The 72,089-nt window shown below is 32.7% G+C and overlaps 1 protein-coding gene and 1 long non-coding RNA gene across 3 annotated transcripts; both read left to right on the plus strand.

The window, feature by feature from the left end:
• Positions 1-368: 368 nt before the first annotated feature.
• Positions 369-4,971, plus strand: LOC118200821 (uncharacterized). The gene is made up of 2 exons (XR_015043913.1): positions 369-501; positions 2,222-4,971. It is a non-coding gene; the product is annotated as an uncharacterized LOC118200821 (long non-coding RNA).
• Positions 4,972-14,560: 9,589 nt separating this feature from the next.
• Positions 14,561-40,099, plus strand: LOC118205312 (uncharacterized). 2 transcript variants are annotated; one of them, XM_085826582.1, is made up of 3 exons: positions 14,561-19,259; positions 29,163-29,494; positions 34,713-40,099. In XM_085826582.1, exon 1 carries the CDS (start codon positions 15,308-15,310, stop codon positions 18,059-18,061), a length of 2,754 nt encoding a protein of 917 aa, XP_085682708.1. In that variant the 5' UTR covers positions 14,561-15,307; the 3' UTR covers positions 18,062-19,259; positions 29,163-29,494; positions 34,713-40,099. The 2 variants fall into 2 exon arrangements, with proteins under 2 accessions (XP_085682708.1, XP_085682709.1); XM_085826583.1 differs by lacking the exon at positions 29,163-29,494.
• The last annotated feature ends 31,990 nt before the right edge of the window (positions 40,100-72,089 follow it).

Here is a 72,089-nt window from a genome sequence, read left to right on the forward strand (position 1 = left end):
CATAAATAATGTTTAAAACATTAGGTTAAATTTATACACATAAAAACCAATTACTTTTAAAGTAAGGTGACGTCATTGGTTACATCATCCACAATATAAAATTTCATAAAATATGATAAAGAATAAAATTTTTATTTCAAATAAAAATGCAAAATTAAATTGATTTTTAATATTTAGAAGCCATAAATAATATTTAAAACACGGAATTTATGCACAATAAAACACATTATTTTTTAAATAAAATGACAACAAAGTATCGGTTACCATAAATAACTTATCCATCAATGGGTTTACCATAAGTTGTATTACTCGCCAAAAGAAAAATCGCCAACAAATCGCCAAAATCCGTGCAACCGTCTACCAAAGTAGCACCGACAGTCGTAATGCTTTTGAAATGTCAGAGCGTGAATTCATCAGTTGATTCAGATTAAATGGGTTTGCTTCAATGAATTGAAACCTATTCTGAAGGCAACTGCCAATGGATATTCTCTGCAAAAGCAGGTTTGTTTTTACTTTAGATTATGAAAACTGAAATACTTCTGGAAATGTTTCCGAATCAAAGACTATGCTTAAATGACCTATTTGAGAATATTATATATTTTTATACGTAAACACACAAATTTTTAATGTTATTGTATCAGGATTCTTTCTTTTTCATCCCGTTTTTTTTCGTAGTAATGATCGAAATCGTTAATTACTGCCGATTTTGGAATGCAGTAATAATATTACCATTAATTTATCGTTTTAATTTATCTAAAACGTAATCTCGGAGAAACTGTTTCTCTAACAGAAATTATGCATATGCCTGTCTTTGAGATATATGTATATATCAGGGATTAGTTTTTTGGAATATTATATATTTTTTCATGGTTTTAGATACGTGCATTTAATTTACATATGCTCTCAGAATTTCAATGATATAGTAAATTAATTCGCAGCAATAATTAATCTTTGATATGTATGCAATTAAAATTTCATAATTTAAATTAACTTTATATGAAGAGAGAATATTTGTTAAATTCAAATTTAATTCTTTGCAGCAATGGCGCATGAGAATTATTTAAATTTAACTTTACTTTTTATTCTTATGAAACAATATATATATATATATATATATATATATATATATATATATATTCTGTAACTGTAGGGGAAAAAGCATGAGTTTTTCTCAGCTGTTTAAACAGTTCCCATGTGTAAAATAGTATTTCATCCCCCAAAATATTAGTTAATTTTCTCCCAATGTATAATGTCTTGCCTGTTCGTACAGTGTGATTAACGTCATGGTAATTTTGGATACTTTCTATAGATCTTGCATAATAACTACACATGTAAGTTATATACACATTCATAAATCTCTTATGATATGAAAAGTTATTGCAGACTTTCACATAAATATTAATAACTTGATATTCTTGCAACAGGTGACTTACCTTACTTCCGTAGACCATGAGCAGAATTCAATAAATTTATAAGGTTATCATACTAAATTACACGAAAAGCAGCATGACATAAATAAATGCAAAGAAATTAAATGTATTTACTGTACTAATAGATTATTATATTACACGACATTGGTTTTACCCATGTATAATGGGAATGAAAGCCAGTTTTCCATAGAAAGTCCTCTACAGAGGCATCTGTTTTCTTAAGCAGATTGCTTTTACCACATTTCAGTGACCTTGATTTAAGTATGAAACTGGATAATATTTTCTTTCTGCATGAACTGTGTTAACTGAGTTTTAGAAATATAAGCCATCTTGCAGTTACTGTGATAATACTAATTTTTGGTACCTCCATATTATACCATCAACCATGAAAGTTGTGCCAATTCAGATTATAGTGAAGTACTGATATTAAATAATACAAAAGCTTTTAGAATCACCTATTTACTACAATTTAATGAAAAAAGGATTGCTATAATGTTTTTTTGTTTGTTTTAACGTTTTATTGCATATTTTTAATAATGAAAAAACAGTGACATATTTTTGTTAAAAACGGAAAGTAAACTCCTTAAAAAGACTGATTAATATATCAACTATATTCAATGTTAAAAATCTATTTTAACATTGAATATAGTTGATATATTAATCAGTCTTTTTAAGGAGACTGATTAATTTTAATACATAAATTTAATTTTAATACATAAATTTTTTTATAAATTTATGTATTAAAATTTCAGATGAAACTTTCTTTTGACTTAGAATTTATGTTTTTCTAGGTATGGGATGCTGGTCTGAGGTTTCTCTATGCTGTAGGACAATGGCCAGGCAATACTCATGGTGCATTTATATGGAGTTTAGTGAACTTGAACAAAATCTAGATAGTATTTTGTCGCATCGTGCATATCTTTCGGAGATAGTGGATTATAATCCCATTTTATCACGGGAATATCTCTATAACGAGAAGCACAGAAAAGTTCCTGCAGCTATAGAGATCAAATCAAGATTTAGGGTACTGTACGTTACTGGTGGAACACTATTGTATTCACAAAGCAAAATACGTAAAATGGTCATATCTGGTGGCCATTTTACATAATACAGTCAAAAGTCGTTAATCCGGACTCGTCGGGACTTCGGCGATTCCGGATTATCGATTTTCTGGATTATAGATCATCAGTTTAAATCTCGTAAGATGGCATGCGGAAATTCTAAAATTAAAAATATGAAACCGTAATTTATGAAATAAGGAACAGTTATGATCTAAAGGGTATTAAAATTTACAAAAAAAATAAAGCTTAATATTTATTTGTTTACTTTATTAAACATTTCTTTCACTGTAAGTTTTTTAAGTTGCTTCGTTTTATGTGATAATACTTTCTCTTTAATTCTATAAACAGACATAATTTCTTGTTCAGTTACAAAGTTCCGCTGTTCAAGTCCCGTTAATTGCTGTGCCGAGAATACCGACTAACTTGTCAATCGAAATTTTTTCGTTTTCACTAACCTCTCTGTCACATTCTTCATGTCTTTATCTATTTTGCAGCAATTTCACTTTTTGTTTGATGGACATCGAAACATACTTTCATTTTGTACGATCCTTTGGAAGCTCCAGAATCGGAAATTCTATTTGACATAATCGAAAGTTCAAGTTTACTTTTATAATATTGCTCTTACAGTCTGCAAAAAATAATTAGTCGGATCCAATTCGAAGATTAAGGAACAACGCAATCATGAACATTAACTGAAATAGATAATTAGATAATTTTAGCTTATACCGTCCATTATACATAAAACGCGCACGCGAAAACGTATTCTGCGCTTAAGTAAAAGGTCGTACGCGCACGCGTAAACGCCTATTGCGCATGTGTCAACGCGGCGCATGCGCAGAAAGTTTTTAGCTTTGAGGTCCGGATTATAGATCATTCCGGATTATGGGTGTCCAAATTAACGACTTTTGACTGTATATGCTTACGGTATTGTGTTGAAAATCCTGAGATTGATGTGTTTGAAGATGATGAGTTGGTACCTTCAGAAAGTTTTCAGTCAGTGCATGTTGAAATTGCATTGCACAATGAATTAATTTTAAATTTTGAAACTTGATAATAAAAACCCAAAGTGGGCAGCAATGAACCTCTGGCAAAGGTGAAACGCTCTTCATGGATAATAAAGAATATATTATGAAAAAATTACTTTCATAATATATTCTTGGGGACCTACAAGCCATGGTTTATATTTAAACCTGTAACTAAATTCACAACTCTAAATGATTTTAATTGATAATAATAATCCTAAATAATTTTATTTGTCCTGGTTTCAAATGCCCCTCTGAATTCCTTGTTTCCACCATTTATGTTTAAAAACTCTTGACTACCAGAAATAACTTAATAGGCTCGATATATATATATTTCAGTGTTGGTATGACAGTCATGATTTACAATAGTAAGTCACTATAAATTAGCATTGCACTTAATTTATCTCAAACTTAGCAATAAGATTTACTGCACCGAAACTCAGTTTCTTCCAAAAAGTCAAATGTTTCCCTTCCGTGAGACAAGATAGAAAATTTCCATGTGACAATACACATTTAATAGCATAAGAACTTCATGCTTATTTATTATAGTACAAATTAAAACTGACATATTCTGTCAAAGATATTTAAATGTATTTCCTAAAAACAATTCTTCCACTCTATACTGTTTATGTATACCCAGGCTTCTTGGTGGTGGGCAAAACAAATATTGGACAGTTCAATTTTCCTCCACCATTCCTGTGAGCGTATTCTTCGATTAAGCAGGGTTTTGCTGCAATTCCTGATTAGCATAATATGTAAAGAATAAACAGCCTATGATTTATGCCTCCATATCCTCTTGTATTATTTAAAGAACATACATTTTTCCTTTAATTCTAGATTTTAAAACATTAAAGTAAGGGAAAGATTGTTTGCTCAATTTAGATTTATATCATAATTATGCATTCACTATAATAACTTACTGCATACTTACCTCAGTGGGTTTGCCATTAAAAGAAACACATGTAAGTAAGATCACGAGTGTATAATAAATTGTTTTTCAGCCAAAAAAAGAGAAGGGGAAAATAAATACAGTCTGATTCACTTAATTTTGTAGTAGGCGACTCAACATTGTTATTGTAAACTAGACATTAGCCATACTTTAATAGTTGTCATCTTTAAGTTACTCTGTATTTTTGGAACTTCGAAATTAGAATGCCAATTTTATCTGCCATTGTTATGGAGCTGTAGGATATCGAATGTTATTTCTTCAATGATAAAAAGAAATGAAATTTTTAATACCACATCTCATTCATATAACTTATTAACATAATTGAAAAACAATTTAATTCATTTCATGTTATATCTGAAAATTAAAATTTGTAATACATTGACTAGATTCTTACAGGTCTTATTCCCATTTCCTCCAGGAAAAAGATAATTGCTGTGTAAAATGCATAAATATTTTCACGAGACTTATAATAGTGGTATTAAAATTATTATAATGTTTATGTCATATAATGGATCTGTGAATTTCTTTTAAATAATTTTCATAATCACAAAATTTAATAAAATTAAGAAAGTAATAAATTTTACAATTAAAATATGAATCCCACACTGCAGAAGTATATACAAGAATGAAGACACTGTAATATTTGAAATGCATGATTTATTTTTTTAATAAATTAATAATTATATTTTGATTTTCTATGACAGCAGTCTGATTTGCAACTGATTGCTTATACAAGTCACATATTTCACACAGTACATTAATATATTCTTCTACATTTCAATTATTTCCTTTTCTGCAGCTGTAATATCATCTCTCTTCCTTTTTTCTCTTCGGTCTCCTGCTTCGAATAGTTGAGCTTCTATCTGAGGGAAAATTTTAAAATATTCATTCAAATTCAAATATTCTTAATTTTTATATTTCATAATGTAAAACACTTTTTATAATTAATTAAACAATGAAACTTCTCTAAAAAGAAACAATTCATAATAGTGATTTCTTTAACTTTCAATTTTTTTCCCTTTATAATTTTTAAGACTGTTTATAGATCAAGAGGATTTAATGATTATTATTTTAAATTCTTAAAATCTTGTTCTTAATAATAGACATACTCTGTATATAGTGTTCACAATAAAGAATTGAAATAACTCTTTTGTATGAGAAATATTAATTTACATCTGTTATAATTAATTTATACCATCGGTTCTCAGCCGGTGGTACGCAAAGAAACAAAGTATTTTTAACTATTAATTCAAAAATCTCATAAAGAAAAGAATAGTTCATAGAAATTTCCTTTGATCAAAATTGACTCGAAAATTTGGAAAATGACACACTTGTTAACTTTTGGCTGAACCGAAAAAACGAATTCAAAGGCATTTTAAATAAAGCTATCAAATTTGTATTGTCTTTTCGCACAACCTGTTTGTGTGAAAAATGATTTTTTCCATGTTAAATTTGAAATATAAATACTCACCAAAATAAAAAGTGGATCCTAATTTACCATTAAATGAAATAAGAGCAGACATAAAGAAATTAAATATTAAAGTATTATAACTGAAATTTTGATAATCAAGTGAATAATTAATTTAATTTTGATAATTAAGTAATCATCAGTTTTTAATCTAATAGTTTTTTATGTGTACATATTTAATACAAAGAGTGTGCAAATGGCAATATATATATATATATATATATATGTTTTTAATATTTCTATTGAGGAATTGAAAAATAATCATTGTAAAATTAGTGGTGGTATTAATGTTCAGTTTTTGCTTAGATGCTACACTATAAGTCAAAAGGTTGAAAACCGCTGATTTATACCATTAAAGTTTTTCTGTTGGGAGGAAAAAGAAAAGAAGAATCCAGAAAACATTAGATTTTATGTAATAGATACAAACTTATCATTCCTAAACGTCATCCTCGTGATAAAAGGTGTGGAATTTTCTAATGTAAAAAAGAAAAAAGCATAAAATAAGCACAATTTACTCAACAATCTTGACTGAAATATACATGCTTTCAGAGATAGCATAAAGTAAGAAAAGTTTACTCAACAATCTTGATTGAAATATACATGCTTTCAGAGATAGCATAAAGTCAGAAAAAGTTTACTCAACAATCTTGATTGAAATATGCATGCTTTCAGAGATAGCATAAAAGAAGCACAATTAACCTCAACAATCTTGGTTGAAATATACATGCTTTCAGAAATAATATACAAAGCATACTGCATAATCAAAGGTATAAGTTTATATACTACGAGATACTATACATGTTTATAATATACCATGTACACCTAACACCTCGTCCACAATTTTCTATACAATTCATTAAAGATAGTTCCTGAAACATAACTAACTTAAGAGAAACGTGCATACTTCTAATTTATGCACAATAATTTGACAAACATTGATTTCAGGTAAAGAGCTACATGTATTATATTAAAGAAAGAATGAATAAGTGTAATTTGCCTTTATCCTACAAATACTTAAAAACATTTACATTAAAAAAATGAATTATACATAATCGTAGCAAATTTTTAATGAAAAACAAAACAAGAGTTGAAAACTTAATGCAGTTTTTGTCAATATTTTACTCTCTTAAAATTTATATAAATGTATAGAAACTTGAAATGCATATTGCATTTGGCTGGAAAACTTGTGGTATTGTACTACACTCTAGGGAAAGGGAAAAAGTATACAATGAAGCAATCATAAGAATAAAAGATATTTGCATATTATTGAAACCACCTTAATAAAAGTTACCAAATTTTCAAAAATGTGCCAATCTCTGGCAATGATTATGCATTAAAATGTTTCAGGTAACATGCTCATGACAATTTTTCATTCAAGCAATGTCACCATTTTCATATGTGTTCCTTATGTTGTATTTCAAGTTCCAATGGTTTTTAGATACGAATAGTTGTTTTAGATTAATTTCAGATTTAAAATACTGCTTACCATCAAAAGAAGAAGCTGTGTTAAAAGTTCTGCAGGAATAGAATATTTTAGTACAAAAATTTCTAATGGAAACAACTATGAGATGAATTTGGTACATAGACAAGGCATGCAGTATCAAGTTTATGTAATTCTCTGATTTTTTTTTTTTAGTGAAAACTGATCACTTGGCACAAGCAGTGAAGAACAGTGCTAAAAAATTAGACAAAAAATTTGTGGAAAATGTATTTTTTTTAAACTATCATATAATTTTTATTTAATAATTCAAATTAGTATTTTAAAATTTGTTAAATGTTTTTTTCCTTTGATATGTTATAACGTTTTGCCAACTTAGATAAATATTGATAGTTTGGTTATGCTAAAAGCAGGCTGCAAAAACAACGTACAGTCTGTCAAAAAAGTATTTGAACACCGGTACCCATCTTGAAAACGCAAAAATCACTAAAAGCTGTTTAACTTTTTTTTAAAGCCCTAACTGTATAAAACAAAAGTTAATGTAATATCTGTTTTGTTTTCACATCCCTAACTTAAGAATGCTGTAACTAGATAACACACTTGTGGCAAATTTAAAAAAGTAAAGTGAGGGAATTGCTTAATTTTTTCTCCCCCCCACGCAGATTACAAGAGAAATTAGATTAAAGTTGGCCAGTTCCATTAGTGTTAAATTATTTTTTCTAAATATTTTATGTATGTATATATCAGTTATTTTAAGTTACTACAAATAATAATTTATTGGTAAATACCAAGTGAGTGTACTTTGTTTCTTATTCGTTAATGTTTCAATATTTAAAAACTTTTTAAAAGTTAAACAAAAAGACAAAATAACAACACAAAATTTTCGTAAAAAAAAAAAAGTTTTATTGAGTTCCAATAAATGGGAAGATATACATACATTTTTTTTCAATTAATATGATTCTCAATGACGAAAGTCTAAAATCAATGAATTATATTAAATATATGCACAATTCTAAACTAAAGATGAGGAAAATGACATAAATTCTTCCCACATTTTTTCTTCTTCAGTTTTTGTTTCCGTAAAAGAAGATACTTGTACAACGGTCTGTGATAATTGTGATGACGACTTATAGGAATTAATGTCCATCATCAAAAAGTCCCAGTCATCAGACAATGAAATTGTTTGAACATTACTTGTTGTAGGATTGTCGTTTACCTCTCCATGTAATAAGGCCTCCTGGGTTTCTGTAATTAATGAAGGTTGCGAAAAAGAAGCTCCTTGTACAACGGTCTGCTCTAATTGAGATGACGAGTTGTACGATTTAACGTCCATATTATAATCGCTTAGAGAACCCGTCAAAAAGTTCCAATCTTCCACAGGTTTCATTGTAATTAATGCAGAGTCCCCCGATGTAACAGTTTGAGACTGAACGTCATTATAACTTGTTGTGGAATTGTCGCTTACCCCTGCTTGTAATGAGGTACATTGGGTTTGTTTAAAACATAAAGTATGCTGAAAAGACGATTCTTGTACAACAGTCTGTACTAGTTGTGGTGATGAGTAGTTGTACGATTCAACGTCTGTATTATTATAATCATTTAGAGCACTCACAAAAAAGTCCCAGTCATTAGTCGTTTCGGTTGAAACTAATGCACAGTCACTTGGTGTAATGTTTTCAAGCTGAATATTACTAAAACTCGTGGTAGGATTAACACTTACCTCTACTTGCAATGAGGTATCTTGGTTTTGGTTTTTTTCTAAACACAAAAGTTCTGTTTGGGGAATTTCAGAGTCCGTATAATTAGACGTGGTATCTTTTTCCCATGTTTGTTCCTCTAGATTAAGTATTATGGTACCGTTCATGGGTGCTATGAAATTTTCCGGTAGCAAAATAGTAGTTGAAGATGCTTCAGTACAAGTTGGTTTCTTGACAACAGCAGGAGGGGGTGGAAGTGGCTGTTTAAATACTTTTTCTTCTGCCATCTTTTCTCCTTCTTCCGCCCTCTTATTGCTCCCCGTTTCTTCATCTGATAAATACTGATAGAATTCGGATTCTGCTTTATCAAACAACTTTGCAATTTTCGCTTTTGATTCCGCTTTTTCACTCTTCCTCTTTTTGGGGATCGAGGTTGACGTCCACTTTGCCACTTCGTCTAAATGGGGAGTCGCAGGTGGTTTCTCATAGGGGTCGATAGGCTGATCCTTTGAGAGTTCAAATTTCGTTTAACTGCGCGGGTTTTTGAATTTTATGTTCAGCTTCTTTTTTATCTGTACTGCTAAAGCAGCAGCACACCTGTCCACCGCGAACAATGTTTTCTGCGTAGGCAAAATTGTATATGCCCTATCTGATGGGATAAGGTACAGCCTATTCGGTTGAAAAAATGTACCTTTTAAATTTAAGTTCGTCTACAGGTCTAAACATTCTCTCTAACATAGAGGAATTGTTGGGAGAAGGGCAAAGTTCATAATATACCATAGGTGCTGCAGTTGTTTGATAAATATGTACTTCTCCCTTTTCCGTTCTTCTATGTCCAAACGTAAAGTAACTTTTGGTTAGAAACATATTGTTCCAGCTGAAGCTTTTCCTGGTGTCCGTATATTTCTTTTCTGCACTCGAGGATTTCACAGGTAGACGAAGTTTCTGATCAATTTTGTTCCATTTATAAGGATCACACTCACGAGCTTGAATCGAGCATAGTCCGTTCAATATTTTGCAAAATTAATTGAGTGGTATCAATTTGTTTGTAGTGCAATTTTCTCTTATCCATGGGTATATGAGGTATAAATGCTCAGCAGTGATCTTTAAAATATTCATCATTAAAGCTGGACAGTCGTTTAAACTCGTCAACGGACTCGATACATTTGGAAGGAAACACATCGCATAACTTGTCCATAATGGCTTTCAATACGTAGCTAGTCAAAGAAGCTCAGCAGGCAATGACTCGTAACGCTTTCTATCCTCCCGTTTTATACCGTATTTCCAATTTCCTGTTTTGAAACTCCTTCTCAGGAAACTTAATGTATTTCCAATTTCCTGTTTTGAAGCTCTTTCTCAGAAATCGAACTGTATTTTAGTTTCCTGTTTTCATGCTCCTTCTCCCATTTCCTGTGTTAAAAAGTTACTTATCAAACAGGAAGAAAAATGGCTTAAACTTGACCGTTTAACAATTAAACATGTTGTATTGTTTTATTTTTTTAGGGGGGGGGAATCGGAAAAGTTGAAAAGAAATTTTCATGTTGAGGAAAAATTTCTGAGCCTAAAAATTTTAAAAAAATATTGGCACCGTGACAACAGAAAATTAGAGGAGAGTATAATAATATTCCCTTCTTTTTTTATTAATTAAATTCTTTTATTTTTTTTTCCAAAGTGCTGAGAGGAAATAAAAGAATTCTTATTGTAATCTCATGTCATTAATCCATTGTTTTACTCCTAATTGTTGATCATTTAGTTGATTAGGCCGGTCCAATAGATATTCCTTAAGATAACGAAAATAGACGACGGCATCTTGTAAAGCACAATAATTGTTCAATCCTAAATGTTTCAGGCAAGAATATGAATCTGAAGCTAAATTACTCTGACATACATTAATGGACATTAATGATAATGTATTCTCAACATCCCGGTCAATTATTTTTTGTAAAAGATTATCTTTCCAAAATTCTGGACAATAAATTTTACTATAATCTGCCGTTAAAGAAACGAGAAAGGATTGTAACGCTTTGTAAGGAAGATGGCCCTCATTCCACGAAAATCCGTGTGTAGAATCGGCTAGGTGGAGGTAGTTAGAAACAAATCGTCTCATGGAAGGTGTTAAATCACTCCATGCTTTTGGCGATTTAATGTAAACAACTCCTCTGGCATTATCACTCGAGATATATGCGAGTTCCTTAATTATATACACTCCTAACATATCATGGTAATTTTCATCATTATGTTGGACCAAATCAAAACCTTCTATGTTAAGAACAATGAAGGAATTCATAACAATAAGTTGAGCAGACTGAATACCAATAAAAGATCCTTTATAAAGCGATAATTTGTATACCATACATTAATTTTTTTTTCTTTGCAAATGTCATTACTTTAAGCTAAGCTCACTCAAAAAAAAAACTCCTTCCTTTCTGCATATTAATTTGATGTCTACACTTTTTGACGTTGGGTTTCTAAAAATAGATTTCCATTCCAAAGTAAGTAAAAAGTTTAGACATCAAATTATAATGGGAAAAAGGAAGAGATTTTTTTTTAACCTGAGAAAATTTTCTCCAGCCTATTTTTTACTTTACCATTTTTTACATTGTTGACCATTTTGTTTACATTGTTGACCATTTTGTTTACATTGTTTACCATTTTGTTTACTTGTTTACCGTTCAGATATTTTCCCTCAAAAAAGCTTTCTTTTCTACTCTTCTAAAGGGAACCTCCTTACCCAACCGAGATTATCTCGATTCGTCTCTGGGATTCATTTTTTCCCAAGATAACTACCATTGGGTCTCTTGCTTTTCATGCCAAAACCTTTACAAAATACATTCATTTATTTAAAGAGATAAGATACTGACAAATATTTCTTAATTCCAAGGTTGGGTGAGAAAGGAACCCCCCAAAAATGGGTCTTGGAAGGAAGTAGAATGCATTCTTTTTGATAAGAAAATGCACTCATTTCCTTCCAAGACCCATTTTTTGATCTCCTTATCAAACTCTCCAGAATTCTGAATAGGGAAATGAGGAGAACATTTTTTACCCTTTCACCAATCCACAGGAGAATAGGAATCCTTTTTGCGTTTTCACCATTTTGGGGACGTAGTAGACCTCCAAATAAATTAGGAAGGAGATGAGAATTGACTTATTTTGTTCCTTAGGATGGTCAGAGCTGAAAGAGATTGCTTACATCTATGTTTTGATCTCATAATGATATATTTCGGGAAAAAACTAAATACACATATAATACTATTCAAGGAACGTTTATTTGTTCATATAGGTAGGCAGTATTTGAAGCGGTCTGTTTAACACGTCGTTTAGCCAGTTTGAGAACAAAATTGCGTCTTGGCCCAACTTCTCTAGGAGGCTCTTCAGTTTTGGATACATCCGGAACCTGGTATTTCTTAATATCCTCGTTTGGTACAAGATGGGTTCAGGGGTATTTCCTGTATCTCTGAATGGAAACGTTTCATTTGAGATAAATTCGCTTAAGACTGATTCTCCTCTGTTACTCATAAATAGTCTTTTGAGGCAGTTTGAAATGTCCAAAGCTTTAAACCATAAATATCTTTCATTAATGAAGTTTGTCACGGGTATATTCTCGAACCTGAAGGGTAAAATTATCGATTTTCTATTACAGATATCCTCCATGGCAGGACTAAACTCCTGAGTAAATGTAGAACCAAACAGCCCTAGCAGGGGCAATATTTGTGAAAGGAGAAAAAACGAGTCTGCCTATACATTGGATCAAAACATTGCTACAAGCAATCTCTGTTAGCTCAGAAAATTTGAACAATAATGTTATTTAAAAAAAAAAAAAAAAAAAAAAAAAAAACCATTCCCTTTTTTCTTTATAATTTGATGTCGACACATTTTTGACCTTGGGTTTCTAAAAATAGATTTCCATTCCAAAATCAAAAAAGTGTAGACATCAAATTATAGTGCAAAATGAAAGACTATAGATTCTCTCTCAGCTCTGACAAATTTTTTACAGTTGGTGACAGGTTACAAGTTTCTCAATAATCAAATTATCTAAATAAAATTTTCACATTTCATTATTCATTCATAGGTTTAGTTGTATACATAGAAAAGGGAGGGTTGAACTCAAAATATTATTATGACTCTATTCAAGATGTAATTTATAAAATAAAAAGATCCTGTATAGATGTAAAAGAGTTAAATTTAAAATATTTCTCATATCACTTTCCAAGATTGGCTTCACAGCTCTTAAAATAATTTTTTTAAACGATCTAGTTTCAAAATAGATGATAAAAGGGAACTTAGAATTTAACGGGTTTTGCACAAAAAATATTTCTTATATTACTCCCCATGATTGGCTTGAAGAAGTGATTCAAAATTCAGAATAGATGATAAAAGGGAACTTAGAATTTAACGGGTTTTGTGCAAAAAATATTTCTCATATCACTCTCCAAGATTGGTTTGAAGAAGTGACCAAAAAATGGGTCTGGAAGGAAAAGAGTCCATTTGGAAAAAGATAATCTTTTTCCCAATGCACCCGTTTCCTTCCAGACCCATTTCTTTTGCCTCCTCAGACCTCTCTTTCTCCACCCTCCCTCTTAAGAAGAAGGTGTAAGAAAGAGGCTAATAGTTGAAGTTCCTGAAAAAATTTGGAGGAGGATCAAATTTTTCCATTTTCCATTCCAGAAGTGCACTTACCCATAGAAATTCAAAGCCAGAACAATGGGGTCCGTTTGTGTCTCTACAACCATTGTTTCAGGTGGATCTGTTTGTGTCTTCACAACTATTGTTTCGGGTACATCTGTTTGATAGGCACCTGTGACATATTTTTTGGTGTGGTTTGTGGTACGTCTCATACCAGGATGGGGCGGTACATGACGGACTCCTAGGTTATAAACGGTTATAAATTTTAGTCTTTCTCCGGGATACATGAGCCGGTATAACGCTTTCTTAGTTGTTACAGGAACCAGTGGTTGTGTTAAAATGGTATATGCTCATGCGAGCAGTTGTTCATTACTTGGATTTTTGTCCGCTAGGTATAACATTTCTTCGCTCGTCAGAATATGTCCATCTTCCTTCCTTCCGATATTTTTCAGATTCTTTACCCTTTTATACATATGGGGTTCCGGAAAAAATACGGATAAAACATCCAATGTCTGTTTACTAGATGTAGGTATTAATGGTAAAATATCTGCCGCATTCCAAAACAGCCTTTCTTCATCTACATAACATCGAACGGATAAAAATTCATTATACAAAACACGGAACATTATGTAGTGTGCAGCAGCAGCAAAATTTTTTTTTCCTCTCCATTACTTTTGGGCCATTTATTTTTTACTTTATTTTGTCCTATCTTTTCTTCCTGGCCTTTCAAACTCGTATAAAATATACGAAGTTCCATTTTACTCTCCTCTGAAATACGAAATTGCCCCCCTTTATATATACCTTTCCTTCGCACCTATGCTTGATTTTTCGCCCATCGGTGCAGAAAGACTTAGCGGGTGCAACAAAAGACATCTGTCTACTTTGTCTGTCTGTCTGTGTCTGTTTGATTATTGATGAGTGTGTCAAAATCGGTGCTTACTGCAGAATGGATGAGTATCTGAATTTGGATTTTTTTAATCAGTTGGAGCGAAGAGGCAAAAGGAGCGTTATTGAGTGGTGTAGGGAACCTTCTAACCTCCTTGGTTAGTCTATTTCTTATAAGGTCCATGGAGGCTATAAGTTTGTAGCATTTCCCTTCTCGGAATTGTACTTAGGTCAAAGAACGCCTATTTTTTGCTTTGTTTGAGTGAAGTGAGTAGCAGTTAATTTACGTTAATGAAAAACTGAATGTTTTTTCATTATTAAAGATGTACAAATCACCTGATCATTATACAACATGTAAATAAGTGCATTTATCTGTGTGTGTTCGTAAAGTGAAATAAATTGTATATTAAACGAAGATGGATTTCAAGTCAAAAAAGTTACTAATTTAGTGCAGAGTTACATGTTCTTGGAAATTGTAACAAATCATTTTTAAGAGCCAGTGTTTAAAAGAGCACATGCAGAGATCCTTACGGAACACAAACCTCATGTATGTGAAATTTAAGAGTTTATTTAATGGAAAACGTAATTTAAACATGCATATGCGAATTCACATTGGAGAGAAGCCTGATGTGATTTTAGTGCGTAAGAAGACAGTTAAATGATTAATTTAGCATTTGCTTTTTCACACAGCAGACAAACCGGCAATTTAAACAAGCACCAATTTAAGCAAGCATATGCTAATTAACAGAGGAGACATGCCTTCATATGTGTGTGAAGTATGTAAGAAGTCATATAGTCAAAAGAGTAATTTGAAGGTGCACATGTTTATTCACACAGGAGAGAAGTCTCATGTGTGTGAATTATGTAAGAAGTCATTTATTCAGAAGGGTAGTTTAAAAAGGCATATGCTTATTCACACAGGAGAGAAATCTTATATGTGTGAAGCATGTATGAAGTCATTTACACATAAATCTAATTTAAAGAGTCATATGCTGATTCACACAGGAGAGAAACCTCATGTGTGTGAAGTATGTAAGAAGTTATTTAGAGACAAGGGTTCTTTGAAGACTCATATGCTTATTCACAGAGGAGAGAAACCTTATATGTGTGAAGTATGTATGAAGACATTTACACATAAATATTACTTAAAGAATCATATGCTTATTCACACAGGAGAGAAACCTCATGTGTGTGAAGTTTGTCAGAGGACATTTAGTCTAAGGAGTGCTTTAAATTCACATATGCTTATTCACACAGGAGAGAAACTTCATGTGTGTGAAGTATGTCAGAAGTCATTTAGTCAGAAGGGTAGTTTAGCCACTCATTTGCTTATTCACGCAGGAGATAAACGTCATGTGTGTGAAGTATGCAAGATGTCATTTATTCAGAAGAATTATTTAAATAGGCATATGCTTATCCACACAAGAGAGAAATCTCATGTGTGTGAAGTATGCAAGAAGTCATTTAGACACAAGGGTAATTTGAAGAGTCATATGCTTATTCACAGAGGAGAGAAACCTTTTATGTGTGAAGTATGTAAGAAGTCATTTAGGCAGAAAGGTAGCTTAGACGCTCATATGTTTAATCACACAGGAGGGAAACCTCATATATGTGAAGTATGTAAGAAGTCATTTAGACAGAAGGTTTCTTTAAAGAGTCATATGCTTATTCACACAGGAGAGAAACCACATGTGTGTGAAGTTTGTCAGAAGTCATTTAGTCATAAGTCTTCTTTAAGCAGACATATGTTTATTCACACAGGAGAGAAACCTCATGTGTGTGAAGTCTGTAATAACTCATTTAGCCTCAAGGATTCTTTAACTTCTCATATGCTTATTCACACAGGAAAGAAAACTCATGTGTGTGAAGTATGTAAGAAGTTATTTAGAGACAAGGGTTCTTTGAAGACTCATATGCTTATTCACAGAGGAGAGAAACCTTATATGTGTGAAGTATGTATGAAGACATTTACACATAAATATTACTTAAAGAATCATATGCTGATTCACACAGGAGAGAAACCTCATTTGTGTCAAGTTTGTCAGAGGACATTTAGTCTAAGGAGTGCTTTAAATTCACATATGCTTATTCACACAGGAGAGAAACTTCATGTGTGTGAAGTATGTCAGAAGTCATTTAGTCAGAAGGGTAGTTTAGCCACTCATTTGCTTATTCACGCAGGAGATAAACCTCATGTGTGTGATGTATGCAAGATGTCATTTATTCAGAAGAATTATTTAAATAGGCATATGCTTATCCACACAAGAGAGAAATCTCATGTGTGTGAAGTATGCAAGAAGTCATTTAGACACAAGGGTAATTTGAAGAGTCATATGCTTATTCACAGAGGAGAGAAACCTTTTATGTGTGAAGTATGTAAGAAGTCATTTAGGCAGAAAGGTAGCTTAGACGCTCATATGTTTAATCACACAGGAGGGAAACCTCATATATGTGAAGTATGTAAGAAGTCATTTAGACAGAAGGTTTCTTTAAAGAGTCATATGCTTATTCACACAGGAGAGAAACCACATGTGTGTGAAGTTTGTCAGAAGTCATTTAGTCATAAGTCTTCTTTAAGCAGACATATGTTTATTCACACAGGAGAGAAACCTCATGTGTGTGAAGTCTGTAATAACTCATTTAGCCTCAAGGATTCTTTAACTTCTCATATGCTTATTCACACAGGAAAGAAAACTCATGTGTGTGAAGTATGTAACATGTCATTTAGTGTGGGGTGTGCTTTAAAAAGCCATATGCTTATTCACACAGGAGAAAAATGTCATTTGTGTCAAGTATGTAAAAGGTCATTTAGACATAGGAGTTCTTTAAGGATTCATATGCTCACTCACACAAAAGAAAAACCTCATATGTGTCCAGTATGTAAGCAATTATATAGACACATGCAGGCTTTGAAGAATCATATGCGTATTCACACAGGAGAGGAACCTTATATCTGTGAAATATGTGAAAAGTCATTTAGGCTTAAGGTCAGTTTAAACAGTCATATGTTTATTCACACAGTAGAGAAACCTCATGTGTGTGAAGTATGTAACAAGTCATTTCGTCGTAAGAGTCATTTAACCAGTCATATGTTTATTCACACAGGTGAGAAACCTCATGTGTGTGAAGTATGTAAGAAGTCATTTTGTCAGAAAGATAAGTTAACCAGTCATATGGTTGTTCACACAGGAGAGAAATCTTATGTTTGTAAAGTATGTAAAAAGGCATTTAGTCATAGGGGAAGTTTATACACTCATATGCTTATTCATACAGGAAAGAAATCTCATGTCTGTGAAGTATGTAAAAAGTCATTTAGTCAGAAGAGTAATTTATATAGTCATATGCTTATTCACACAGGAGAGAAACCTCATGTGTGTGAAGTATGTAGGAAGTCATTTAGACACAAGATTACTTTAACCAATCATATGCGCATTCACACAGGAGAAAATCCTCCTGTAGAAAATCCTTGTGAGGAATGTAAGAGGTAAACAAGAATAAGGCTAAATAGAACAGGCGAGTGCATATTCACACAACGGAGAAAACTTGTGTATAAGGTATGTGAAAATTCATTTTTAGTAAATGATGAGTAAAATATGCATTCCCACTGAACATAGAAATCTCTCATGTTATGTATGTAACAATTCATGTGGATAATAGAATAATTTGAAGACTTATATGTTGGCCTACACAACAAGAAAAACCTGCCATTTGAAGAGATGTTAAATTAGTACCAGGCTTTAATTATCAATGCAGTAATTATTTGTCCATCAGCAAACAGACCTCATTTTTTTGGGGGCAAGTCAGTTTTAACAGATGTCAGTATTAAGTGGTAGCAAAATTCTTGCAATTTAGAGATTCATATAGTAGCAGAACTTTAGATATAGAGGCATTATAGCATGTGATATAAAAGGTACTGCTGACCCTGTGTGCTGTTTGTAAATTGTCATTTGATACAAATAAGGAATAAACCATTTATATCCTTCAAAAAACAAACAAACAAAACTAAGCAAAAGCCTTTCTTTGTGTAAGATATATCTCAAGTGTTTTTTTAAATAATCTTAAGTTAAAGCTAACTTTGCTACTATCCTGTCCTAAAGGGTCCAAAGCTGTTTATACCAAACTTGATTGAGAAGCTCTTATTCAGAATGTGTTTTGCAGTTCTTTCACCTTTTTCAAAATTTAAGTGCTTGATACTGGATTCTAATTTTCACAGTTTTTGTATAATTCGTGTTCAGTGTTACGTCTGTGACCTACCAAAATGCATTTTGTTCATCATATGTTTGTTACCGCTTTGATATACTTCTGATACTGCAATTCTGAAGAATGGCTAAATATTTCATCCACATGTGTTTTATTATGATGAAATACTAAGACCTGCAGTTAAATTACATAATTCCTTTTTTTACATCATTTTTACCTAGGTAGAGGTATTATTAGCAAATATTATTCTCAGTATTATTATCGAGCTTCAATATCAAATGCGTCAAGTGTATAACATTCACAAAGCCAGTATAGTGGTATAACATAGGAAACTGAGTTCTCATAGTCAATCCAGGACATGCATCAAATAGAAACTGCCAAATATATTCAGTCAGTCCTGGATGTACCAAATAAAGCAACCTGATGAGAGAAGCACCTAAGAAAAAATTTAGGGGAATTCACTACGGAAATATCGTTTTTAAGCAGGTAAGAAACTCAAATTTGGTAGGTATTTGTTTAAAAGCTAGTCTATGTGTTTTATCCAGTGTTCAAAGAAATTGAATTTTTAATTTGGAGTTTTGATCCGCAGAGAACCCATTGGCACTTCACGAAAGAACCCATTGGCGCCGTTGCAATTTTTACTCGCGAAGGCATGAGCCGAGACGGAAACGTGATTTTTAGTGCATGGAAATTGAAGTTGGCAGACAAAACAATATATTAAGCATATAGTAGTAAAAATTCACAGATAATAAGCATGTAGATGCAAAACTAACCGGTTAAAACGTGCTATACGAAAGTAAACTTGTCTTTTTCATACTATATTTCACAATACAAATAACCTTCAGCAGTAATCAAATTTTTTTCAGTAACATTGTTAATAAAACTAGAACTTTATACATTTTATTATTTTTCAAGAGTCATTTGAACTGTATTCCTTACGCCAGAAATGGTTTGCCAATTTTGATGACCATGGGGATGCATCAAACTACTCTATCATCTTAGATAATCAATAATATTTTTTATTCCAATTTAATAATAATTATTTATGTCAGACCTGCCATCCTCAGAAAGGTTATTGTTAGAAAAGCATTAACAATATAGTATCTTGTTAAAATTTTAAGCCATAAAAATTAGATCCAAGAAGCAGCATCTATCGACGAAAACTTCTTAAATTATCCGAAAATATTTCTATCTATTCGTTGTTAAAAAATAACGTGGAAAATCAGAAAATATAATAATAAATAAGAGAAGAAGAATAAATCTCCAAATGCGAACAACGACAGTGATAATTCAAAAAATGAACGCAAGAGGAATGGTTGCAACCTTCAAACAAGTGAATAGGATGAATCTGATAGTTTACTAGGTTTGAACTATCATCGACAAAGTTGGCGATGTTTTCATTTACCGGGTTCTCTGCGGAAGTGCTTCTTTAATTTGCAAAAAAAAAAAAAAACACACTTTTGGAAGCACTTCCACAGAGAACCCGTTAAATGTAAACATCGCTAACTTTGGCGATAATAGTTCAAACCTGGTAGTCCAGCGGATTTATCCTATTCGCTTGTTCGAAGTTTGCAACCATTCCTCTTGCATTCATTTTGTTGAATTATCACTGTCGTTGTTCGCATTTGCAGATTTGTATTATTCTTCTCTTATTTATTATTATTTTTTCTGAATTTTTTAACACCAAATAGATAGAAATATTTTCGTAGATAGATGCCGGTCTCGGTTCGGGATGAAAGGAAGAAAATACGGCGGGAGGGGTGAATGCTAATTTGTAACACGGCTGTTCACTTAGTGTTCTTAATTATTAACAGCTCTTAAGAACCAGCAATTTAAATAACTAAGTAATGCTTTTATTTTTATTATTGGTTATTGTCATCTAAAATTATGAGAATAAATCAATTTTCTGGCGTAAAATATTAACAAGATAATATATTGTTATTGGTTTTCTAACAATAACCTTTCAGAGGATGGTAGGTGTGACATAAATAGATGATTAAATTGAAATAAAAAAGATTATTGATTATCTAAGATGACAGAATAGTTTGATGCATCACCATGGTCATCAAAATTAGCAAACCAATGCTGGTGTAAGGAATATATTGTTTTCTGTGTTAACTGGAATTTAAGACAAATTTTTTTCGTTTATCACGTTTAACAGGTTAATTTCAGTACATTAATACTAATTTATATTTTTCAAATGAATTTTTATTTCCGTTATAAATGCTTATATATTGTCTTATACTTCATATATTCTTTTCTGTGCTAACTTGAATCTAATACAATTTTCGTATATCACGTTTAACAAGTTAGTTTTACATCTACATGCTTATTATCTGTGAATTTTTACTACCATATGCTTAATATATTGTTTTGTCTGCTAACTTGAATTTACATGCACTAAAAATCACGTTTATAAAATATCACGTTTGCGGCTCGGCTCATCGCCGATGAACCGCAAGCTTGGCGAGTAAAATGCAATGGCGCCAACGGGTTCTCTGCGGATGAAATGCCAGAACATCTATGTACAAAAGAAAAACGAAAGTTTCAGTTTCACTTGCAACTTTTACAGCATTCAAACATCATTGAATGTTATCATAAGTATCTGAAGCATAAACAAATTGTCTCATATGGTACCCATAATAAATAATTGAACTGAAAAGATACTAGCAATATTTTGCTCTTGGTCACAATGTTTATGGTTTTAATTCAAGGAACAAATTTGGTTGATCTTTACATTATGGTAACTTGGCGTTTTTTTGGCGAAAATTTGGCGACCAACTCTCCTACAGCAACACTCTATTTTTTTTTTCCCGCCGCTATTTTGTCTTCACGAAGTAAAGACATGTTTCTTTTCTTTTTATCTACTGAACACTTCTTCCAACAATCTACTAGCCGAATTACACTTATGCTAGAAATTTTATCTCACAAAACTGCTTAATCATGATAAATATTCACTGCAAAATTGGGAAAAAGTGCACAATACCATACTCCTTACGCGTTTTTCAAAATAACACATACGCATAAATCATGTACACGCCGACTTATTTTTACTTAAAAAAACATCCCAGAATTGCACAAAAATGGCATTGCGCACACTCGGCACTATATCCATGTACACTGCTTTTTTCTCATAAATTAGAAAAATTTCACGAAAATACATGACAATTTTCACAATCTTTAAACCCTGTAAAAAGAACATATATGAAATTACCTGATTGTGAAAAAGTATTTACCCTTTCCAAATATGAACATTTCCACATATAAAATAAATAAAATATCCAAAAACTTTTACCTCTAAATCATCTATTACATTATACACGTCACCAACGAATTCATACCGCAAGCATTACAAATACTTAGTATCAAATATTTAAATTATTTCCATGCACGTTTACTTCATCTTAAACATATACCAAATTCCTACAAACATAAAATTCACAAAATAACTATCATTTAATTAAAATATCACTAAACCATGTACACGTCGACTTATTTTTACTTAAAAAAACATCCCAGAATTGCACAAAAATGGCATTGCGCACACTCTTCACTATATCCATGTACACTGCTTTTTTCTCATAAATTAGAAAAATTTCACGAAAATAAATGACAATTTTCTCAATCTTTAAACCCGGTAAAAAGAACATATATGAAATTACCTGATTGTGAAAAAGTATTTACCCTTTCCAAATATGAACATTTCTACATATAAAATAAATTAAATATCCAAAAACTTTTACCTCTAAATCATCTATTACATTATACACGTCACCAACGAATTCATACCGCAAGCATTACAAATACTTAGTATCAAATATTTAAATTATTTCCATGCACGTTTACTTCATCTTAAACATATACCAAATTCCTACAAACATAAAATTCACAAAATAACTATCATTTAATTAAAATATCACTAAACCATGTACACGTCGACTTATTTTTACTTAAAAAAACATCCCAGAATTGCACAAAAATGGCATTGCGCACACTCTTCACTATATCCATGTACACTGCTTTTTTCTCATAAATTAGAAAAATTTCACGAAAATAAATGACAATTTTCTCAATCTTTAAACCCGGTAAAAAGAACATATATGAAATTACCTGATTGTGAAAAAGTATTTACCCTTTCCAAATATGAACATTTCTACATATAAAATAAATTAAATATCCAAAAACTTTTACCTCTAAATCATCTATTACATTATACACGTCACCAACGAATTCATACCGCAAGCATTACAAATACTTAGTATCAAAAATTTAAATTATTTCCATGCACGTTTACCAAATTCCTACAAACATAAAATTCACAAAATAACTATCATTTAATTAAAATATCACTAAACCATGTACACGTCGACTTATTTTTACTTAAAAAAGCATCCCAGAATTGCACAAAAATGGCATTGCGCACACTCTTCACTATATCCATGTACACTGCTTTTTTCTCATAAATTAGAAAAATTTCACGAAAATAAATGACAATTTTCTCAATCTTTAAACCCGGGAAAAAGAACATATATGAAATTACCTGATCGCGAAAAAGTATTTACCCTTTCCAAATATGAACATTTCCACATATAAAATAAATTAAATATCCAAAAACTTTTACCTCTAAATCATCTATTATATTATAAACGTCACCAACGAATTCATACCGCAACCATTACAAATACTTAGTGTCAGATATTTAAATTATTTCCATGCACGTTTACTTCAACTGAAACGTATACGAAATTCCTACAAACATAAAATTCACAAAATAACTATCATTTAATTAAAATATAATTAAATTCAAAAACACTACTTAAAATATAAATGAGCACATACATTAAATTAATAAAAATTACCTTACAATCCTAATTACTTTAAACTAAATCATTGCTAATAACAATTTTCCCAATAATACCAAATTCCTTTACTTCCACCTTACATTTAGAACAATGCATATAAATAATATCCTCAAATAATTAAAAATACTAACTTACCTAATCTTCTTCAGAATCTTGATTACTTTTCGTTAGTTACATTTTTTTAGTTTTTAGTTTTTTAGTTTAGTTTCTTTTAGTCCGATAAACTTTTCTTTAGTTACGGCCGTGGGATCCAAAAATTCACGAACACTGTTTCACACAACACAGAATAAACCAAATACAAAATTTCTAGATTTTTTCCCGATTTCACCCCTTTTCCGATTAAAGAACCGTAATTTGTCCATTAATATCACATGATATATCCCATGATCTCTCATTTCCCTCACACAAAATAATGCGTAATCGGAACTGAGTACTGCTCACATTATTACCAAAGCCCCAGGTAGTAACATTTATCACCTCCAAAATGTCGCCAAATTACCAGTTACCATATTGTAAAGATCAACAACAAGTTTTTTTAGAATCCACAACAGGAGTTTGTATGTCAAGATTTTCATAGAAATTTGCCAGATTAAATTTTACTCATAGAAATTTGCCAGGTAATATTTTATTTCATGGAATTTATTGAAGTAACACTGTTGTACATAACCTGTTTTTTTTAAATTTAATATACCTTTTTGGTACTTACGTATTAACGCAACCAGGCCAAAATTCGCATAAATTGCCAAATTTGGCGACCCTACTTACGGCAACCCTACATGTTATACGTAGTTTTTCGTAAAGAAATTATTTTTCTTACTGGTTAGATTGAGTGCCCTGAAATACTTTAACTATGGGTATTTGGGATCTGCCTGCGAGTGAAAAAGATGCTGTTGAATTTTTGCAGGGATATGGAATTATACCGAACGAACGTACTTGTAAAAATGTTCATAAAATGAAACTGTATTTTGGAAAGCAAATCTTCTGGAAATGTAACGTCGAAGAGTGCAATCAACATTTGGGTGTAAGAACCGGAAATTGGTTTGAAGGCAGCTGAATTTCATTTGTGACAGCGGTGCGCTTCATTTATTGTTGGTGTAAAGAGTTAATCTCAATTAAATTTTGTGCAGAAGAGATGGGAATTGCTGACAAAACTGTTATAAATTGGAATAATTACAATGGCAAAGACTGTTTTCAATCAGTGCTAAAAGCAATAGCCAAAAGATTTCCGCCGAAAAAATAATTCTGCAACTTATTCAAATTCGAAACCGGAAGGGTTTAATTGCTATTTTATATTTTAAAACAAAATAATATAAAAAACTGTATTAAAAATTATCTGTAATTAATAAATGTACATTTTCTTTCTATTCATACTTTTTTACTCAAACTTACAAATCGCGCCAACCTGGTTGGGATAATACGTAAGTACCACCTTTTTTTTAAAATTATAACCATAAATGCTTTTTTATAATTTATTTACTGTCTTAAGGGTGAAATACGTAATAAAAAAGATTGCGGGTTTTCTTCTGCAAAGGATTTGTTAGCGCTTCCTACATTTAACGGATCCTTTGCAGAAGTGCTTCCAAGAATTCTAAAATTCTTATTAAAATATTCTAAAATTTGAGATATGTATATTAAAAATTTTAGAATTTTTTTAATATAAATATCTCAAATTTTATAATTTAAATGTTTTTACCCCCAATGCTAATAAATATATGTGTTAATGAAAGTATGGGAGGAGTTTTGCAAATGCTTTGATAATTAAATAATTCAGTTTTTTTCTTAATTTGACACCTTATGCTTAGATATTTTAATATTTAGTCAGTACGTTTTAAAATTTATCCATGTAAGTGTATTGTCGCTCGTAGATAATACGTTTTTCATGATATTCTCTATAACTGAATGTAACATACCTACAGACTAGTTCAGCATTTTGTGCAAATTTATATGCATAAATTAAGATACAATTATTTAGTTATAAATACAGACACGATTTATCTGAAGCATTTGATTTGTCATTTTTCAAAAGTATCATGAAAATATTCCTTACTGCTTGCTGTAAATACGGCTAATCGTTGGAATATGGTAAACAGGTAGTTTGGCGACATTTTGGTAAGGCAATAAAGGTTACTTGCTACGACTTTAGCAGTGTACATGGATAAAGTCAAGAGTGTGCGCAGTGCCATTTTTGTTCAATTCTGGGATTGCTAGTTTTTATTTGGATGCCATTTTCTTTTCACCAAGTAAAGGCATTTTTTTTTTTTTTTTTACTCAACATTTTTTTCCAAGAATCTGCTAACCGAATTACGCTTATGCTAGAACTTTTATGGAACAAAAGTGCTTAATCATGACGAAGATTAGGTTAGAAATTGGGAGAAAGTGCAGAATCGCCCACTGCTTGCCGCATTTTTAAGAATTGTACATACACGGGATCATCCATGTATACGTCGACCTATTTTCACTTAAAAAAATCCCAGAATTGCACAAAAATGGCATTGTGCACACTCTTGACTTTATCCAGGTACATTGCTAAAGTCCTAGCTACAACCTTTATCACCTTACCAAAATCTCGCCAAACTAACTGTTACCATATTCCAAAGATTAGCCAAACATTTCTTTGAATGTAAGTTGCTTCGGTTTTAGTGTTAATACTTTCTCTTTAATTCGGTACACAGACATAATATTTTGTTCAGTTACAAAGGTTCCTTGTTCAAGTCTTGTAATTGCGGTGTCAAGAATTCCAACTAACTTGCCAATCCAAATTTTTTTATTTTCAAAAACCACTCTCTCAACTTTTTCACTATTGGTTGCGTTATTTTCTGGATCTAGAACCATACTACAGATTTTGCCGTCCATTTTTAATGATTGGGTCATTGTCATCAAAATGAAATTTACTTTGTTAAACATTTCTTTTCATTTCTTTCCTGTGGTAGTTTCTTCTTATCTGCATCCCCACTAAAAAGTTATGAGCTCGTTGGTAACTTTGAAGATAATTCATAATATCATTGTCGAGTTTGGAGACAGACATCGGTTCGGAAATCGTTATATCTATTTAAATGCTACTTTGACTCTTACTGTTTTATTTTATTCTTCTTTTCCATGTAATACTCGGATACTTCTTGGTGCTTTGTACTGTTGTACTATGTTGCTTGTTATGTACAGCAATCTGTTTACAAAAAAAAAAAAAAAAAAAAAAAAAAAAAAATTGAAAAGTGAACAAACCTTGTATTCAAATTCTAAAATAGGACGGAACGACGTGAATGATAATGGCTTTAAGCAAGCCACAACATGCTTTGTGACAGCAGAAAACAAAGTCTGATATTTCACCAAAGACCTGCAGCTTTTGTCATTTGCTCAGCAAAACATTGAAATTCCTATAGAAGGAAGTTTTGTAGTATGAGTGGCAAAATTTTCTAGACAGCCATTTCAGGCAGATGCTACATGCATATCTGGATTGCCACATAAAAAAATTTTGGCAACATGCTGCATTACCTCATCAGCAGTTTGTTAAGGCTTTCCTGTGTGTATAATCAGACATTATTGATTATATAGTAAAACACAGATGAATGTGCAAACATTTTGTGCTTTGCCAAAACCCACACTCAAACATATTTATTGAAGAATTATATGTACATTTATGTTATAAAAAGCCGCCCAACTGGTATAGTGGTTAGCGTTGCTGACTGCGGTGCTAAAGGGCTCGGGTTCGAATTTCGGAGAAGGCATGCATGTTTGTAAATGTATAGTATCCTTGCACCATGGGGTACTCTAAATATGCGAGGCAAAAGTCTTATCGAAAGATTGGTGGTAGGAAAAGAGGGGTGGGAGACGGTCGGACACATCCCCCTGGATGCTGTCATCAAAATTGGGGTGGAAACTGAGCTTTAGCGCACTGTCACCTGTAAGGTGCTGAAGGCTGTTGCCAACAACAGGCGTATCTTGCGCTCCTTGCCACGAGGAATTTCATAGACCTTGGGGTGACTGTAGGTCAGACAAGTGAGCATTAGTCAACAACAACAGCCTGTTATAAAAACGTAACACTGCAAGCGAAGTGAAATTGGATATCAAATATATAGCTGAATACTAATTTTATTATCTTAAAATTATTAAAAACATTAATTTAGATACCTAATAAGTTTGCACTCAATAAACTGTTGTTCGCAGCATTGTTTATGCTGCGAACGAAAAGGTTCAAACTATGATTACAAAAAGGTACAAAAAATGCTCTAGGTTTGATATCTAGAGATATATCCAAAATACGCTTTTGCATGCCACTATATTGTTGACAACATTAGAGTTTCAACCGGCAATGCTACATTTCCTGCAAATTGTTGCAAAAACTGTAGTTCATGCTTAAGATCCATAGATATTTATATCGCTTTGATTTGTATCAGATAGTGCTTTTTACAGTTTTTAACATATAAGTTAAACTGATCTTGTAAATCTACATGAACGAAAATATGTGATGCCGATGCATATGTAAGAGTACAGGCGGGCGCCATAGACTCAATCGACAAATTGCTTAGTCATTATCTTGTGTCTATTGTTCCAATGGTAGTAATTTGTGCAACATTAATCTTTTCTCTCTCTCTTTTTTTTTTTTTTGTTTGTTTTGTGACTGCTTGTTGTTATTCAATTCTACATAAAAAAGGTAAGTGCAGTTACATATTATGTTACACTTAGGCTCGCTGTTTAATTCAGAAAAGCAATAATTTGAGCATAATTACTCGAAAAATGTTTTTTTTACATGAACCAGTTGTTTATTTAAGTAAAAATTATTATCTTTCGAGAAGAAAGGATTGACATGTTTACGGAGTATCACTGAATATAAAATACACCTATTTTAGATTTGAAGAAGGAAAAATATACAAGGTATTCTGAAATAAAAAAACTGGCCTTTTTCCAATTTTTAGCTGTATGCAAAACCGAAGGAAAAAGTTTTGTTATTGTATTGCATCTTGAATGCATGCTTTAAATTTTATTTATTTATACTTTAATAAACAAAAGAGTAGTACCACCTCCTTGAATTATTTGGTATTGATCTAATAGTTTTTATATTTTCCAAGCAATGGTTTAAGATATACTCAGCTTTTCAGAAGTAAGGTAAAATATTTCAAACAGTAACTTTCTAAGTGTTTTTAAGAAGTGTTTTACACAACAGTTCTTATAATACAGTGAAATACATTTAATGTGAAAATGCATTGGACGAAATATCGGTTAATACGAAATAATACGTTGGTCCCCACAAACTACAGTAGAAGTTCAGAAATCCTCAAAGCTTAGGACCAGAGGTTATGCGGATTTTAGGATTTTGCGCATTTCAGGACAGAAAAGATAATATTCAGACTAAAAGTGCAAAATAAATAAGGCGTACTGGATACATTTAATTAAATTATTATATACATTATTTCAATTATTAATTATATGCATTAAATTATTATTACAGACATAAACTGATATTATATTGTTTATTTACGATAGGTTCTTCTATTTTTAAATCAGCATGAATCTGCTTTCCCTTTTTTTTCAGGAGTAGGCCTGAAATAGGTACCCCATCACACCGCCACTGCGGGAAACACTCGTACAAGACAGCATCAAGGTTTGCTGATTTCGCTTCATGTAAAGATATCCTGTTTCGGATTCCGGTATTAAAATCACTGTTGCTGTAAGATTTGAACAACTTTTCTTTATTGTTCCGTATATCATACACATTTCGTGTGGTAATTCCATACGATTGTGCTATAAATCGAGCAGTAGCACCTGCCTCTACGTGGACCTGGGACGTCGCAGCACGTAATGAACTGGAAGTTAATCTGTCAGAACTATCCTTATCTCCAGGAGAGATGTTTTTATTTTATTCGGGTAATAATTCATTACTAAATGTAGTATTTCTTCTTAATGTACTCCGCCTTTGATATGGTTTAAATCAAATTCCTCCTCATTATGAATATCATGAATACACATCAAATAGTTTTCTGGTTGCAATTTTCTAATTTCGACTATGCGTAATGTATGCTTTATGCATGCGCATTGAAAGAAATGTTTAATAAACTAAACAAAGAAATATTAAGCTTTTTTTTTCTTGTAAATTTTGATACCCTTTAGATCATAATTGCTCTTTATTTCATAAATTACGGTTTCATATTTTTAATTTTATAATTTCTGCATGCCATCGTACCAGATTTAAACTGATGATCAATAATCCGGCAAAACCGATAATCCGGAGTCGAAGTCCCGACGAGTCCGGATTAAAGACTTTTGACTGTATATGAACATCTTATATAAATTATAATTTACAAGGCAATGATATAAGTGATTTATTTATCCTACCTCACAGTTACATTTATAAATTGATAGCTATATGTGCTGAATACAAGAAATAACATTTGATGGAATTATATACATGTGTTTATGCCTACTATTTGCAAGCCAGTTTACTGAAAAGAACAAATGTAGAGAAGTTGATGGAATTATATACACGTGTTTATGCCTACTATTTGCAAGCCAGTTTACTGAAAAGAACAAATGTAGAGAAGTTTTTGACTAGATATTTTGTTACTTTTTCAATGGAAAAAAAATTGTGCACATGAAAAATGTGTTTTAAGTGATGTTGTTGCACCGATTAACAGTATTATAGAGTTTGCAGTCAAAAATCAAAATATTAACTTGCTAATATTTATACCCTGCCTGAAAACTGGTAAGGAAGAGTTAGATTTTTTATCATTTTTGAACAAAATGGTATGTATTTATTGAATATTTTGCAGAATTGCACAGATTAAAAAATTTTTAAAACTAAATAATATATGTATATGCACCTTACATATATTTTTGGTAGTTACAAAAAATTTATTTTTAAAGATCTTATCATATAGTGTCCTGTACAGTTATTTGTCCTGTGACTACAGTGATCAGGAATGAAAATTTCCATAAATGAACTATTCCTTAATAATTATCATACTGCATTTGTTCTTAGCCAATATAGTAAGCTATTTTAGCTGTTGTCAGTACACTAGAAGTGTAACTCAGTACCTAATTCTATCAAATATTTTTCTTGAATAAATGTTTTTCTGTTACTACATAGTATGTTATTTTTAAAATACTTTCTAATATCCATAATTAGAATTAAATTTTGGCATGGTTATTTTTAAATTTCAAGATATTTATTGCCATGATATACTGTAAGAGCTTAACCGCCTGGAAATATTACAAAATGCTAAATTCCAGATACTTGAAATTTGCAGGTACAGTAGAACTCCAATTATCCAAATAATTTGGGACTGGAACCCATTCGAATAATTGTATTTTTTCCGAAGAAAGGGTCTATGGACACGTGAAATTATTACTGAATGTACTGTATGTTAAAAATAGGAGGGAAAAAAACTATTTTTGAAGAAAAGACGTTTTAATTAAATAAAATGAAAAGACAACACTTTTACATCTATGTAATATAGTGTATTTTACAGCACTTACATGTTCTGAAAGTAATTGCTTGCTGAACATCTCGTTTAAGTAAGCTGTTTGACTGTCTTCATCCATTTTCGGGCAGCCGAGTTGTTCGTCTGCTTGACAGTGAGAAGCTGTATGTGGTCACGTTTGGGTTCATGCTCCTTCGAATGCTGATCATTTGCTGTCAAGTCGTAAATCATAAAGAAACGAAAACACGAGGATGCAAGAAATGGGACCATGAATATCAGAAGCATACTTTAAAATGATGTTCTTAGACATTTTGAATATATGTAAATATTTTTATTGAAATTATATGTGAATTGTATGTCATACATAATGTAACATGAAAAGCCTCAACAATGTTAAAGTTTGCTGGGAAAACAAGGTTATAGTGATAAGTACATTTAACAATAATTTAATTAATTAATTATGAATTAAATGGGTGTCTCACCAAATTAATGAGTGCCAAGCTGGCATTGGTCTTGGCAACTAATTTTTATCTCATAAACTTCCAGAAATCTATTCGTTGGGAAAATAAATTTCAGGAAACCATCATTGGATGTAAGTGCATTCAGTCCATTTCAAACCTGTACACACATAACAACCATCAAATTCTGAAAAATACTTTTAAGATATAAAAGCTTACAGACTCTGTTGGCTTTCAGCATGAAAGAAAATATATTGTCCGATTGTGAAACTCTTTTCAACATGAAAGTTTAAGGAGACATTGCCAATCATTTCAGCAGAAGCAGATTATTCAGAGACTCAAATTATGGATAATGCATGTAAAAAGCTAACATCATTTAGAATTTTTCACATTGCATTGCCATTCTTTACCTATTTTTAAAGTTGAATATGTTGTTGATGAACACATGTTGTAGCTTTGAAAATAATGCACTTCATGCAGTCTGATATTCATGAAGTTTTTGAAAATGGAAAGAAAATATGGAACTTAATCCATTTTTTCAAAAATTAAACCAGCTTTTCAAGAATTAGTCAAATGCACATTAAACCAAAAGAGACTTACTATGTTTGCATTGTGACATCATCTTTATTAATTATTGGAGTAAATCACACTTTGGTGACAGTGTATATGTGTTAATAGCTCTATTATGGCATTACAAATCTCTCACTAAATTTTTTCGAGGGAAAAATTTTCTGAAATATGCCAGTTACTTGAATAGTCGATAGTTTGGCTTTACTGTATGTATGTAGAAATTCTCTCAGACAGATATATTTGTCATAACTATTAAGCTACATAAAATTTCAGTTCACTTTTTTCAACTGTGGCAGGAAACATTTTCTCTTTAGTAAATAACGAGCATTAATAATACAAGATAATTAAAAACTTGTATATACACTGAATTAGGGGAACTTGTTTGATGTGCTGGCAGGCACATTTTTTACTTCCTTGTAAAGGAAATATTGTAATCACGAAAAATTCCGGGTACCACATTTTAATGAAAATATCCATTCTGACCACTATCGAATGCAATATAATGATGTTGCATGATATCTGTACGTAAGAACGGAATAATGGATTCTTCGCCCACCCCGAAAAACTTGTAAAACTGATTTAAAATGGATTCAGAAGAGGTTTTTTTCATGGCGTCTGTACATACATATGTGTGTATCTCGCATAACTAAAAGGAATAGCCTCAACATGTTGATATTTTGAATGTGGGACTGCTATTACATGTAGATGTGCACCTCCCTGTTTGGTGGAAATTGGCTGCACCAAAAGTATATAAATATAATTATATATATATATCCATCCTATTACTTAACTCTGAGTTCAGTTTTTTTTATTCTTATGTGTTGGTAAATTGTCCATTTTTTTGCTTTAAAAATGCTTGAATTATAATAAATGTTCAATGTTATAGTTGTAGAATTATCATCAATTTAAAAGTTGTTTAAGCTTAATTTATTTACTATAACAGCTTTAGTTGTTTATATTTGGAAACAGCAGAATAGTGATTCTAGAGAAACTAAGCCTCAACAACAACAAACTTAAATTCTTCTTTTATTATTGCTAATTATATCATTCTTAATCCATTCTGAAATTATCATTTAAGTTATTAATTTTTCTCATGTATTGACTCAGTATAGCATCCATTACAAATAAAGTCAGTTTCTACACTTTCAGTGTCTTTCTGACAAGTAGGAACAAATGAAAACTTTTAGTTTTGTGCACCCCAAAATTTGCTTTTTTGTCTGCTGGCCGAATTTCTTGGTTTTGCTCAGAAACCCTAATTTTAATCGTAAAAAAAATTTTTTTCCTGCATTTTTAATATTGTTAATTTGTTGTTGTTTTGGTAATGTTTAGTGTGCTGCTAATTTTGAAAATCGCAATTGTCTTTTGCATCTTAAACTTGGGGAAAGAATGGCAGACAAAAACTGGGTGGAATCAGAATGTTCCACAAATGTTAGCACATTCAAATTAAACCTAAAAATTCTCTTAGCAACCTTAAAACTATTAGTTTAATTATTTTTTGTCTTAAATTCATAAAAGAACTAATTAAACACAGAATTCTGTGTAAATGGAAAGTCTAGTCTCAAGTGCTTATATAGGGTTCCAGAATTTTAATTTTTTTTCGTTACTTCAAATTAATTATTTCATGGAATGTGGTTTTCATTTTCCCAGTGTCAGTCAAATGTAAATGTTTTAAATTAGCTTTCTCTAGATAGATAGGTTTGCCATATGTATTTTTTTACTCTTTACTATTTCTATTGAAAACTCTGTAAGTAATTTAAGTACAAAGGATGCAGTTGGAGTAAGAAAATAACAAATGAAACCGATGCAAGGAAAAATTAGTAACTCTGAGCTTTTTGTATTTAAAAAAATAAAGAAAACCTGCATTTGAGTTAGACTAAATACTAATAGTGATATTTTATTTTATCTAATAAAATAATTAATTATTTTATCTAATAAAATATCATCATTACTTTTGTGAATCCTGTCTCTCATTGTTGTCCTATACCGTCTCTAGATCTCAAATCATGTAATACTGCTGCTGCTGCTGTCTGTGTTGTCTCCTTCAGCTTGCAGCTCATCACCTTTCAGTCCACCTTCCCATATGCAGTTATCTTCAGAACTGTATGGACCATTAAGATATCCCTATTTTCTTGAAGCCCTTCTCTATTATTTCTTCATGAATTAGAGCCCATTTACAAGCAAATCAGTTAGTAAAACGAAATTAACCACTATGTACAGAAACTAATTTGAAAATTCAGAGGCGATTGATTTCTGAACACCGTGACGAAATTGAAATTTATGTGGCTGCTTAAAATATTTTCAGAAAGTTCGGGAAAAGTGCTTATGAGAAATATTTAGATATTATAATTAATTATGGTAATAAATTAATCGAGGCATTATTGACAACATTAATGTGCAAACCTGTTTGAAATCTGCCTTTTATTTTTGTTTACTTTGTTTATAAATAGATTAAAAATTAAATATTAGTTTATTATAATTTAAATTATAATAAAATTAATGTAGTTATAATGCTTAACTGTGCATTATAATTTATCAATACATTATACAATAAAAAGTTATTAGTTTAAATATTAATTAGATTTTTATGTAGCAAGCGAATTATGCATGTAATTCATTAGAAGGATTTTTTTCTTTCAGCATTCATCTGAAGGTGATACTTAGTGTACCTAAAAGTTTTAAACATTTGTTTGCATTAACAAAATTCTGAGCCTGAGAATGGAAAAAGCCTGAAACTAAACTGAACAGGTAAACTGATTCTCAGCGTGAGCTGGAACATATATTCTTGATGACTCCATTAATGTAATGTGAACATCTACTTTTGAATGTTTATTTGGCCAAACTGATATAAACATGGAAAATGTAAAACTTTGTGATATGAAGATTTGATCAGCCAGAGACGTGCAAGTTATCAGGAGGTATTTTGTTGGCATTGCATGCTGAGCAGTATGGTAGAAAATTCAACGTAGGATTTTAGATGTTCCAAAGTGTACTTATATGCTATTTTATATGATAAAAAACAAAAAATTTCTGAAACTAAAAGCAGTATCCTTTTTCTTGTAATTTGCCACAGAGATCAAAAGAAATTTATGTAAATTGAGCCTGTCTTTAACACTGATGGTTGTCTGTAAAGATATCAGTTTACTAGGCCATAATTAATGCTATGTAATGTATATATGTATAATAAGTGTACAGAGAATGTGATTTATACAATATATGTAATAGAAGCAATACAAAGATGTGATATATAAATTGAGATATCCAATATAATTTCATTTTAAATTTAAATACTTATATAAATAAAAAAGTATTTTTACATTTAATTACATAGATTTCTGACAATATTTAAAATGACATTCATTGGTATTTTTTACATATTCTTATTCGGATTGTATTCCTTTTGCTTATTCTAATTGTTTTTAATCTGATTAGAAATCCATAGCTTAACTTTCACCCCAGTTCCTCTGTGATTTCACTAAATGTACTTGAACTGCATTTTTCACAATTTGCAGTGAAACTTAATATATTTTAATTGTAATTGTCGGAGACAGATGCTGCAGACAGACGATTACATAACAGCTGCGCGAAGTCGATAGAAGGAGTGCCGCATTTGATTGGACTATATTTTATAATTCTTATTTTTCTCTTTAACTGCGAACTAAGCGGGGAAATTCCCTTTTCACTCAGTATATTTATGTGTTACCGTGAAAGACCGAAATTGGAGAATGTCAACTTTCACCGGAGAATGTCAACATTCACCAAATACGCCGGTGAAAGATGGAATATTTCTCATCAGCAAAGAGCACGTGAACTAAAAATTGAGTGGAATCTCAATAACTTTGTTAACTGCATCACTGTATTCGGATGAATTTCGCAGCAAGGTGTAATGGTATAGAAATCACGGGTTTCGTTGCATAAAACCCTCTTTTATGTGACTCACAGTATGTGGATATCCGAGTAGTGTTTGCTACAGTAAAGTCACTTAAAATATTGTCTGTTGCATATCCCATTAGTGTTTTTAAATTACTTCTAGATTTTTGGCGTGAGGGTTTCGTTACTTTTAACATGACCAATATCAATGTCAGTTTCCCTTCAACTCTTTTAATCACCCACCGTTTCTCACAATCCATCATATATTTTCTCAGTGATATGTTTCATGTTAAACATATGCTAACGTTGTTCATCTGCTCCTACAATCATTGAAATTTAGAATTTGAAACACTAGTTACTTTCCTTCCTTCACGTGTCATAAATAGAAGCAGAAATTTGCATATTTTTATACAGTGAAAGTAAATTCCCCCATCTATTAAGCGAAGCAATGGCATAAAACAGTTACGCGTAACATGTTTGGTAAATTTTGATACTTGTTTATGAAACTGTACAGAATAACATTAAAAAACTTCAGTAATACTTTTTAAATGTTTAATAAAAGATTTTAATGACTTTTAAGGAATAATATTATAATGAGCTGATGAAATTTAAAGAGGTATTACATCACAATAAAATTCAATACAATTAAATCTTTATCCCATAATGAAATCTATAACAGTACATTACATAATAAAATTCATTGGAATAAATCAATTATCCGTTACATCGCAATAAATGGACAATCAGTTACATCCAATAAATTAATTCCATTACATCAGAATAAAATTACGTAATTGCAAGAAAGGGTTGAATGAAATTGACATACATTTGGCTTAAAAAGAAATACTCATTTCTTCCGATATGTAAGTGACCGCTAATTAAAATTACATTACTTCGAGAAATTTACTAAGCAAACGCTATAATAATGTGAAATACCCATTTCATTTTTATGATTCCTGTTTCAAATATTGCAAGACAAGCATAAAAATAAATATTTATGTTTTAGAAATTGGAATGTGTGCCATTCCATCGGGTGCATTGATCTGACAAATACAGGCGTGTCAAAATCTCTGTTTTTGTCCCCTTAAACTTCTTCTCCCGACCTTGACCTTATCAGTATCTGTCCATCTGGCCGAAAGAGTCTGTAAGGAGAAGAATAAAAGCTTCCATAGACGCAATGTAAACCTGTTTTGCCTCTACGCCGCTATACCGAAGAGCCATGGCTATTCAGTGAAACAACAGTGCAGGGTTTAATTTAAAAAGCTTAGTCCGGGTAGGCAGTAAATTTTTTACTTTGAAATAACTCAAAATGTTTTATTTTCATACATTTCTTGAGTTTTATGAGCAAAATGATGTTAGTTGGAATTTTGGGCGAATTGCAGAATTCCTAGCCAATTTTTAATTTCAATTTAAATAGCGAGCCATATGAAGACAAAATTTTAATGAAATAAATTTCTTAATACTTATTAGTATTCAGAGACTTTTGTTTTAGAATAATTTTGCAGTTGATCATTTATCTTCTTATCTTTAATTGTCTAGATATTTCGCATGGAACATCCTAAAGTTCAATTGCAAAATAAATAATAATAAAAAAATGAATAAATAAATAAATTTTATTATTTTTATATTCCTTATTTTCCTCCTTCACACTTCTTTCTGTAAATCTACATAATTGTTTTTCATTTGATATAATATCCAGCATTAATTTATAACTAACATCAGAATTAATAGAAAACAAAATTAACTACTGCTATGATGTTAAATTTCTAACAAATCTGCAATTAATTACATAAATAACGTTATTTTGTAATTCTTTTCATATCAAGCATATTATTGAATATTAAAATTAAAAATAACACATTTTATGTAAAGCAATGATATTTATTGACGTTTCTCAAGTTTCAGAATATTAAAAAATAAATAAATAAAAATTTAAGCATCTTCACAAATACCGAAAAATTTTCGGAATGACCAATATGAAAACCATGAGCAATGTTTGCAGCCAAAAGCCAAAAGCATTTCACATAAATTAACAAACACAAAATTACACTTACAAGGTCTTTTAAAGAATTTCACATAAATTATTAAAATAACTGATTTCATTCTTTTTTCATAAAATATTCAATACTTCTTACATTCATTAATATAAGATTAAATACTTAACTTGAAAATCAAACTTATAGGTATTTTCTAAAATAAAAATTAAAAAAATGACTCTTCTCCACCTTCGCTATACAACTAATAATTGTAAAATTGCAGTATGCTTGGATTTTTCATAATTTTAATTTTGCAAAAAATCTATTTAATCCAGAATTATTTGACAAATGAGTACATTTAATTCTGTAAACTTAAAAAGGGGGGAACACATGTCATGCAATACGTAATGAATTTTTATGAATCCATAGTTAAAATTTTACTGTGAAAATTTTACAAGCAAAATTTGCGTATAACTAACTGAAACAGAAAACTTACATAAAGACAATTAAAAGCACCTCTAAATAAATTGAAAACGTTGAAATGCATTATAATTATCCGACCACAACTTAAAAAAAAATACCGAGAAAACTTTTAGACAATTATTTGGAATGACCATTATGAAAACCAAGAGAAATGTTTGCACCCTAGATAAAACAATTTTACTTACGGCATTACAAAAATTACATTAAAAAAATCTTTTAAAGAATTTCACATAACTAGATACTACAAGTACTTTTGACTACAACAACAAAGAACCTTTTCGAACAACGCGGTAAAAGATGCCGGTTTGTTGTTTCCTGATGTTATTTCGCGCATGCTCAGTAAGATATGGAAGGTGGGTGGATTACCCCTTTAAAATAACCTTCAGGGATATACATAATGTGTGTCTTCCGTCTGACGGAGCCACATTTGTCTTAGGGAACCTTTACTTCTTCTCCTTCGAGATTTTTTGAACTGCCACACCTCCTTTAGAATACAGTAATGACCAGTCCAGTGTAGGTGTATTTCCTGTTTTTAAGCTTATTTGAAAATTTGAATCTGTCAGATAGTGTCTGTCTATGAGAAGAACAGCCCCGCCACAGTGTCTGGCGGTTGGCTGTCGCTATAGCAACAGATCCAGTATATTTCAAATAGGGCGAGCCAAGGGTTGCTTTATTGTTATTTTGTTTTTCGTAAAAGTTGGCTGAAGGGAAAAGAGTTATTATTCGTCATCAAGACACCCCTACGAAAAATGGGTCAAGGCCCGTTTCTATGTCAACAGACAGCTGTAGACTAACTGGCGAGAGTTTTTTTTATGATAAGCAGACTGTACCACGCGCCCGATAATGTTTGTCTCCTGAAGATTTATGGAAGTATCGAGATTTCTTAGAGATTTTTGATTTTTTGAGGCGTTGTACGGACTGTATTGCATCGTCTGGAAGACATGCAATGTATTAACAATCATACCAACCACGTAATATTGTATTTTTTTGTAAATAGGTTTTATTTGTAATTTGCTCAAGGGAGAAAAAATCGCTAATTTTTTTTAATAATGTCAAACATAAAGCATCTTATTTTGCTCTTTAGCTTTTGTTTAATAAATAAGATTTACAAATAAGTCAAATTTGTTTTGCTTCTAACTCTTCCTTTGCCTGATTTTGCATTATCCTTAATTTATGGACATGTGTGTAGTTTCAAGCAGAAAGCTAGAAGAAAATATCGAACTAAATCAGCAAATTAATAAGGGTATGGAATACTAAATTCAGTTAAACTGTATAGTTATTAGCTACAGAGATGAAAAATTAATAATGCCCTCGCCGGAACTAGAATCTGGCCATCTCGAATACGCGCCTAGTTTGCTACCATTACACAACGAAGGCAAGCAAAAAAGGAGGTATAAAATATCTTACATACACCTACTTTTACAGGGCGACTAGAGATTAGGGGACTCAATTGCCAAATATTGCTGGTGAAGAATCATCACCCACAACCTTTTAGTTCGGGTGCCACTGTAGAATCATTATTTTATTTTGATGCTGGAAACTTGAAAAATGAGCAATGGCCTCTCCGGTAGGTACCTGGACCTCTCGAATACGCGTCGTTTGTGCTAACGTTACAGCACAAAGGCATTCAGAAAGGAAGGAGAAAAATGACTTATAAATTCAGTCATTTTATTGAAAAAAAAAAAAAAAAAGTTAAAATATTTCTTTTTATCACAGAACATTTAACAATTTTAAATATAATATTTCAATTTAGACAGATTACATTTCTCTACACATGCATGTGCAGCAAATTTATCTGAGCTGTTGCTAGTGAAGTTATAATACTTAAAGCGGTTTGCCAGTAAACTGACCGATTCTAAGTCAGCCAATTTCTTTTAAGTTTATCCCGTCCAGAAAGCTGAGAAAGAGGGGTATATTAGTTTGTAATCTTCAAAAGATACAGCATTTGCAAAGATAACATAACTCTATACAAGTATAGCGTCCCAACGGAGAGTAACAGACTCTTTTCATCGTATATTTGCAGAACATTGTTGAAGGTTCTCAAAGCCTATAAAAATATTCCTTTTTATAGTACTTTGTAGGAGTATACACATGCTGGACGTTCTTAACTTTGAAGGAGTTCTGTGACATGATGGGGGATTCGTAATTAGCAAAGTTATCTGAGCTGTTGCTAGTGAAGTTATAATATTGTTGCATGCGTACGGGTTCGTTACGAAATGAATGCACAAGTTCGATGAAAAATGAACAGAAATTTATTATTATCTCAACAAAAATGCTTAAATTTCCTCAAATTATCATGCAGTTTTACAATATCTCACAGTAGTTATCTTTTAACTACTCAAATGTCCAATAGAACGTAATTCAAAACAGCTAAAGAAAGCTAATCCGTGAATTCGCTACAGTCAACAAGAGCAGTTTTCTAAACAACAACAAACTAAGTAACTATTACAGACTGAGAGGTTTTCCTCCTTTTATAAGATTTTAAAAGCATGTGCGAGAATTTATTGTACTTTCTCGAAATCAAAAAGGCATAATTATTTCCATTTAATTTATAATTTAACTAACATTAGCTTTTTAAATACGAAATTCGTAACACTGCCCCTTCCCAAGGACTGCACGTCCCGGGCAGTACAATCTCCGGACAGGAAGCCAAACTTACAGCTAAGGCATGAATGCAATAATAAGAATCACATTACGATAATAAACAACATGAACAATAAATACAATAAATAAAACAAATCAAATACTAAATGCAAATCAAATACTAAATACAAATCAAATCAAATACACATTTGAAAACGAAAAGGACCATGGTCTTGTACTATTTACAATTATTTACATTACGTACTCTGGCCATAGTAATGAGCTAACCTGTCGTAATGAACGACTTTAGGTTTACAGTTCGAAGACTCACGGATCCGAACCCCGACGTCATTCTGCCTATTTAGGACTTTGTGCGGACCATCCCAAGGTGACTGTCATTTAGGCCTGACTCCTTTTCGTCGAATCGGGTTTCACAACCACACCTTGTCTCCTTTGTTGGATCTATGTCCAGTAGCTCTCGTGTCGTATCTGGTCTTCGGTTTCTCCGTTGCCAAGTTGACTCGCTTACCTGCAGAACGGTGCATCACTTCAAACCAAGCCTGGACATCTTGGATGTATTTCTCAGGCGATGAAGGCACATCCGTAGGGCGATTAAACAGGCGGTCACGAGGCAGACGAAGGTCTCGACCGAAGAGCTTCTGGGATGGAGAATAGCTGGTAGTCTTGAGTTTCTTTTCGACCCTGGTATGATTTCGGCAGCTTCCCGAGCTCGATCTTTCGGACAAGGCGTCGACATTTCCAGGCAAGGATTCCTTCTGAGGCTGGATAGTCATGTCCTCAGATGCTGAAAGCAGTTTGTTGTTTTTGAAGTCTAAGGAAAAATTATATTTCCTTAAAAAGTCCAATCCGAGTATGCATGGATCTGTAATATCCACCACATAAACCGTATGATGGTAGGCGGCACTTCCAAACATGATGTTCACGTTTAACCTTTTCCCGTGGGCTATAGGGGCCAATTTTGAACATATTATAGCCATTTAGTCACTTATTTTAAATGAAAGAAACAGAAAAACAAATCCAGAGGGACTTGCACTTCCGAATCCATATTAAGGAGTAAATTTTAAATCTCTATAGTTTACTGAAATTTCTTGAGACACATTTACAGTCGTGAAAGTGAGGGACATATATGTCCCAGGCCCCGGGAAAAGGTTAACTTCCCAGCTATGTCGATCTTATCACCAGACGCACTCTGGAGGGTAGCACAGGATGGCGTCCAACTAAGTTTATCTTTAAACTGTACAGCTACATCTTTCCTAATGATGGTAACATTAGCTTCTGTGTCAATGATCATATTGCAAGGAACTGCATCGATATTTCCATTGAGGGACAGTCCATTACTGTTGCCACTCATTCTACAAATCTTGACTGCTTTAAAACAAGGTTTTCCATTATCTGGAAACCTCCGTTCCTCGATATGGCCATTCATTTGTTTCCTGCGTCGTTGCTGGGAAATGATCTTATTTTCCGTACCCTGGGGTGTTCTGCAATTTTTTCGTACATGGCTTTCAGCTCCACAGTACCAGCACTTTGGTTTCTTGTCAGTCCTTTTCCTTCCTGTGGCATTTAATTGTCTGTTTAAATTGTAAGCCTTATTTTCCGTGCTCTGGGTGTTCTGCAGTTCCTTCATAGGTGGCCTTCAACACCGCAATTCCAGCACTTTAAGGTCGGTTTCTTTTCCCACTATTCCGTCTTAAAGCATTCACTGGTCTTGTCAACTCATCCGTTTTATTATCCGTGCCCTGGGGTGTTCTGCAATGCCGTCGTAGGTGACCTTCAGAACCACATCTCCAACACCTTACAGCCACTTTGTTCTCTCTGCTACTCCTTATCAAAGCATTGACTTGTCTGGATAAATCATCTAAACGAGCCATCAGTTGATCCACTGGCTCGTGGACTCGCATAGCTCTGACTGGGTAGCGGTCTCGATGAGTTGCTTGCTGGGCTGCCTCGAATTTCATGGCGTACGACAGAGCACTTTTTATATCCTTCACATCCGCCATTCGTATAGCTTTCTGTACTTCAGGATCCCGGATGCCGTCGATAAAGTACTGCAGGGACAGGATTTCTCTTGTTTCTGTCGGGCACTCCGAAAAGGCGTGATGTGAGAGCCTTTCAACATCCGTGACGAGCTCCTGAAGTGTTTCGATAGGCTTCTATTGACGGGATTTTAGTTGAAGCCTGCTGTAGTCTTTCAAACACTTTTCACCAAAGCGCAGCTCCAATGCTCCAGATAGAGCTTCAAAGTCTAGTCTCTGGTTTTCGGGAAGCATCTGCAGGATATCCACTGCGTCTGCTCTCAGAGAAGCGGCGAGATGACAGGCCTTAGCTTTAGAATCCCATCCATTCGCATCCGCAACTATAGAAAATTGGGTCTTTACACTTGCCAGGATGTCTTCCCATCATATGTGGATAGCTTTAGAGATGGACGAGCAGGCATTGGTAAGAATTTAAAATCATCACTCCTGCTCCCTGCCGTCGCTACGAATTTCTTTAAAGTATTCATTTCTTTGGCAACTGCAGAAACTCTCTCATCAATTTGTTGTTTGATTTGTTGTTTAACGGCACAAACTCTTCCTTCTATTTCTTCTTTGACTGAATCAACTCTGTAACCTATTTGTTGTTCCACGGCCGAAACTGTGTCTTCTATTTGCTCTTTAATGGAAGAAACGTTTCCTTCAATTTGTCCAACTTTAATTTCGACCACGTCTATTATGCTTTCCATAGCCTCAAATTTATTTTCTATTATGCAGGTAATTTCTCCTTTCATTTCGTTCTGACCTGCTTTCATCTCCACTTTAACGGTTTCATCTCTTCCTTAACGGATTCTTGTCCCAATTTCATTTCTTCCTTAACGGAGTTGATGGCCCCTTCCATCTTTTCTTGGAAAGCAGTAAAGGCAGTCATCACTTGCCTAAATTGTTCTTCCATCGCTCTTGTAACTGGCATTCAAAACCCCACTCCTGACACCAAATATTGTTGCGTGCGTACGGGTTCATTACGAAATCAATGCAGAAGTTCCATGAAAAATGAAAAAAAATTTATTATTATCTCAACAAAAATGCTTAAATTTCCTCAAATTATCATGCAGTATTACAATATCTCACAGTAGTTATCTTTTAATTACTCAAATGTCCAATAGAACGTAATTCAAAACAGCTAAACAAAGCTAATCCGCGAATTCGCTACAGTCAACAAGAGCAGTTTTCTAAACAAACAACAAACTAAGTAACTACTACACGAACTGAGAAGTTTTCCTCCTTTTATAAGAATTTAAAAGCGCGTGCGAGAATTTTCTGGTACTTTCTCGAAATCAAAAAGACATAATTATTTATTTAATGTTAAATGCACATGCTCTTGAATTTTTAATTTTCCGGCTTAGCTTTCTTCTTTTAATATTCGTCACGCGCTGCACTGCGCGGGAAATGAAACCATTTAATTTATAATTGAACTAACATTAGCTTTTTAAATACCAAATTCGTATCAATATTTAAAGCGGTTTGCCAGTAAACTGACCGATTCCAAGTCAGCCAATTTCTTTTAAGTTTCTCCCGTCCAGAAAGCTGAGAAAGAGGGTTATATTAGTTTGTAAACTTCAAAAGATACAGCATTTGCAAAGATAACTCTTTACAAGTATGGCGTCCCAACGGAGAGTAACAGACTCTTTTCATTGTATATTTGCAGAACATTGTTGAAGATTCTCAAATCCTATAAAAATATTCCTTTTTATAGTACTTTATAGGAGTATACACATGCTGGACGTTCTTAACTTTGAAGGAGTTGTGCGACATGATGGGTGATTCGTAATTCTTTAGGCACTGATCCAAAGAGATTTGGTCCAAAGGTCTTCGACAGAGCAAAGAATCAAGCCAAAAATGAAAAATGATGAACTCAGATGAGAAAAGATGTGAGTAAAGGTCTTCAAACATTGTCGACTCAAGGAACACTAAGAACTGTAAGGGGTTTTCGGTGAAATCCATCCCACCTTTAGAAAAATATACCATAAATCAGTATTTAATGTAGATCAATATGTTATATTTACTTTACATAAAGAAAATATTTTTAATTTAAACATTTTAACATAAAACTAACGTAATTTACTCATTATTATCATTAACCTGTACTACAGGTAGCAACTACACTTGCCTATTTAGTGATTGGGGTGTGCTTCCATTTTATTTTTACACGAACTGTTGAAGTCTAGCTGTCTAGATCTGTTGATGTTATGTGTAATGGCATTTCCTTTTCTGCGTTTAATTTGTTTTCACATTTTCCTTTTTCTGAAACATACGTTGAGAAAGATTTTTCATTTAAATACGCTGTTCCAAATGTCATTAAAATGTTTACAATAGTTGTGTGAAAAATTTCAAAGTATCCTTCATGAATGGCAAGATTTATGATTTATTATAGTACTCGAAGAGATTTTTCCTTCTTTGTACGAAATAAAGGATTGGATTGGATTGGATTATTCAGTTATGGCAAAGCACACTAGGGCTATCTGCCTAAAGGGAGGGATGCCTTCGTGGAGGACTTTCTAAGGGGAACTGGCTCGTATACACATTACACATGAACGAAATAAAGGAACTACTGTATGTAATCATGAAAAATTCCGGGTACAATATTTCATTCCAAATATAGATTTTGTCTGCTATCGAATGAAACATCTGTACGTAAGGACCGAATAATGGACTCTTTTCTTCCGAACGAATTATAAAACTGATTTAAAAGAGAAGATTTAATTCTGAAGAGATTTTTTTTCGTGGCGTCTGTACGCACGTATGTATGCATCTCACTTAACGAGTAGTCTCAGAAAGTTGAAATTTTGTGTATGGGTCTGCTATATCATGTGGCAATTTTACTCTTAAATATCTCATGTTTTAGAATATCAATAAAGATTTTATACAAAGCTGATGCTTTTTATTTCAAGGCAACTATGTAGTATATGTTTGTAGATGTTAATTGTGCATTTCTTGCTTTAAAACTGATTGAATTATGTCGTTCTTATCTTCCGGTTAAGGTTTTTATGTCTTTAGTTAATCTACGTGCAACATTTGTCGAATTATCAATAATTTAAAATTTGTTTAAGTGCTGCTAAGCTTATTATTTAACCATAACAGCCATTTTTGGTTAAATCTGCACTTTAGCAGAATAGTGAGTTAAATATTTCTGCACATTCAGTGTCCTTTCGCCGAGTGGGACCATAGCGAAACATTTACTTTTATGCATCGAATAACCTGCCTTCTTGCCGCCTGTTGCCAGAATTGTTTGTTTTTGCATATAAACTGTCATTTTAATTGTAAAAATTGTTTCTTTTAGTTCTTTTTAATTGTATTTGATGTTTTATTTTTTATATATATATTTTTCAATGTTTAATCAAGATATTTTAAGGTTTTATGAAATTTTGCCTCATCGTGAAGTGAGAACTGAAGTAATTGAATGAGAAGTCTATCTCTAATGAAATTCAAAGATATAAGTTTAAAAGAAATGCAGCAAAAATGCGTATAATTTAATATTCCGCGCCAGGAAGTCCTATGGTGTCTTAATCAGATTTTTTTATTCAGTCATATTTTTTTTTTTCCTCATCAGAAGTATTCTTTTATAGTTTCCTTCAGTTGAGAAAGATTATTGTCTAAATCCAATTAATATTCGATAAGAAAACTGTTTACTTTTGCGAAGCATTGCACGGCATTCTTTGTTACACGTGATGACTTCGTGTTAAGTTTAAAACGTAATCTGTAACTAAATGTATCTTTATAGTTTCTCATTTAACAAAAACTAATAAACTAGTGTGAATGCTTTATAATAACCTTTTTGAAATTTTCTTTTAATTTTTAGAGCTCCGAAGCTTCGCGGAAAATAACTTGAAGACGACTGGGCTATAGTAAAGATCTCAGATTCCATTTCTACTTTACGGAAAGTAATCGATCTCTTTTCCAGTATCGCATTACGGAGTTTAAATATCATGTTTTTTACATTTCGTTTAAGTCCGAATCGACACCATTTTACCTTTCGACGACTTTCGACAGATCACCGCTGATGACATGAGTTTGAACAACGAAGACACATCATTTAGAATACGGCAAAACACTTACCATTTTCTTTTTTGAATTTCAGTCTGTGAGGATTTTTCTATTTCATTTTACGTAAAAAGATTAAACAGTCCCGCTGAAGACACATGATCTCCGTTAGTAACTTAAGCTTAACCTTGAATCTATCAGTCAGGTAAACAGATTCAAGGTTAAGCTTAAGTTACTAACGGAGAAGGATGGTAACTCTTGCCTCTTGTTGCAAATTAGTTGATTTCTCAACTGGATCGAAAACATTCGTGTTTTTATTTCTCGGCTGTTTATAAGTATGCATCAAAAATGTTCCTCCAGATTTTAAAGAAATCAGCAGATTGTACTCAAACTAACTCATACTGATCCGCCGAGTTTTTCAAAAGTGGTAGCTCGGTCCAGGTTCAAATCCGAACGGGCTAGTGCATGGGCGTCTTCGCGGTTTTCACCATATATAAGTGTATACAAGGCAGTTTCTCATAGAACGTCTCCTACGAAGGAATCCCTTCCGTTAGGCATATAGCCCTTTCGTGCTTTGCCACAATCAAAATTAACCAAAACCAAACATTGTACTGACTCTACATCGAAAGCAGATGACAGGATGTTTTCCAGGGTTATAAGCGCGGATACTTAAATATACGAAAAAAAATAACTTTAAAGGCTCTAAAACTGATGTCTTGACTCTTTATCTAAATTTTCTAGCATTCAATTGATTAACATTATTTGTTAACTGGTTAGGTTCTAATTCTATTAATTTTAGTGCGAGAAGATGCTTGCGCACTCTGACCAATAAAAGTCTCAAATTCTTTTGGCGATTCTTGATGTATTTTAGATATGGATAACAATTCGGTAACGCGACTTTTAATTATTAACCGTTTATTTTCAAATCTGGCTCTAACCGTTTTCCACAGAGATTCATAAGTTTCATTCGTAGTTTGAGTTTCCTTTGCCTGGCCAACAACAGTCGATTGCAAATAACATAAGTTTTGTGACTCGGTTTACTACCGAGACACAAATCTGTGTTATTTGCAGTCGGTATTCATTGTCATCGATTATTGGTTTAAACTGAATTTTAAAAAGAAACCCTACTTGGCAGTTTCAGTTGAATTTAGGCAAGGTAATATCTGGCAGTTTAACTGAACTTTGCTTTTTTAATGCCGCAACATTACTACGAGAAACAATATAATTGCTACTGGGTATAGTGTCCAGTTCCTCTGATAAATGTATAAAGCTTACCTCACATTTCTCGAGGTCAACTTCCATTTCCGAGAAGACTATTGTGTTTGTACTCTTCCCATTCTTCAGAATTTAAAACACATCTTTATATCTTACAAATTTGTTTAAACTAATTTTAATATTGACCAGCTTACACTCCAGTTCTGTAGTATCGACCATTGATTCATCATTAGTCACAAAGCACTTCAATCGTGTTATTTGTGCTTTCAGATGATCTTTTCTTAATAGATTAGATGTATAAGAATATTAATCTCTGATGACCTCATTTTCCTAATATTAGCAAGTACTTCCAAAAAAAAAAAAAAAAAAAAAAAAAGATATTTACTTCAAATATTGCAGAAATACTCCTGCTGATTGGACCACAGTTGTGGAATATCACTGCGAAATAACGAAATTTCTTCATTATCTAACCACTTAATTAGCAGTTATACAAAAGCGAAGGGAACAACAATCTATTAAAACATTAGAATTAAGAAAAATACTTTGTTCGCGCATGCTCGTTACACGATTTATTGCTAAACAACGACTGTAAAGGAGAACGGTTTCTGTTATCAGACGATTATGAGCCAACTATAGTTATTAATAACATGAAATGGCCTGCTATTGTAATTTTTAGCCATAGAGATTTAATAATAAACAATATTAATAGCAATATTGAATAATTAGTAATTTATTCAATCTACTGCACGGACAGTAAAGCAGAAATTTCTGCAATAATCTAATATGAAATGGCCAACAGAGGATCGAAAACTAACAACTTTGTTGTTAATTTTCGAATTTCAGAACATGAATATGAAATCTGGAATGGTCACCTTTTAATTTCAGAACATGAATATGAAATCTGGAATGGTCACCTGTGTGAATATAACTTAATACTGCTAGCCGAGGCTACAACTACAAAACGAGCAAATATTTGCGCAACACTTGGGAACATCACTTTAGTTTCCATTTTTAGGACAGTCAGGCAGCGATTTAGACACCTCAAGATTATGGAAATAAATGCATATGAAACATATAAAGGGAGAAGGATATATAAAATGTAAGACAAAGTCCCATAGGTTCCTCTGCGACACTAATAAAAGTATACCTATGGACAACGAAATATAATTTGGCACCAAAACACTATTGAAATACCAAAATTAATTTCAAAATAAAATAATTAGAATTGTATATAATGAAACGCAGAATACATGCCTGAGACCGACAACCAGTTGGAGAATGGTAAGAATATCGCTCACTGTCTACTGGATTCCTAGCTGTGCACCCCGTAATAGATGTAGTGCTAGAACAGCAGTGCGACGGAGCAAAAATAGTCAAACCATATAAAGTTCTGTTCCTCTGTCCACCTTTCCCTCTCCCTGCTCATTAAGGAAACTTATGGCAGCGTGAGCAACATACAGCTTCTCATTCTTGTTGAAATATGGTGCGACACAGGTCCAGAAAATATGGTACAGCTATAATCTAATTCCGTAACAGGAGGTAGCCGAAATACTTGATATGGTTTGTTTTTGTTGTCTTGCCTATGATGAAACCTATTTATATATAGCCAGGGACAAAGATGAAAACTTGGCAATCGGCAAATTGTTGTTATCGTAGGGATTCGTTTCATGAACAAGACCCAAATTTTTAACATTTCAGCAAGAAGGGCCCGACAATGAAAAATGTGTGCAGAGGTCAATTCAGTGTCCGGGCAGTTACACAGTTTCTGTAGGTTTTCCTATCTACTGTGTCAGTTTTCAGTCCTCTGTGATGGCGAGTTCTAAGTTTCACTCTAATTTTTGTTAAAAGTCTATCTCCATTGATGTTATGGAGTTCCTGCTTTATCGGAATTGAAAGTTCCTTCAGTTTTTATTTGGCCGCGGCATTTTCGTCCCAGAAAATAATATTTACGTTATAATTATTGCTAAGAATTTGAGTCTCTTTTGCAGTTTATTTGCGTTCTCGTTATTGTGATGTTGACATTCGCTGCAATCACTAAAGAAAACAGACTTTATCTAAATATTTACCATCGTTTAGGCGAAAGCGTATTCGCTGGGGATTAGAGAGCTTGTATACAGGATTGCTTGTAGAGCTGCAATTAAACAACAGAAGACAATGAGTCCTTTTGGTTCCTCAGAAATGGGAAGGTATATGTACATGTCAAGTGCCAGAAAAGTTCCCCTATTGCTTTCGAAAAGACGTTTAAAGATTCTTAATATTTTCACTGCATTTTCATTACATGGGTTTTGATATGCTTAGTTTATCTTAATTCTGCATTTAATGTGATTCTTAAGTATTTTGGACATGATGTCTTCATTATGAATTTGCCTTCAATGTACAATTTTGGATTAACCAAATGTCTATGCTTCTTGCCTGTTGAAGATACATACAGTAGTCTTTTAAGCGGATTAAGCATTGATCTTGGGCTTTAAGCTCTGCGTTCAATTTACGATCCCATTTATTAGTTTCTGGAGTTTTTATATCTTTGCTGGAGTGCCAGATCGCGAAGTCATATGTGAGAGAGGCCGATTGAGTATCTTTTTTAAGGGCGAATATCTATCATGTATAACAGGAAGAGAAGAGGACTTAAAATTGGAGCTTGGTGTACACCTGCAACTATTATCTTTCCCTTGATAAAATTTCCAAGATAAGGGCATTTCCTTCAATACCGTATATGGTTTATTATTTTCTGTCTCCATATTTTATCAGCTGAGGAAGACATATAAAGAAAAACAGCAATGATCTTTTTGGTATCGTTCTTGGAAACCATCGATGATAGAATAATTGGTTTTCCACTATATGTTATTTTCCATAGTGAGTCTTATAAAAATTTATCTTCCTATGTTTCATGAGGACTTCCGTGAATTGGGAGTGGATAATTCATTCCATCACCTTGCAAAGGATGCTGATTAGGACGATATGCCATAAAGTTCTTGCATTCGGTAGCGATTTATTTGGTTCCAGCAAAGGTACAATAACAAAAATCTTCCAAACAGACCAGACTTCCATGATGTGTTAAAGATGGTCAACATGCATTGTCTTGTTCTTACATTAAAATATTTAACCAATTCTCCAAAAATATAATAATTTACAAGTGATTTATTTCCCTTAATAGTTTTGGTAGACATACCTACCAACATATATCTACTGTTAGCCCAGCTGCATCAAGGTTATTTCAAGATTGATAAACAGTTTTAGTGAACGAGTTGTCAAGTGATTTAGCTGTTTTCCGATACTTAACGCCTTTTCTTAAATATAGAATTCTACAATGCTCGGCTCATTTTTGTTGCTCACTGGCAAATAGTTTTTCTTCTAGTCTGTTTCATCCCCCTGATAGCAATTTTATGTTTTCGTCCGTATTGTTTACTTAAGTTGATCTCTTTAATCAGTCTCTCTGTTTCATCGGGAGTCTATATCCTGGTCCTTGCAGTCAAGATTTCAATGTTCTTTTCTTTTCCTTTTGGTATGAATCTCTTAGCTGAATTGAAATTTTGCGTGAATCTCTCCATCTGTTCCTCAAATTAATCTTCTGGGATATGAATACTGTGCAGAGGTTGTCGAAATATTAGGCGAAATCTGACCAGTCTGCCTTTCTAAAATTCCAAAATCTTTTTACCTTTTTCAGAAATTTCAGCAATAAAATTGAGCTTCATAATAACAGGTCGATGATTATTCGTTGCATTATCAATGATCTTCCATGTACAGGTATTGGATATGTGATAATACACCTCAGTGAGATCACGATGAAAGGCAAGTGTTTTGTCCATCGTTTAAGGTAGCAAATTTGGGTCTATCAATAGATCCATTATCTGCTTTCTCTCCACATCCAGTGAATGCAAGCCGCAGGTTTACCTTTTAGCATTAAAATCGACCAGCATAGTAAGGAAAATCTCTATGTCGTATCACTTAGTAAGAGGCAATCGACCATTAAAACGGCCTGTGCCAATATATTACTTGCCATTTAAATGCGTGAAGAAACGAATACGTTGTATCCAATAATATGGAAATACTTGTGCATATGCTGTGCTAGAACTCAGAGATTACTAATGACGGATCCTTCTGTGCCGCCGTTCGTAAAATAAGTGAAACATGAGGCGATCGTGTGGCGCCATCTATCAGCATTTTAGATGACTGGAACTCTGGTGGCGCTATCTCTTGCAGGATGTATTGTAATGCATTTTTAAAATTTCCTAAAAGTTACTTTTGCTGAGAATTGCAGTATCGTTTTCATATAAGGCGATAATGCCATCCTTATGGCTGTGATGAAGTCAGATTGGGTGTCAGATATTTTATAGAGGGTTTCGGCACGTGAGTCTTCTCGGTAATAGACACGTTAACCAGGATGCAGCAGTGTCTTTGGAAGAGGATTTCCATGGCCTGAATTTCCGTGGTTTGGATTTGATTAATTTTTATCTCCCTCTATTGGACAATATTATTGCAAGTAAAGAAAGCAAGTCCTCCTCCACTTCCGTCTGTCCTATCTTTTCGAAGAATAGTACAGTTCTTATTGTTAAATTATAAATTTATATTTAGCACAGTCTTTCGAAGGCAATCAATATGAATGTCATCATTCTTTAGGTAGACCTGAAATTCATCTTTCTTGCTTTGTTTCTCGTTTTTATTTGGTGTCCTCATAGCACACTTCAAATCTTGCTCCAAGGCATGATCAGAGGTAAACGCATAGGCTGCCCTGCACGCGATAGCAGTATTCGTAGATGCTGAATTTACACTCATCATTGAAAAGGATGCCATTGCCCGATGGGTTCGACTGCATGTTTGTCCTCCTAATTTATTTTGCTACAAACTTAAGTCAATGGAAGCATTCCCCAATCCGCCATCCGATTATGCGTTCTCTTCATGCTTGTACGGGCTACAGGACGTACCGTCTTAATATGCATTCCAGAAGTGAATGTGATGTCTACTCAATGGCTCTCCATGCCATTAGTCCTGGAATATTCCGATTTGGCCATCATGATGCTATAAAAAAAAAGAGGGACTCGTCAAATTGCAATGATTTTACTCGCATTCACCTTTCAGATATTTCTCTTAGAGCAGTTTCGAAGTTCTGTTTCCTAAGGTGCAGATTCCAAGAAAGCTGGAGCAATTGTCGAATTCCTACCAATGCGTAACACACAAAATACGTTATACAACATGGGCAACTAAGTCGTGCTGCACAACAGTGATAGCTTTCTAAAATAGATTACATTACTTATCTGAACCAAGACGAAATGCAATGTGCACAAGACATCTGTTGACATCCAGTGCGATTCCTTAATTTGTTCTGTGTCATTCTCTCAAAACCATCAATTGAAAATTCTCATAAAAGTCCTTAGATCTGTACAAGAGTTAGCAACAACTTTTCGGTAAAAAGATTATTTTTCATTCTGTTAAGTTGAGATTCTGCGGTGATCGAATTATGATATGAGCTGATTTCCATCTGCTTTCACCGAGCTTAACCCTAACTTCAACCAAAAAACAGCACGTAAATTTGAATTTTAAAGATTAAATTTTTTGTTTAAGAATTTTTTTAAAGTATCATCACTCTTGTTTGTAATATTCGCATCGCTTGATAATGATATAAATAAATAAGCATTCTACACCTCTCAAAGAACCCCTCAATTTCTGCAGTGCGATTCCTTCATGTTCTAACAGTTTCGGCTACCAGCAGTGTATAATCACATGCAAACTTCAGGATGACTAACTTTTTTCTTTTATCAAAGTATGAGGGAATGAAATTCCACACTTTCGACAGCTCGACTTACTATTATAGGCCGAAGGGAAGATTTAAAGCCACAACTATGAAAAGTGATTATATATTTTTAATCTATTAAGTGAAGTCACGGTTAGAAACAAGAAAGGCACATGGTTAGCAACTTACCATCAACCTTATTCCGTACTTCAGAGAAATTCAACTTCTACGTAGAACTATGCTTCTGTTCTTTTGACACATTTGGAAGGGAGAACAAGGCGTGTTTCAAATTATAATATCAAGAACTGCATGGATAGAAGAATAAAATACTCCAGCTTGAAAGGGGGAAATTGTCGTTTTGAAACCATTCTGACGTTTATAAGAAATAGCTTATGATTTTGAGAATAGAATAGGGATAGGCACTGGCACATGTCTGTAAAGACCTATACATATTTAAATGCGTCTTGACAGGTGCCTGGGAACGGTTTTAAAAACTTTCGAAAACAAACTGTCAGGATAATTATTTGAAGATGATTTTAAACGAAACAAGCAGCTGACACCAGTCTATATTGCAAGGACTTTCATTGCAGCTACAGGAAATCGAAGAGCTACAAAACCAGATATGCCTTGAGTAACAGGCTGCATAAAGTATTTCTTCAGACAAGGGGAGCACGTAATTTGTTGCTCTAATACTGACAAAGAAATAAGTCTGTTTGGACATTGTGTAGAGAAAGATATCTGACATAGTAAAATCTGGATGAAGTGAAAACCACGCAAAAACAGTAAAATGCATCAACGAAGAAAGCTGAATCTTTACAATGGGTGGTCATAATTTTTTTCAGCAGATCTAACCTGCGCATTTTTGCTAATGCCACTGCAAATGCTGAAATATACTGACATCATATTTTTTATTCTAATGTCGAGTTGTTTAAAGATAGCTTTTGCAATAAATATCGATAACTATCATTGATATCAACTGGTTATATTACATACTGTTTGTGCCTATCTAAATTTACTTTTTGCAGAAACTGCAGTTCTGCATTTTTAAATATATCTGATATGACAAAATACGGATGGTATGAAAGTTCTTACTCTTTTCTACAGAGTCATTCAAGTTGTACGACATTTTACATTTGCTTCTTGAATTATCCTCGCTAGTATCAGTCACAGTTCGAGGTTGCAGTCGAAGTTTCAATAAGGTGGATATTATAAAAAGAATACCAACAAAAAGGCTTTATTTTATATTGCATATTCATGCAGATTATCCTGAATTTTCTAAGCTGTCAGACTACTACAGTCTTTCTGCATAATTTAATTCAGCAAATCTTTGCCTTTAGTCTACACAGTAAGGAAAACGAAATACAGAAGTAGGCTGAATACCAGATGGCAATTACTTTCACAGAAAATAAACATACAGCCAGGATTCCGATATTTTGGATAAACAATGAGCTAATCCCAACATCTTAGTCATCAAACTGCATAATACTGTAGAAATTTATAAATTAAATATGATACCTATTACAAATTAAATATAAAACTGGCATTCAGACAATTCATTATAACTATATATTTAAGGAATTATATTTGTTTAATTTTCCACAGAAAATATAGGCGTTATTGATCTATTTTCAAAGACATTTTATGCTTTGATGACAGCTGGTCCATATATTCTCTTATTAAGGAAACTTCAGTTCAAAGTTAAATCAAGACAAAGATGGTCTACTTATATCGCTAATGCAATCGCCGTCAGTCACAACAATAACACATGCAAGGGGCTAAAACAATATCCATACGACCACTAGATACGCAGTTTTGCTATCACGTTTTACCTTCAAGTCAAGCAGCACTTTACGTAGCAGCCCTAAATCGTAATGCTCTTCCACTTGAAAAAGCCGTGTGCAGTGGCAGAACAAGAAAGTCGCTGAATATTTGTAGTTTGGTTCGGGATACTAATCTCGGCAATCAGGCTGATTGCATGGGCGTGATCATGCATACGAGCCAGTTTGCACTAGAAATTCCTCCTCGAAGGCATACCTCCATTAGGCAGCAGTCTTTATGTTCTTTGCTATAATCAGACAAACCAAACCCACTCGAAACTCATCCAAATCAGCGAACAGCTTTGCAATTTTAATTCATATTTTACCATCTCTAATTACGTCAGAAAATATAGGGAAATTGTTCGGGATCCAGATGACTCCTCGTGTATATACAGTTTTGATCTGAAATTCTGTTGTAAACTCCAGCATTTTGCTTAAAACTACAGTTTTGACTTCGGAATTTCTCGATTTATGCAATAGCTATTCTCGGATTGAAGACAGAAACTTGTAATTAATTTCTCATATATTCATTACTAAAGTATCATAATTTTTGAATTGCTTTTTACGTATATTGGAAAAGGAATTTACAATATGAGTAGGATTATGGGAGTTACTGCTCCTTTCATGTAATTTTTTTCATATTTCCGAATTCACATTGTAACGTTTTCAATGACTTTGAAACTTCTCAAACATGGAGTTATTCCTTTGATATTGATTTCGAGCTAATCACTTCTATCTGTCGTTTAAATAATTTGTCTTCATTTTATTGTGTGAAATGCGAACTTAATCATTTAATTCAAATGTTCTTTGCAAATTTCGCGTAATCATTTTTCATATCAATCTTGGCCAAAATAAGATACAAAATTATGATTTCTTGCTTATTCTTGGCATAAATCGCTTGGCTGCTGTGTATATTATTTTGAAGTTTATATGTCGTTTCGTAGAACCTTCTATTTCTGAAGAATTGAAGCAGTTACTAAAACGTCTGTATTATTATCGGAATTATTAATCGTATCATAATTTTCATTTTCTCTGGGAGAGACAATTGGTACTGGAATCCGTAAACAGGCCATTTACCTCATCACAGTTAAGGACGAACTATTGTGTAGAGGATTTGCCGCCTACTGAAGCAAAGAAAATTGAAATCCAATTGGAGAGAAGTGTTTTAGAGCTTCGGTACCGATGACGACAGCTGGATTTAGAAACAGGAAGTTATATAACATAAGAGGGTTATAATTTTACATTCTGGAACTCCATGCAATATGTTTGTAATTTAGCACACCTGTTAACATACTCGATAGAACGTGCATTGGACATATCACATATGTCCGACACGGCTTAGCTTCTGGCTTTGTTACTGATGCTGTTAAAAGAGTCAAGTTCTACACCAGAAGTTTGCAATTCTTGATTTCTAACATAGTTATTATTACAAGTCAAGGTTGTATCTTAGAAATACTGTAGCGTCTAAAGCGACTTTTCCTTTATTCCTGCTGCAATTTTAGATTTCGGAAGTGATATGATGTACCAAAATATGATGTACGTTGTGCAGATAGTTTCCTTTCAAAGAGATAATTCAGAGATTTTTTTTATATCATCAGCTGCTTGGTATTTCAGTTTTCCAATAACAAGTTTGATTCTTTGAGATTCATTACGTGTATAAGTATTCCTATAATACATGTACATATATCTAAAATAGTTCTGGAGCTTCTAGTTACCTAGTACATGGGGCAGGGTTCACAGCTTTGAGTGCTAGGTCCATAATCAATACCACGGGAAACACTGAAATATAGATACAAGTTTTGCTTGATTCAGACAGAAACAATTGGCATTTACTTGCTTGATTACGATGCCAATTTGAAACGGATATTCACATATTTTTCTTTTAAATTTGAGTTCTAAAGGGCAAATAAATGTTGAGGAGAATATAAAATAAATGGTTACAAATTTCAGTTCATATCCTGTTCTCGAGAGAAGTCATAGTGGCAGTATCTCATTGGAAAGTCGAGAAGTAGGCAACAAATATTGTATTGTTTTGATGCGAGAAATCAGTCAGAATACAGAAACCAGTTTGTACGAACTAATGGGATATGTAACTATCTGCTTCAGTGGGAAAGCAGCTCAGGAGGAGAATAGACGTGTCAAATGGAAGCAGAAATTAGTAGAACGTTTTCGTTACTGGATGAGTTATGGTGGTAGAAGAACATCTTAATCGATCATCGTCTGAGCTAGAAGACAAAACGCTAAAACTTCTTTGTTTAAGCCATCTTTGAAGGACATGCTGTCTTAATCTCATTTATCCTAATCTTTTGAAGAAGTATGCAGGCTGTTTTGCATTCTTCAAACAATTTAAGAAATGAAAACAGGCAAAATTTCATCTTTGTTATTACTTATATATTTCCGTAACCATGGAAAATCTATATTTGTATCCTTAGATTTCTTAAGGTTTTTTTTAGCGACTTTACAAGTAGAAGCTTAAAGGAAATTAATCCCACGAAGATTTGTCAAGTTTTATTTTTTCGCATCTGGACATGGTTTCAAAAGACGTGAACAGGTACTATAGGAACCAATAATCTCCCGAATGTCAGGCAGAATTTACTTTTCCCTTTTTCATTAGATGCAGTAGTACGTCAAATTATCTTTGATGCGATATAAACATCAAGCGAATTTACGAAAGTACCTGATAATGAATTCTATATTTGTTTATATGCGGTGATCTTGTATTTAGATAAAGTAGGATATTCAATCTGGAGATATACTTCCCATCTCTTTAAGTGAGAAAGTTCTGGACGAGAAACTTGAGGTTTTCCTATGGTGGTAGATTTCTTCTGCTTTCTCCTATTACGTCGTATTTGCAGAGGCGAATAATGACTTTTGCCACAAGATATATGATTCGTACGCATGAGATTTCGGATACCTTCATTGCACACTTCTGGTACAAAGGCCGAATGTTTTATTAATGGATATCCACAAGGCACAGTTAAATTTATTGCTACATTCCTTTATGCATCTATTATGAAAAATGATATTTCAGAGGTTCATTTAAGAATTTGTAATGATATTAAAGTCATTCCCTCTATAATATTATAAAACCAGAGCGATGGTCTTAATTCAAATAAATAATGTCTGTTAAGTGGAGTTTCTGCAGTCTTTCCGATGTGAAAGTGATGCAAAAAATTATCATTAATTATTCCCACTTTTTACTCTCATATATTTATTAAATTATCAGTGAATATAAAACATCTTAATGCCTTCTCCGTTTTCTTTTAAAAATAGGAACATATAATTCGATACCTGTTTTTTTAATTTCTTGCATTAGTGCCTCATTTAAAGCTTACGCCAATTAAAATTCGCTGATTTTACTTTTGTTAGCTTACAGTTTTCCAAAATATAATTTCATATAAAGCAGATTACTGAAAACTGTATTGTGTAATATCTGAAATTTGTCTTGGAAAACTAGTCTATTCTGCAGATTCACTCCAATTATTTACATTTTGCTGATATTTTTGAAACTCTATGGCGTATTCCTAGTACAAATCGAATTCGATGGTTTCGTCTGCTTAAGTCGGGTTTTGACTATCATATGGGCTTGAACGTTCTCTGGAGATGTTCGTTCACGGTCCTGTCTTGTATTGAAAATTCTATTTCATATTATCCTTATTTATATTGTTTGTATCATTCGAATTTGCTTTTCTGGGTTAGTAAATATTTGCTATTTGTTCAGCTGCTCTGCCCTTGTTCTGTTTTTCATTTTCGTTTTAGTTGGAATTCATTTTGTTCTTAGTCAGCGTGCAGATCGATTTACACCTTTTGTTGAGTATTAGAAATGGCTTAAATGAAGATAATTCGTCTATTGTTTGCACATTAGATGGGTTTAGTTTTACTTTTTTTAAGAATGCATTTCCTATATATTTCAATATATATTGATGGGCGGCTTGTTTGTTTCTTTCTGATTATCGCTCTTGTTTCCGCTACTGAAAGTAGTTTCTGAATTCCCCTTCAACAGCATCCTCTTCTCCATCGCTTGCTATATATTGTTGTATTCTGTGTTCCCCTTCTAAACTGCTTATTGAATGTGGCTGCCTTTTGATTTTCCCTCCTTCTCCAACGCTTGTGAAATGTTGTTGTTTTCTGTGTTCCCCTCCTTCAATGCTTGTTGAATGTTGTTCGCTTTTGAATTCCACTCCTCCAACACCTCCTTCTCCGTCCTCCAGTGCTTGTTAATATTGTTGCATTTTCAATTCCCCTCCTCCAAATCTTGTCGAATATCGTTATTTTGTAGTTCCCTTCTTCCAACACTTGTTGGTATATAAGGCCATCGCTTTTTTAAATATCGAATAATGAAAATAAAACAACAAACGAAGACTATGAAAAATAGGCTAAAACCACCAAACATTATCCACCCTGTATAAAATATCTCTACTCGTGTTTCTTTTGTTTTAGGTTGCTGGGTTAACTGTCGGAGTCTTTCTGCTTTCATAAGAATAAGATGTTTTTCAAAATCTCGTAAAGTTGGATAACGATGAAAAAAGTCTTTGTAGGGAATATAATCTTTCGTCAAAAAGAATTTCGGAAGGTCTTTTGCGAACGCTTCGTATTCGTTAATGGGGAATTTCTGGAAAAAATTTGAGCGTTTTGTTGGGATTTTAATTTGTGCCTTTGAATGCGGAATACTAGTAACTATGGTATCTGATACAGAGCGTTTTTCTGAAGCTAGGAAATTTGGGAATGACTTCATTGTTCGGGTAGGTTCTGAAATTAGTATAGGAGGGGAACCAGCAACAGAATGAACATCTGGAATTCCTGCAAAAATAAAGTTTTAAAATATATTTACAATATTATGTATCTATATTATACATATATACTTAAGTACATTTACGGATGAAAGTAGAAATCAAAAATACATCTTGCATGTAATGACAATGATATATATCATAGTGAGCCTTAAATACAAAGATATGCAAGAATTCAAGGATTATTCAATGTCCTGATGGGTGTTTCATGTCTGTCGTTTTGAAGCAAACTATAAATTATATAGGATTTCATCGTTCGAAACGACTTATTTCTCCTTTCATATGTTAAAGAAGTTACAATATATCCCATTCTTTGAACTTCAATTTTCATAATACTTGTCACCGCTATCATTGTCGGATAGTTTGCATGCGTTTACTACACTTTAAAATAAAGTCTAGTAAGTTGCAGACATCCTCTCATACTACTTCATAATGGGAGGAGGCCCACCAGCGGCCGAGCGGTAAAGTCGCTGAACACTTGTAGTTTGGTTCAGGGTTCAAATCATGGTGAACGGGCTGCCATCATCGCCATTTTCATGATTTTCGGCATGTTTAACGTAGATACGAGCTGGTTAGATTTATCAATTAATCGTACCTAAAGTTAATTAATAAAAAATGTACGAATAGGTTATAAAATAGTATTTCGAACTGAAATTAAATGGATAAAACCAAAGTTGTGTAAAAAATTTTAGGTATGAAGTATTGTTTAAATAAAATAACTTATTCTAAAATATCAATTACTCTTTTATTTCCTTGATGCCACTTTGTAATACGCCTTTTTTTAATGCTTTATGACAGTTACGTAAAATATGTAGTAAAATAAAAATATATGATATAAATAAAAATTAGTAATACATTTCTAATAACTTGCAATAGAGGGCATACAAAAACCTGGAAGAAGAGAATTAAGTATTAATCATATTTCTGTTTAAAGGGATAATAGTAAGGTTTTTTTAACACCATAGGGAGTATATCTACTAAAGCCTGAGTAAAAACTTTAAGGCCAGTAAAATTTTTGAGAAAATGGAAACATTTAAAATAAGGAATTAAAATACCATTTGATTGATAATTATTGAGCTTAAATAAAAGTAAAAAAAGTAGAAAAATTAATTTGCAAATATTTTATTATTAGAAAATATTACAGAACACACAGATGAATATTTGAGCCTGAATAAAAAGCTTAAGGCTAACATAGAAAATAACATGTAAGAAAAAATTACAAACCCTTAGAAGGTTGTGTAGGAGCCATTTCTTCGAATTACTTCAAATATTGTTGTTTTCATGGAGGAAACGAGTTTTTGACAAAGGGTGAGGTCGGTTTTATACCATTCATCTTCGACAGTAGATTTCAGCTCTGTTGTTGATCTAAAATGTCTCCCATTTGCATAAACGCTTCTTGCTTAGTCACCCAAAAGGTTCTCGATTGGGTTGAGGTCAGGTGATCTGGCTGGCTATTTCACAGTTTCAACATTGTTGACTTGGAACCAATTTTTTGTGCTGTTACTCGAATGGATCGATACATAGTCTTGCTGATATTTCCAATTTTCTGCAGCAAGACATTCAGCATTTGGCAAAAGATGATTTGTTAGGACATTTTGGTATCCTCGTGAATTCATTCTACCTGAAACGAATGCAATTGAGCCCACACCATTGTAAGCAAAACAGCCGAAGTCATGACAGACTCTCCACCTAATTGGCGCTTGGAGAATATTTCTTTTTCTTTTCTTATATCATGCCAGTAGAAATTCCAGGCATCTGGACCATCCAAATTCCATTTTTTTTTCCGTTAGAAAAAATACTTTATATCCTTTGGTTGTCCCAGCTCAGGACTTTCTGGCCAAAGTTCAAATGCTCTATTTTGTGTCTCTGCAGTAACTGAGGTTTAGTCAATTTTGCTGTACAAGTGAACCTTCCAGACCTTTTACTTGTGTTATAAATCGTTTTTGACAAAGTTTTAAACCTGTCGTCGGAATCAGTTTCCTGGTTGAGTACTTTCCAGTAGATACAATTTGGCCAACTCTTCTTTCATCACGCGAGGATGATTTTCCTATCTTTATCGCAATAGCACGACTACTCATTCTTGTTGAAGACAAAGCTTCGATCTCTCCTCTTTCACGATCAGTTAACTTCTTACCCTACGCCATCTTCACAAAGATCACCAATACTTTGAAAAAAACGTATGAGAAATATGAAAATTGCAGCGTTGTCACAAGCTATATTACATTTATTTTTAAAAAATGACTGGTGGCCTTAAAGTTTTTACACAGGCAGAAATACTAAACTGTAAATAACCACGTTTCTCATAATTATGTATTTACAAATTATGTTTATAGCATTTATTTCTTAGCATTGAACTTTAATAATTAATATTAATTGAATCCCTTTAATTTCATTTTACATTTTTTCAAAACTTTTTACTGGCCTTAAAATTTTTACTCAGGCTGTAATTAAACATTGCCAGTATTTGATTAGGTATATGAACCAGAAATGTGTATTTTTAAAATATAATACATTTACATGTTTCGAAATAGTCTTCTCAATGCTATTAATTTTTTTTCTTAAAATAATAGTTCAGCCACGTTTCTAAACTAAGTAATGTTGATGTAATATAATTTATTTATACGGTATAAAAGAACGATATAAGATTGTTCAAAGTTCAAGCTAATGTTACGAATTTCCTGAAGATTTCTTACGCCGACATAAATTTGTATATTGCATAGTTTCGTAATTATAGGCCGATTTGAACATAAGTAAAAAAAGTTCAGCAAAAACATAAATCGCGGCAAAAACATACGGAATTTGATTTTATTCAAAACATAGAATTCCTTTGCAGCAAAATATTTTATTGCAAAGATTTCTTGGTAACAGAGGATGCCATCATGTTGCCATTATGATGAACTAAGAAATTTGCCTTGGCATCTATACAGCGGCTTAGCGACCCAGTTGCTCTTTAAAAACTGGAACAAATTACTAATTGTCAATGCCAAACCTGACACACTTAGGTTGAATTAAGTCACTATAAGTCGTTCATTTTTTGCATGTTACACAGAGATGCATGCGTTCATTTTGGGGGTTCGCCGATAACATCGTGGCAGAAACATCTCAGACGTAACCGTTGCGTAGGAAACAACTCAAGGCGAAAACGTCGTGGTACAATACATCATGGGAGAAAAGAAAGCGAAGAGAAAACATCGCAGTTCTAAAACATCGTTGTACAAAATATCGACATGGAAAATAATGCTGTTCAAAAACTTCGCAATTTAAAATCAATCATCGTCGCAAATATCGTGGTAAAAAATAAAGTGCCTACAAATCATCGCAGGGCGATAACAATCGCAGACATGCATTTTTCAGGTTTTAAAAGCTGTAAATGACCTTTCGCATAATGACTTGGGATATTTTCTCATAATGACTTCGGATGAAAGGAAAGTGGGATATTTTCCCTTTTATGTCTCAGATTTTTCAATGAATTAATCATTTTTTGCTTAAAAATTGAGAAGAAAACTTAAGCATTAAAAATTGAAAATGAGTAGAAAATTAATGCATGTGGCACTTAATAGAATTTTAAATTGATACGGTTAATTCAGAAAGGCCATTAATAAATAAGTCATCTTTCATGAAGATTACTCATTATTTTTCTAGAAGAATACAGCCTAAAGTGTTCGGACTTTTCCTGGAATGACATGTCGAATTTTTTCCATATTTCGATTCTACAATTCAAATTATCCATTAAAATTAAATTTTGTAACATTCGATGAGAAACTTAGCGAGTAGGTTAAAAATTTATTTTGGAGTGAGTATTTCAGTTTGCTCCAGGTATAAATTTAGTATACATTTTTGCCGAATTTCTAATTTAATGGTAACCTATTTTACTTTCCCTTTCATTACGCACGAGTGGAAAAAAAGCCCCTCGTTCATTCTTCCGAATAATATTAACAAAGCGTGTAAACCACATTTGGCATAAATCATCGCTTATAACAGCAAATATCTAAAGGTGCTATCACATAAATTCGCGTATATCCTGGGAATTTTGAATAAAAAACTTTAATGATTTTTTCGGTTATGCCTAGGAGTTCATCTAATTTAAGGTGATGATAAAAATGTTATGGTTCATAGTTCAAAAATGTTTTCAAAAGATTGATAAAAACTACTGAAAAATACAAACCTTTAAAGGAATTAAAAAAATATCTATGAACTTATTTGGAGTGCGCCTGAAATTTTAATTGCGGTAGAAGGAATCATCGAGTGAGTCAAATTAAAAAGAGATATTAAGCAATATATATCAAATTTAAGTGATATTGAAGATCTAAAATTTTGAAAGATAATTTTTAGTAAGTACTCTTGAGATTTCTGCAAAACTTGGCGTTTTAGAAAATTAAATCTTAGAATATAAATATGAAAAAAAAATCGGTATGTCATTTCAGTAAAATTCCTATTTTCTGTCAAAGTATCTAAGTGAGACCACTGCTATATATAAATATAATATACATCTCAAGTTGCGCTTTCGAGACGTGGAAAATGCAATTTAAATTTCGCCAATCGGTGCAAAAAAAGGGGATATACTGAACTCACCCAGCATTTTTTTTATCCAGAGGGTACTTTGTGAAAACACAATTCACCCACTTTTTTAAAATCAAATGAAGGAATGGTTTGCAAATGAGTACGATAATCCCACGTTTTTGAAGCGAATTCAGATTCCCTAAGAGTGTCCTCTGTTATTCTTTGAATGTAATGTGCAACTCAGATACTCATTTCTTTAACCTGGCAGGTAGCTGCTGAATGTACCTAATCATGCGAATAATATTGCATTAAGTTCACATAGTGTGAGCACTGGTTTGCTTTTTTATGTGTTACTCGGAATGATTTAGTTTTGATGTGCACGTTATCAGACTGAGACTTTGAATACATCCTATATGCAATTTTTGGCAAACATTGTTTACGATTTATTAATATTCGCAATAAATTTAGACATTTTAAGCAAAAATTCAAAATTCCACAAAATTTGTAATATCACATTGTTTTATTCGGTGATGTCACAAGCCATATATTCGAGCCATTTGCCCTTAGAAAGTCTTCCGCGAAAGTATCCCTTCCCTTACGGAGGTAACCCTCGAGTGCTTTGCTATAATTAAATAAACGAAATCATACCTGTAAAAGAAGTAGATCTGGCACAATCTGCCATTAATTTCAAAACCATTTTTACTATTTCAAATCTCAATACGTACATGGAAAATTACTTTACTTTAATGTTTTATATATAATATATATATATATGTATATATGTACACAATTTATTGTATTAGATGCATTTATATTTTAACACTATCGCAACCACCTTGACAGAAGTCGCCAAATTTTCAGAAGTAGGCAAACTCTGGGAACAATGCGCATATCAATTCTTCAGTTAACGTTATTGATAACTGTAAGTTTGATTAAGCAACGTTGCCATTTTTCTACCTGCTGTTTGAGTTATATTTAAAGGTCTAAAGGCAAATTGGAATATGTTTTGGCCTTCAGCTGTATTCTGAAATATGCGCTTGTGAGATTTCCTGCAAACGAAGAACGTTCTGCGAAATGTTTGCAAAGATATTATGATTTGCCACAGAGGCTGGAATGTTCCAGATCGCATTTGATGATGATGATGTATTTTGGAAAAACGTTTTTAAAAGTAACGTCAAAATGTCTAGCGAACACATCGGCAGTCGAATGCGTAACTGGTTCGAAAACAGTCGCCTGCCATTTTACTACAGCATCAGATTTATATACGGCAGAAGAAAAGAATAAACGAATGCTAAATTTTGCTTCGAAAACTTAGAAATGGCGATAAGTCTGTGGTACACAGGAATAAATACACGTGGAAGATAATATTTGTAAGTTGTTTTATAAATTGTTTTCCGTAATAATTATCGAACTGAGATAAAAATATGTACATAATATTATGTATGATAATGAAATAAATTTCTCTGATTTGAAATTACAATTTATTTACTTCTTCAAAAAATACCTGAGTTACGCCAAGTTGATTGCAATACTACGAAAGTAGTCAAATCTATTGCAGATAAAAAAGGCATAATATGAAAGCATATAATTTCACGTTATATGTATTGAACTTCTGTTATTATTCACCCAATGTAAAATTATAATATATATAATTTTAGTTACTTTAAATTAGTTTTAGTTTGAACAATGCATTTTCAAACAATCAAGAGGAACACGTTAAAGGGAAACTTAAAACAGCAATGTTTTGGGTTTCGGGGTATATTTAAATAAAATATGCTTAAAGTTTTGTTTAAAATCTAACTCGTCATTGTTAATGTTCAGACCGCAACTTTGCGTACGCGTATATTTTAAATAAAATATCTTTAAAATTTTATTTATAGTATATGCTAAAACAACGCTGCTCGTTCGGTTAATTTTACTGCATTTTTACTTCGGCTGAAAACGATTTCCTTCCTGCTCATGAAGCAAGCAGTTCAATAGTCTTTACCGAGAAATATTTATACAAGCATAATCACTAATTGGGAATAATCACTAAGAAAACAGGACTATAATTTAAATACATGAAGTAACTAATTATGTTTATTACATTAATACTCGTATATAAATTTATAGTGTTTAAAATATAAGAAGTAAGTAATTTGTTTGAAATTTATTTATAATAGATTATATTCAACAATAAAATTCAATGCACATTTGACAACGGAAGAGGAATACGATAATACGTTGATGAATTTAATTAAATGTGAGACGATGTTCATTGAATTATTTTTACGAATCTTGACATTCACGCTCTCAGTCTTTACAGTTTATGAATAAAAGCAGAGATTCTCATCATTTGGAACAAGTTATCGTTCCTTCTTAAGCTCTATAAATTGTTATCAAATAGTATTACATTTATTAAGCGCAAGAAGTAAGCATGTTTTAAGTAACAAAAGATTCATTACTCTTTACTTAACTCAAAGTATTCTAATCAGACATATAATGATAGCATTCGAGCAAATATTATCAAGAAACATAACGGCAGAATTAATTTTATAGTTTGAGGTAAAACATTAAATTTAATAGCATTTATTTTGAAATATTCATGTTTGGATTTTCTTCCTATTAATTTTAATACATAAAAAGTACGTTGGAAACCTACGTTGCAAAAAATGCATTCAATTTTATAAAAAAACAATTTTCAAAATATGTGAGCACAAACAACAAAATTAAGCCCATAAACTGATCTTCACTTTACTCTTTAAATGTTTTAAGGGGAAAAAATGATGTTGCAGAGCAAATAAATTTCATGAAATTATTCCAGAATGAAGACTTACCAGAGACACTTTTCGCAGTACCCAAAGGTATGGCAAGAAATACACTCCCTAGAAAACACATGATGGTAAATGGGTGTGACGAATGCATATTCAAACGCATCTTAAGATGGTAATTCGCAATATAATCAAAACTTAACACGTTTTTCAAATACGTATAAAATCGCACGAAAGTCTCAAAACAAGAAATTCGCAAGAAAATCTCAAAGTAAGAAATTCGCTAGAAAATCTCAAATAAGAGAAATGAAACTCTTTGTTGACTTGTCTGTTGTTTAACAGACCCAAATTGTTGGAAATATGCAAGTTTAACACATTATTTGCAAACTGTTGGAGTCAAAGAACTTAGTGTTGAGAAAATAGTCTATGACAATGAATTCCCAACACTCCTAGGAAATTCTCTACCTTTCTCAAAATAAGCTTTTCCCCCTTTATTTAAATAAATAACAGCTATCAAAAGAATGTTAGTTTAATCTTCGGATTATGGTAACTTGGCGATATTTGCCGAAAATGTGGCGACCAACCCTGCTACAGCAACCTGCTAGTTTTTTAAATTGGACGCTATTTTGTTTTTATTATTTCTTTTGGGCGTGTTTATTTTTTTTCTCTCTCTCTCTACTCAACATTTTTTTTCCAACAATCTGCTAGCCGAATTACGCTTATGCTAGAACTTTTATGGAATAAAAGTGCTTAATCATGACAATGATTAGGTGCGAAATTGGGAGAAAATGCACAATCCCCCACTGCTTGCCGGGTTTTTAAGAATTGCACAAAAACGGTATCATTCACGTACACGTCGACCTATTTTCACTTAAAAAAACATCCCAGAATTGCACAAAAATGGCATTGCGCACACTCTTGACTTTATCCATGTACACTGCTAAAGTCCTAGCTAGTAACCTTTATCGCCTTACCAAAATGTCACCAAACTACCTGTTACCATATTCCAAAGATTAGCCGAATGTTATTCCTTACGATTTAATAACTGTTGATATGATTTTAACGTCGAAATTTTGGCGCATCACGTAAAAAATCTGTATTGCATAAATTCATTTTGCTAATTGAAAATGGATGCAAAATTAATGTACTAAAATAAACACAATTTGTAAAATCAATTAAGTTAGGTTATTTTATATGATAAACTACATTCCCAAAGGGAAGGGAAAACTTCATGAAGCACATTTGAAGGGAAATGGACCTGCATATATGTTTACATGTTACGTATAGCGAAAGGCACAATAGTCGAACATGCAGCAACCTCGTTTGACTGGACTCAATTTTGAGTCAAACTAACAAAATTTATACTTTTTTTTTTATGCAGTATGACAATAGAATGTTAGCAACTCTTCAAGAGCCCAGTAACCGTGCCCATGTTGTGAACCCCTCTTTGTTTCTATATATATATATAATTGCACCATTATCATATGAATGTCTACTATTAACTTGTAACTCTATGTATATCTATGCACTTGTACCACTTTAATCATATGTAATGCAACCATAGTGTATGTATTTACATATTCACTTGTAATCCCTTATTTCCTTGATTTATGCAGTATGATAATAGAATTTTAGCAACTCTTTAAGGGCCCCGTAATCGTGCCCATGTTGTGAATCCCTTTTGTTTTTATTAGTAATAGAACATTAAATTTGCCGTGTCCACGGAGTTGTGTTACCGTGGGTTGGTCCTCCTAAGCATGTCCCTGCTGGGGTGGCATTCAATTTCGTATGGGTACACCCAGATATATCCGGGGCAGAAGCCACCTCTTCGGTTTAAACTATTATTTAGCAGCTATAATCATTCGATAGTTGCTGTCGAAAACAGAGCAGATTTCGTAATTTCATAATAATTATTTGTGTAATGCTAATTGCTCGGCAGTAGTTCGAATAGTGTTAGCATATGTACTCACTTCTTCTACATACAGGGTGATCTTTTTTAAAGTGACAGTGTTTGGAGCGCCCTGTAGCGCGATCTAATAGCCGAAATGGCACCAAACCTCGTATTTAGACTGATCAAGACATGGGACATCAAGACATACAATCGCCCAGTTAAATTATTAATGTTTATTTACTACATTAACTTCCCCGGTGAGGAATTAGACCACATTTAATGTTAGAATCATTCTCAGAAATAACTCAGAAATAATGTGTTCTGCACAGCCATATGTAACATATCACGATGAATATTCCGCACTGTCTTAGTTATGTTGTCCTTTAGAATAGACAAATTTGATACTCCACCAACATAAATTTGAGATTTCAAATAACTTCAGAGCCAAAAATCGCATTTCGTGAGGTCAGGGGAACGGAGCGTGAGGTTAGGGAAGCTGCGGATGCAATTCATTGATTCATGTAATACAGCTTCACCTATAACACAAGTTCCGGTAACGTGAGAGACATGTCCACTGGAGCTCGTTTACTTCAGCTGAGATTATTTGTCGGAGGTGTCTACTACTTGCTTTTATAACACCTATTACTGGCCCTGTCATCGCACAACATTTGCATTTTTCTTGTTTGCACAACCCGTGTTTTATGTTAATTCTCGTTATTCCAAGCTACAACAGCGCCACAAAAAACCCTAGCGGCTATTTTTGGAACTAAGGTTTTTTTTTTTTCACGGAATTCTTTTTCCCATGTCTTGATTAGTCTAAACTCCAAGTTTGGTGCCATTTCGGCTATTAGATCGCGCTACAGGGCGCTCCGAGCACTGTCACTTTAAAAAAGATCACCCTGTATATAGAAGAAGAGATCACCCTGCAGTATATGTGCAGTAGAACAGCATTCACGTTACACATGGGAAAACCCACTAAAATCAACCACGGAGCCACCCCGATTGCCTGGACTGGAGGTCGAGCCAGACTACCAAAGTTCATCGGGTTTAACTACTCGGCAGCTTATGGAGAAAACAAATCAGAGATTTCTAATTGCTCCTTGCAAATGTATGATATTGACTAAACTAAAATACTTTTTAAATGAATTTTTTCTATGCGATAATATATAGTGCTCCTCAGATACTGTTCCAACAAAGCTTCCATATTTGCCACTTTCACTTAGGTTAATGTTGAAACGTTTTAGTTCAGAATCGTTACGCATGGCTTCGACGAAACATTTTAGGAGCATTAACACTGGAATCTTTGAATTCTTTCGTAAGGTACTTTGTTACTGGAACATTCATTCTCAGAAATTTGCTCTTAATGCAGCTTCTAAAGCCTCGCAGGTAATCTTACATTACTGCTTTAACTGACGCAGTTTTTGGATCTCTAATTACGCTAAATTGTATTTGCTTGTTGTTTGAGAAGTGGGCACTAGCTGTTATGTTTAAACAGTGATAGATACTGGCTATGAAACCGGTACGACGCCACTTATCTGTGAAAAATGTCTTTACTCTGACAATGACAATTTGTTTTGTTAAAAAACCTTGATCTCTTTAATTTTCTTGAGCTCTTCTGTGAAATCTCATTCTGTTATAATCCACGCTACACCAAATACTGAATTTTGTTCTCTTACTTTTAGATTAGAGGCTGCTTTTTAATAAATGCTATAGAAAACGATTACAAGAAATAATCAAGAACGGTTAAAAAGTTACTCTACAAATATACTTTATAAATGTAACCAATAGAAGAACCTTCTTAAAACCTTCTTAAAAAATCTGATGTGTACACCACATGACTTCCTTGTATGGAATATCAAATTATGCACACTTTTTGCGGCATTTCATTTAAACATAATTTCTTAAATTTCATTAACGTTATATTTTTCATTCAATTATTTTAGTTCTCACTTCACGGCAAGGCAAAAATACATAAAAACTCGAAATATCTTCATTAAAAATTGAAACATATCGAAAACATAAAATACAATAAAATCATTTAAAAATAATTTTTACAATTAAAATTACTATTTCTACATAATACCGTAATCACGTTATCGTACGTAATTACAGTAGTCATACCTAAAACTAATTAATATTACCTTTGTGTTATTTTAATCAGGTAAACGTACGAGTAGGTTACAAATTGGAATTTTGAACTGAAATTAAATGCATAAAGCCAAATTCTGTAAATATTATTTAGGTAGCAAGTATTGTTTAAATAAAATGTGTTGTTAAATAGCAATTACTCGTTTTATATCAATTAATCCAAGTTCTAATATAAGATCTTAAATTTATGTAAAATAGGCAGTAAAATAAAAATATTTGATATATGTAATA

This window comes from Stegodyphus dumicola, chromosome 11 (genome assembly GCF_044657685.1).
Source record: "Stegodyphus dumicola isolate Sdum_Otavi_A_Nest chromosome 11, ASM4465768v1".
Classification (NCBI taxonomy): Eukaryota; Metazoa; Arthropoda; class Arachnida; order Araneae; family Eresidae; genus Stegodyphus; species Stegodyphus dumicola.

What these genes read in the sequence shown, in the direction of transcription:
- LOC118205312 (XM_085826582.1), top strand. Translation starts at nt 15,308, where the DNA reads ATGCTAATTAACAGAGGAGACATGCCTTCATATGTGTGTGAAGTATGT.